We start from the raw sequence: 68,950 nt of genomic DNA, 5'->3' as shown, positions 1-68,950 counted from the left end.
GGCTGGGAGGCGCAGGCTCCGAAGGGTTAAGGGGAATGTCCCGTAAAGCAGAACACTGGAGAAGCTTCAGCTGAAAGCTACCATTCTGTGACTTTGGGCTGCATTCTGCTTCCAGGATAGTACATATCAGTGCTATTGAAACTTAAACAGGTCTGGAACTAGTACATAGTTCAGGAGTCAAAGAACAGAAGGTACCATGTGAGGCATACAGGTATATACCAGGATTAGGTGGTGGGCATGGAGTAGGAGAAAGTGATAAATTATCTGCACTTTACACTGAGCTATAGGCTTGAATGACTTGCATCTTCAAAGTGCCCGTTCCCAACACCTGCCCACTTCCAGCCAGCAGGAATAATATGTTTCCCTACGGGAACTAACAATTTTCACACATCCTTTATTGCAGGCAGTAGATACGTTTTACCAAACTAATACTTAGTAAAACTGTTACGCCCTACATGAAAACTGCAAAATTTGAACCAAAGTATTGGTTCATTGAGGCTACCCTGAAACCTCAGCTCCCATGTAAATCTTGTGGATCTGCTGAAGACTAACCAGAAACATTAATTTACAATACAAATGCCAAGCAGAAGGGTATTGGTGTTGTACTATGTTCTAATAATGCCCCCGACCCTACTATTTTATACATGCCTCCTGTTCTTGCTAATATAAGAAGCCAGAGAGAAAGTCATCTAGCTACCAGACTGACTACATCTAATTCAGAATTTCTCAACTCTAGGGAACCCCTGCTAAGTTAATTCATTGGGGCCAGTGGGAAGAATACTTCTTACGTTGGTAATAATTAAGAGGAATGCCTCCCTTACAGTGGTGGTTGGGATGCTACACCTACAGATGGCTAAAAAGATCATCGTTGTCTTGCCGCTGGCTCTGCCAAGTGCTGTTTGCTCTGGAACTATGTATGTACCATCAAATGGGAGGCAAATCAGCCACAGCTCAAGGAATCCCTCGCAACCTCTAGAAGAACATTGACTGAGAATTGCTAATCTAATGTAAAATTGAAAAAGGTATACTTTTGTATAAAAGGTGTAAAACCTATCTATGTGTCCCATACGGACGGTTAGCAGGGTTTCGCACTAAAGCCCCGTACACACGAAACGATTATCGGCCGAACGATCGTCCGTCTTTTGTCCAGAGTGGTGTTTTGTTGGTTGGAATGTGCCTAGACTGCACACGAATTTTCTCGCCCAACAAAATTCTACTTCAGAAGTGATGTCATGTGTTGGTTTGCTTTCTTTGTGTTCTTTCTTCACTGATCATGCCCAGACTTGCTCATTAGATTTTTCCCTGTCAAAATCTGTACTGACTGCACGAAAATCGGATGTGTTTTGACGGCGGACAAAAATTTTATAGCCTGCACACCAGATTTTTTTTTGGCCGAAAAGTCGGAGTTGGTTGTCGGAAGCATCATACTAAAGCCTCGTACACACGCACCGATTGTTGGCCGACCGATCGGCCGTCTTTTGTCCAGTGTTGTTGTGTTGGTTGAAATGTGCTCTAGACTGCACACGAATTTTCACGGCCAACAACAACCAACTTCAGAAGTGATGTCATGTGCTGGTTAACTTTCCGTGTGCTTTTTCTTCTCTGAGCATGCCCAGTCTTGCTCATCTGATGTTTGTCTGCCGAAATCTGTACTGACTGATGAAAAATCGTCCGTTGTGTTGACGGCCAACAATAATTTTATAGCATGCACACCTGTTCGGCCGAAAAGTCGCAGTCGGTTGTCGGAATCATCATACTAACAAGCCGACAATCGGACGTTGGCCAAAAATTCACGGCCAACAATCGGTGCGTGTGTACGAGGCTTAACAAGCCGAAAATCGGCAGATCGGTCGTTGGACGAAAATTCCCTGCCGATTTTCGATGCGTGTGTACGAGGCTTAACCCTCACGCATCAGCTGATTTGATAGCAGCTGTCACATATTACTGCTTAGAGATGTTTGCTTGGAACCCATGGCCTTTTGGTGGTTTCCCAAAGTTTGGCAGCTCTGTGTATCTCAGTCCACATTGATGAAACAGATTGTGGCCATCTGCAAAGACTTTCCACTTTCTGAGGATATGTTCCCCACTCTGTTGCATTTAAAAGTCCCATGGAATACAACTTCAAATATTTTTTTTACATTTGCTTTCCTTCTTTGTAAGACTTTCCATTTAGTAAGGGTTTTTTTTAAATAATTATCTAACTTTGATTTATCCCTTCTCCGTTTTAGAACAAGCCACTAGAAAAGGGCTGAGAAGCGTTTACTTTGCCAAGACTGTATTAGTGGAAAAAGAACATTTTATTTTGTTTTCCAAAGCCAGGAGATTATTTCGCTGCTGAGTGGTAGAAGGAAGCTGTGCAGTCATTATCACTAACCTCTGTAACCTTACTGGACCTTTTACCTATAAGGAATTCTAATGGTATAGGCTGAACTAATATTCCTATGAATCCCAGTTTTGTCACAGAGGCAGTAAAAGGGATATCTAGGTATGAGTTCACCATATTTGTTTCTGACCTCTCCATGTAGTAACACATAGAGGTCTTACTGATCCTGGACTACCAGAATATTTAGCTGCCATTACAAGCAACACCTACTGGTGGGATCTGGTATTGAAGTGTGACCATAGCACTACTACATAGTGGTTCCCTGTGGCAACTAGTGTTCCTGAATAAAACATCACCTTTGTTCACTGCAAACAAGGAGATGAGCCTTACGTTATCGTTCACTAACTGACTGTAGGGGAAAAAGAGATCCAAGCAGATTTTTTTTTCTTTTCTAACCTGTGATTCCTTATAATGGACTGAGTGACTGCAGAGTTTAATACAGCTTTTACTGGTTTTAGGGCCGGTTCACACCAGAACATGGTGCGGGAAACTCGCGTTCTGTGTGTGTTTCCCCTGCCGTGTTTAAAATGCACTGCAGTTGCAATCTGCAGCGGGTGTCAATATTAAGCTAATGACATTGCAAACGCAGTGCGTTTAGATCACATGGTACAAAATTATCACCCAATGTGATTGCAGTGTTTCCAAAAGTAATGCATGCCTCACTTTTCGCGTGGTGCAATTTAGTCCATTCGAAAGTAATGGTCTGAAATCGCACCGCACAGAACTGCATAGGAATGCACCGCGTGTTCCTGTGCAATTCCCGGTGTGAACCAGCCCTTAAGAGGAACTCTGTTGTATTTTCAGTGACCTGGGATGTTTTAATGTTTACCACAGACCAGTGTATGATGTGACCACCAATTTTACACACTTGCTGTATTTTCATTACTTGTTTGTATTAAGCCCCTTTCCCACCAGCGGACCGATTTTTCAGGCGGACCGAATCGGACCACCCATTGTTCTCTATGGAGCGGTGGGTGTTAGTGGACATGTGCCCGCTGGCACTGCTGATATCCAATCTGATCTGTTAAAAACAGACAGATGGGGATCCTTTCCCCATCCGTCAGGCGGATTGAATCGGATGAGTCGGATTGTTCTCTATGGAGCGGTGGGTGTTAGTGGACATATGCCCGCTGGTATCCAATCTGATCTAAAAACAGACAGATGGGAATCCTTTCCCCATCTGTCAGGCAGATTGAATCGGATGAGTCAGATGGAAATGGACAGGCAGCCTGTTTTCATCCGACCGCTCCATAGAGGAGAGCAGGACTGTGTCCGTATCTGCTCTGCATAGCGAAATGGACATGAACGCGTCATCCGCCTGCTCAGCAGAGAGATCCCCCACTGGGCAGGTGGATCCACATGACGGATTCCGTTCCTCCTGAAGGGGCCTTACTTTACACCTTTTCACATTCTTTTTTTTAATGGGCATCTATATATTGTATGCCGAAATCATTTAGCCCTCAACTTCAGAGATCCTATCTCCGTGGTAGAATTGATGGAATGTTCATTGTTCTTGGTCAGTCACACCTGACTGGTAGACATGTACTGAGAGAAAACAATCTAAATATGAATCAGAGGCTGCACTTAACCGCAGAGAAGGGTGTTGTGTACATATAGTTACAGATTATGCATAGTGGGTTTTTTTTTTTTTCTTAAAATTAGCTGTTCAGTTTTAAGTGTATATCATAGAAAAAAATAACTGAACAGACTATAGTTCCCCTTTTAATCCTGTCAGAACAACTAAAGATCATTTCTGATTGGTTACATTTGGTTACTGCACATTGTGTGTGTGTTTTTTTTTTTTTTCTTTTTTTTTTTTACACTTTTTTTTTTTTTTTTTTTTTACACTTTTTTTTTTTTTTTTTTTTACACTTTTTTTTTTTTTTACACTTTTTTTTTTTTTTACACTTTTTTTTTTTTTTTTTTACACTTTTTTTTTCCCACAAGGCAAAATGGTATCTATCTTGATGAGCTGATGCATTGGATTTTGGCCCTAACTCAGGAAGCTCTCCTTCTGTTCATCTTTCTTCTTGATTAAAGCTCTTTTTAAGTAAATCAAATACTTTATATGGAAGTCTAAATTCTCGTGACTACTCATTTGTAGCATGCTCAAAAAGTCAGTGTTTGCAAGCTATTTTAATTCCTGTTTTTTTGCATAAAGTATTTACTTTCTGTTGTTAAATATTTCGTAACTGTTCTGATTCTGAACTGAACTAATATTGTCACTTTTTGGATAACCATATAAAACTGCAACTATTTGCATAAAACTTTTATGTTGGTTCATTTTCTGATCATTGCTGCTGGGGCCATACCACTGCTTTTCTATTGAAACCTACTTCGGCACAGTTATGAAGTGGTGGGGTGTGTGCGGAATAAATGCAGTTTGCTTGCTTATGTACTCTAAAGCAAGCAAATCTCCATTCATTTTATATAAAAGGGGTAAAGTGTGCTGGAAGAAGAAGGAAACTTGTAGGATGACCTTGCAGAACACCGCTTGACAGCGCTCTTCTCCTATCCACAAATGTTCTCTGCACCATCATGCAGGGAAAAAACCACAGGACATCACCAGCTGTGCCCTCTGCATTTTATAAATAAGAAATGTAAAATGCCAGCACTGTGTGCAGCACTTCCAATGCTGTGCAGAGAGGGGAAACCACAGGTCTTAGTTAACCACTTGACTTCCAGAAGGTTTTACTCTCTTCATGACCAGGGCATTTTTTTGCAATTCAGCACTGTGCTACTTTAATTGGCAATTGCACAGTCATTCAATTCTGTATGCAAATTACATTTGTATCATTTTTTCCCCACACAAATAGAGCTTTCCTTTGGTGATATTTGATTACCACAGGGTTTTTTGCAGTATAAACAAAAAAAGACTGAAAATTTTGAAAAAAACAAACAATATTTTCAGTTATAAAACATCTAATAAAATCAAAATTTTTTCATAACTTTTGGCCAAAATGTATTCTGCTACATGTCTATAGTTAAAATAAATCCCAATAAGTGTATATTATTTGGTGTGCGTTAAAGTTATAGAGTCTACAAACTATGGTATAACTATTTTAAAACTAAATAATTCTGATGTACTGACGGTGTATCTCATTTCTTAAGGCCCAAATTACCCCTTTTTTTTTTTTAAAGTAGACAGTCCAAGGTATTATGTAAGAGGCATGGTGAGTTTTTTTTTTTTTTAAGCCGTCATTTTTTGTCCTAATTTTTGGAAAATTAAGAAATTAAATATAATTTTGTTTCCTTTCACGATTTTTTTTGCATACTGTCACCAGTGCAGTACAGTGTCACTATAGTGACTCTGTACTACTCTAGGAGGGCATTTAGGGATTTTTTTTTTTTTTTTTTTTTTTTACACTGTGATGAACACTGTAACAGCAATCGTTTAAAAAAAAAAAAAAAAATTGACTTTAGTAACACTTTAACCCCTTTACCACCGGAGGATTTTGCTGTCTTACGTCCAGGCCACTTTTTGCGATTCGGCACTGTGCGACTTTAACTGACAATTGCGCGGTCGTGCGACTCCGTACCCAAACAAAATTTACGTCCTTTTTTCCCACAAACAGAGCTTTCTTTTGGTATTTGATCACCTGTGCGATTTTTACTTTTTGCGCTATAAACAAAAAAAGAGCGTACATTTTGAAAAAATAACAATATTTTTCACATTTTTTTATATGAAATTCCCCCCAAAAAATTTAAAAATCAAATTTTTTTTTAAATTTTTGACCAATTTGTTTTCTGCTACCTATGTTTGGTAAAAAAAAAATCACAATAAGCGTATTTTGATTGGTTTGCGCAAAAGTTATTCCGTTTACTAACTACAGGAAAGATTTCTGTCATTGTTGGTGTTTTTTTTTTTTTTAACGAGTAATGGCGGCGATCTGCGATTTTTTTTTTTTGCGGGACTGCGACATTGCGGCGGACAAATCGGACCCTTGACTGACATTTTTGACAATTTTGGGGGTACCAGTGACATTACTACAGTAATCAGTGCTATAAATATGCACTGTTACTGTAAAAATTACACTGGCAGGGAAGGGGTTAATTTTATTGGAGAGGGAGGGGTTAATGTATGCTGGTGCTTACTGACGTGTGGGGGGAGGTGACTGAGTGACACAGAGACAGATCGCAGGTTCAGCTATGCTGAACCCTGCAATCTGACCCTGTCTGTCACTTAGGAGATCCGCCCGCTTTGTTTACACAAGCAGGCAGATCTCCACACTCGATTCCCCGACGACCGCTCCTCCCCTGGCCCGACTCCTGCTGTGACTGAATACAGCGAGAGCGAGCCTCCGGCGGCGCGCGCGTTCCGCCCACAAGGGGAGGAATCCAGCGACGTAGGTCTACGTCGCTGGACGGGCACGAGCCACTTTGCCGAAGTACGGTCAACGTGACCGGTCGGCAAGTGGTTAACTGGGTGCATGTTCTAGGCCATTGGTTCACCAGGTAGCAAATCCAATGAAGATGACAGTTCAGGTTCCTTCATCTTTAAAAAAATCAATATCAATAATACATCTAAACCCAGTCGATAAAATCTCATATGCGCTTTTTACATTTTATTGTAACTCTAATTCTGACACTGACACACACTGCCAAAGTATGGTACTCCATTGTCACTATGAGGATGTCAGTTCAGAGCAATGATGTGCGGCTGATGCTTGAGCAAGAGCATGTAGACATGAAGTAGCTAAAAGAAGCTGAAGGAGATCAGTAGCACTGAGATGCAAAAAAGGATTTAAAAAGGCGAAAACAGTACTTTATTATTAAAAACAAGCTACCTGATAACTTTATTTTCAAAAATCTTCCAGGACAGCACATAAGAAAGAATGTCTCCCTAACCTACACAAGAAATGCAAAGCTCATAATAAAGTAAAAAGGCATCAGAACCCTGCATTCCTTGGAGAATCAATGGCCTTAGACAACTGCCTTGTTTTCTAAACTAGTAAGAATACATAAACACCAGAACATAGGCTGGGAAACCTAGCTGTCATGGAAGATTCTTGTAAATGAAGTTACCAGGTAAAAATCTTGGTTCCCCCCCCCCCATCATCAGGAGAGCACACAAGAGGATAAACTAGAAAACCACCTTTTTAGGGTGGAACCACTGCTTGCAGGTCTTTTCTGCCAAAGCTTGGTCCTAACTAGAAATCAGGTCTGCCTTGTAGTGTCTAATGAATGTGTTGAAACCTGTCCACGTGGCTGAACTGCAGATCTGCTCTGGTGTGGCCTCTGCCTTCTCTGTCCAGAAGGCAGCTAAAGTTACCACTGTGTGTGGTTTTACTTAGTCTGGCAACCTTTGGCTTTGAAAGGTTTAGGCTTCTTTATTTGCATAAATATGTAATCCATCTAGCAGCAGAACTTGGATGCCCAGGTCCTTCCTTTGGGACCTGGGTACAAGACAGTTTTTTTTTTGCCTTCCTCCATGCTTTCTTGACTTGCAGATGAGCCAAAACCGCCCTTCTTACATCCAAGCAATCAAACTCTCATTTGACTGATGATTACAAAAGGAAGGAATCACTATATCATGTGATCTATGAAAAGGGGTGGATACTTTGGGTAAAAATCCAGAGCCTCCTTTGTGGACAATGCTGTCAGGAAATACTGGGGAAAAAAGAGTCTTCAATAGATGAAAAATTCCCAGCTCAACTTACTGACCAGCCTGCAAGCAACCGAATTACCCTGTCTAACAGTAGGCCTTAAAAAAGGAAAAAAGGGTGTAGTTTACACACATTTGCAAATACATGCGTAAACTGGCATTGTGCTATATGCTGGGTGTCCAGTGCACCCATGTGCCTTTAAAGAGGGGTGGGCTCCCTCCAGGCTCTCTTGCCCTCTATATATTATAATGCATGTGTTACCACTGTGGAGGCCCTCAAAAAATTATAGAGTTAGAAATGCAGATAATACTGGGGTGCCATAAAGTGGCTCTGCAGCTTTCGCATGTATTTGCAAATGTGTGCAAACGAAACCCCTGTTTTAAACACATACTGTTAGACAGTATAATTGGTTGGTTGCAGGCTAGTCGGTAAGTTGAGCTTGGAATTTACTTTGGTTTTGTTTGGCATGCATTGCCCTTCCATGTGCTCCTTGCTGTGAAGGCAAGTTATAGGTGTGGGGAGTGGCCTTTTTTTTGTACTGTTGGCATACTGGTGAGGGGATGCACTGGACACCCTTGCTGCCATTGTGCTGTTTGCTGAGTGTCCAGTGGGCCCCTGTGCCTTTAATTCAGAGTGGGATCCCTTCAGGCTCATCTACCCTCTATCTATCCATTATAATGCATGTGCTTCCACTATGGAGGCTCTGAGAATGTTTTTAGGTTTTGTTTGAGATGCGTCATCCTTTTATTTGTTGCAAAGGCCAGTTATAGATGTGGGCAGTGGCCATTTGTTTGTACTCTTCAATAGATAGAGCCTGAATCTCACTTACTCTCCTAGCAAAAGTTAGTGCAACAAGCAGCACCATCTTCACAGTAATATTTCTGTCTGAGCAAGTCTCATTGGGGTTCAAAGGAAGATTTCGTAAAGCTCTGAGGACCAGAGTGTTTTTTTTGTATTTAAATTTTTTTATTTTATTTGCATATAAAATTTACATGTATCTCACAAAAGATTCCAAAAAGGAATCGCAAAGGAAACATAAACTTGGAAAAGCATAGAAAATATTTAATACAATGTAGTCGTATAATACTTTATCCCCCTTGCTTCCCCTACCCCCCACATGCTCCCCTTCTCTACCCATACAGCCCTCTTCCTTCTATTTTCCCCCACTACAGTGATGTTTAAGCATTAATTTCAATGTACTTAATTGATTTTTTAAAGTCTATCCATTTTACCCATTTTTCCTTCATATTTATTGGAATCTCCTCTTGAGTGTTACCGATATATTCCATTTTAAAGATATTATTTATCCTGTTACACCAATCCTTTAACTTTGGACTGTCCACCACTCTCCACGTTTTTGGTATTATTCCCTTTGCTGCGTTTAATAAGGTTGGGACCAAGGTTGTTTTATATTTTTTTTAGTGGCATTGTTGTTTTATGAAATAGGCATACCCATGGGTCGTTTGGGATCGTCATATCCGTAATTTCACCGGTAATTTGTCGGACCTTTGTCCAAAATTCTCTAATTTTTGGACAATCCCAGAACATGTGATACATTGTTCCGGTATATCCGCATTCCCGCCAACATTCATCTGTTTTGTCCGGTTGATATTTGTTTATTAATTCTGGTGTAATATACCATCTTAACAAACACTTATAATTTAATTCTATTGTACTAACCGGTTGTGGTAATGATTTTACAAAATGGCTCAGTTGGAGATATTTCCATTCGTTTAATTTCATATCTTTATCATTTTGTTTTAAATTTTAAAGTGTCTTAATGTGGCCTTTGTGAAGTATATCCTTTAATTGAGTGTTTCCAATCCATTTTGCATATTTTCCCTCATTCCCTGGTGGGAAGTATTTTGTGCCATTTAGTGATATCATTGGTGAGTTGTATTCCCATTTCAATTGTTTGTTAATCCTAACCCAAGTTTTATAGACTACCTTTGTTAATTCATGTGCTCCTTGTGATTCCCTATATTTTGGTGGTATCCATATTGTTTTGTGTAAGTGAGTGTTATTTTGTGTGCATTCTATCTCCACCCATCTTTTCCCCGTTGCTTCTTTTGTCCAATCAATCATTCGCGTGATAATTACCGCCTTATAGTACCTTTCTATATCTGGGGTTGCTAATCCACCTTGTGTTTTACCTCTTGTGAGAATCTTATATTGCACTCTGGGTTTTTTCCGCTGCCATATATATTTTGTTAGTAAGGTTTTTATTACCCTAAAAAAGGTTGAGAGAATGTTTATTGGTAATAAAGAGAATTTATACAAAATCTTTGGTAACATAAACATCTTAACTACGTTTATTCTTCCGACCCATGACATTTGATTATTTGATCTCCTTCTTATATCTGTTTTTATTTCATTTAATAAGGGTATAAAATTAGCTTGGTAGAGTTTTCCAGTTTGTGATGTTATATATATCCCTAAATATTTTAGCTTGTCTTTTGCCCAAGTATATGGGAAGTAAGTTTTTAATATCTGTTCTTCTTGAGTATTTAAACTGATATTAAGGATTTTATTGGGTTTATTTTGAAGTTTGTTTCGAGTTTTCCATACTCTTTTAATTCTTTTTGGATGTTTGGGAGTGTAATCCTAGGGTTCGTAATATAAAATAATAAATCATCCGCATATGCTGCTGCTTTGTGTTCATCCTGATTCACCTGAGGACCAGAGTGTTAACCAACAAGCTCCTTTTGATTGAACTCTGGTAGAGGAGCTGGAATCCTATGGGGCTCTTTGTTTCTCCATAACCACAAATTAAACGTTTTTTTTTTACTTTTTCATAGAATTTGTTACTTTCTACTTGCCATGATAGTGTCAATAACTCTGATAGCTGATGGATTCTTAACAGTTCACGTTTAATTTCCAATATTTTTTATTAAAGTTTTGCAAAAAGTAAACAAAGTGTACAACAGTGCAATTTACACCCATAAGGCTTGATCATATATCTCAAAGATAGCATAACATCCCATAATATAAATCAAAGCACAACTGATACAGATATGGCCGGTGTAAAATAAAAAAAAAACAAAAAAGAATGCAACAGAAACAGAATAATACTAGGAATGGCAGCCTGAATCGGCCGCCAGGTTGGCCAGGGGCCCGAGCCCCCCCCCTCCGGCGCCCCACAAGGGAACACGCTGCGCTCTAGGAGGGAGGAGGCCCCAGACCCCCGGCCCTGGCCCCCCTCCCTAAACTGAGGGGGGGGGCACCGGCTCTCCGGCTGTGCACTGTAATGAGTAAGAACGATAAAGCAGGGAGAGAGAAGAGAAAAAAAAAAGGGGGAACAAGACAAAAATAGAAAAGGTAGAAGTGAGCAAAGAGAAGGGAAGCAAAGGGTGAAAGAAGGGGAAGAGAGAAGGGGGGTTAAGCGGTCCACTAGGGACCAAGCAATAGTAATGAAAGAGATGGAAGGAGAATTAGTAGCGGTGGGTCAAAAAAGGTAGGGGGGTGTCCGCGCCCAGGCCCGTCCGCCCTCAGTGGGTTACAACAGTTCACGTTTAGATACTAAGCTGCTAACCTTAGCTGTTGCATGTTCGGATAAAGCACCAGTCATTGGTGAATCAAGTCTGATAGATTAGGCAAGATATTTTCTACCCAACTCAGTGTAACGCTCCTGCGTTTTATGTATGATGTGGATTTACAGCTGCAGAAATATTCCACTTCAGTAGTCATGTAGAGAAACGCTGAGACACCAATCCCAACTCCCAAAGACTCATCATGTGTGGATGATCTCAATTCAGCAAGTAAATACACACACTCAATAAGATGTTCCTAGAGTGACTTATGTATATAGTAACACAGTGATAATAGGCTGAAGAGACAGGTTGGGTAGAGATGGTAGATGACAGACACTTGAAAGGAAATGTTCTTGAAAGTAAGATAGTAGCAGATGGGATGCAGATAGGTTAGCAATCATGTATGGTAGCAGATGATAGAGTAGCAGGTGAACATACAGGAGAGACCAACCCAGTGCAAGAGCAGATGGTAGTAGGCTCAAGAGCTAGCAATCTTAGATAATGCAGATGTAATAATAGTCCTTAGTATGCAGAGCTAGATAGTGTAAGCTTTAGTATGAAGGTTATAGAGGTTTCCCCTGTGGGGTACTTATCACTAGTAGCAATGTTGCAGAGGAGAGGTTCGGCAAGAGCGGATGATCCGGTAGCGGGATACAGGGATCAGCGCAGCGTGGTTCCGACAGCGAGGTATGCTTGCAAGCATGAGAGCTTCAAGACAGGTTAGCATCAAGGCACAAAGCAGGTTGAACGACCACATGTGAGTGAAAGCTGCTGATTTAAATAGCTGTTCAGTCCGGCGCCTCATGATGATGTCAGCACTCTTAAAGGGAAACACACCTATATGTGCTTCATCTATCTAGGTAGATGGAACGCACCCGGAAATGATGTGATAGGAGGCACTGAGAGTGCCAGAACCTTACAGTACCCCCCCCCCGTAAGGCCGGCTCCGGAAGGCCTCTAAGGCTGGTTGTCGATATAAGAATCGGAAAAAGCTGGTTGCCGATGTGAGAATCGGAAAAAACTGGTTGCCGATATGAGAATCGGATAACACTGGTTGCCGATACGAGAATAGGATAATACTGGTTGCCGATACGAGAATCGGATAAGACTGGTTGCCGATACGAGAATCGGATAAGACTGGTTGCCGATACGAGAATCGGATAAGACTGGTCGCTGATACGAGAATCGGATAAGACTGGTTGCCGATACGAGAATCGGATAAGGCTGGTTGCCGATACGAGAATCGGATGAGACTGGTTGCAGATACGAGAATCGGATAAGACTGGTTGCCGATGTGAAAATCGGAAAAAAAAAAACTGGTTGCCGATGCGAGAATCGGATAAGATTGGTTGCTGATACGAGAATCGGATAAGACTGGTTGCCGATGTGAATATCGGAAAAAAAAAACTGGTTGCCGATGCGAGAATCGGATAAAATTGGTTGCCGATATGAGAATCGGGAAAAGACTGGTTGCCGATGCGAGAATCGGATAAAGCTGGTTGCCGATATGAGAATCGGATCAGGTTGGTAACCGATCTGAGAATCGGATCACTTGTTGCCGATATGAAAATCGGATCAGGTTGGTAACCGATGTGAGAATCGGATCACTTGTTGCCGATATGAAAATCGGATCACTTGTTGCCAATATGAGAATCGGATCAGGTTGGTAACCGATGTGAGAATCGGATCACTTGTTGCCGATATGAGAATCGGATCACTTGTTGCCGATATGAAAATCGGATCAGGTTGGTAACCGATGCAAGAATTGGATCACTTGTTGCCGATACGAGAATCGGATCAGGTTGGTAACCGATGTGAGAATCGGATCACTTGTTGCCGATATGAGAATCGGATCAGGTTGGTAACCGATGCGAGAATCGGATCACTTGTTGCCGATACGAGAATCGGATCAGGTTGGTAACCGATGTGAGAATCGGATCACTTGTTGCCGATATGAAAATCGGATCAGGTTGGTAACCGATGTGAGAATCGGATCACTTGTTGCCGATATGAAAATCGGATCAGGTTGGTAACCGATGTGAGAATCGGATCACTTGTTACCGATATGAAAATCGGATCAGACTTGTTGTTAGGGTGTCTGCTACATGAACCCCTCACTAGAATCGGACGCATAACCATCCGAAGTAATCCTAGCAACCAATGCTTCTTCAAACATCCTCAGATCCTTCCTACATACCACCGTGCCATTAGAAGCGCGTACGCAGTCAGGTGCAAGAATCTCAATGTTTTCATTGGAAGCTAGAAATGTACTTGCAAAAATAGGAGTATCTATACCAACATCTGCCAATTTCTGGGTGTCCTTTTCTGATATAGAACGGGGACAGGGCTGGCAACAGCCTTGGTAATTTCCAGGCTGTTTTTCAGGGAAGACAGTTCGGATTCGCCTGGCCTCCATTGGGAGAGCCTTAGGCCTATGGGGTCGGGTTGGGCAGGATGTAATGAAATGTCCCCCTTCTCCACAATAAAAACAAAGGCTACAGATTCTCCTGTGATCTTTTTTTTTTTGTAAGGACAACTTAGTATGTACGGCACCAATCTCCATAGGCTCCTCATCCATCTCTGTAGGATCAGGGTTCAAATGAGATGTGTCAGAGTGACAAGGCTGACTGTTTAAGGCAGGCTTGGACCATGACCAGGCAGGATCACCATATTCATTTGGTTTCCTTTTTTCCCCTAGGTAGCCGGGGTCTGCGGTTACCTGGAGCAGGTTTAGGAGTAGATTTTTGGGAGGGGAGACACTGGGAGTGCGTCGCAATTGCAAATGATTCCCAATTGTCTAGGATCGGACTTTTTTCTTGCAGTTTCTGGTATGCCCACGTTTTCATTTTGCCAGAAAGCAAATTAATGGCAGCATGCACTTTAATAAAGTCATTATGATAGGTCCTAGGCTTAAGGATAAATAGGAGCTCACAATCCATACGAAAAAAAAGAAAAGAGGAACGGGAACCATCAAACCTGTCTGGTAGAAGGACAAGAGGTTCTGGGGGTTGAGCAGCAGTAGGCTGTGTCAGTCTGGCCACCTGCTGCGTCAGAGCCTGATTGTCTTCTTTTAATTCAGTAAGTGCGTGTATTAACGCAGTTACTTGTTTTGTTAACTGTGTCACCTGAGTGGTCATTTCTGCTGAATCCATTTTATCTGGTTCGTTCAATCTGTAACGCTCCTGCGTTTTATGTATGATGTGGATTTACAGCTGCAGAAATATTCCACTTCAGTAGTCATGTAGAGAAACGCTGAGACACCAATCCCAACTCCCAAAGACTCATCATGTGTGGATGATCTCAATTCAGCAAGTAAATACACACACTCAATAAGATGTTCCTAGAGTGACTTATGTATATAGTAACACAGTGATGATAGGCTGAAGAGACAGGTTGGGTAGAGATGGTAGATGACAGACACTTGAAAGGAAATGTTCTTGAAAGTAAGATAGTAGCAGATGGGATGCAGATAGGTTAGCAATCATGTATGGTAGCAGATGATAGAGTAGCAGGTGAACATACAGGAGAGACCAACCCAGTGCAAGAGCAGATGGTAGTAGGCTCAAGAGCTAGCAATCTTAGATAATGCAGATGTAATAATAGTCCTTAGTATGCAGAGCTAGATAGTGTAAGCTTTAGTATGAAGGTTATAGAGGTTTCCCCTGTGGGGTACTTATCACTAGTCGCAATGTTGCAGAGGAGAGGTTCGGCAAGAGCGGATGATCCGGTAGCGGGATACAGGGATCAGCGCAGCGTGGTTCCGACAGCGAGGTATGCTTGCAAGCATGAGAGCTTCAAGACAGGTTAGCATCAAGGCACAAAGCAGGTTGAACGACCACATGAGTGAAAGCTGCTGATTTAAATAGCTGTTCAGTCCGGCGCCTCATGATGATGTCAGCACTCTTAAAGGGAAACACACCTATATGTGCTTCATTTATCTAGGTAGATGGAACGCACCCGGAAATGATGTGATAGGAGGCACTGAGAGTGCCAGAACCTTACACTCAGTCTCTCCCTCCATGATTGCTGCCTGTTGATCTGGCCCTTTGATCAAGTGGAATTATAAACTCTGCATCCCTGCCTGGTTGTGCCCCACACCCTTGCCCCATTCAACACTTGTTAGTCTTAGATGCAAAACAGTGGGCGGAAATTATGGTATTAACAGGCATCTGGACCCTTCCTACACCTCCTTAAAGGCAGTAGTGTCACCTGGCACCAGAAATAAGAGTAATCCCCTGCACACATGCTTGTGCTGCCTCTATAAAAGACACTTCCTGCTTGCATAAGGCGCCAAGCCTAAATTACCCCATATTATTAAGCGCCTGATCCTATACTGCCGTCCAAACTTTTGGTGCCAATTGCACATTACCATTTCCTGTCACTTTTTGGAGGGGGGTAACCAACTAGGTCCACAGAACACAGGGGGCAGTTGTCCTTCCAGCTAGGACAAAAGAAAACCTGTAGGGCAAAAAAAGAAGTATATATATATATATATATATATATATATATATATATATATATACTGTATATATCTCAAAATTTTAAGTCCTGAGCTAATAGCAGCCATGCCTTAACAGTTACTCGCCACCAGTTTCCCCACCCAACCTCTACCCTGCCCCGCCCCTAAACACTCCCTTATAAATTATCTCATGAAATGACACTGTTAAATGTTTTAGGCAGAATTTAGCTACAAAAATAAATCTTAACGACAACAACTTTAATAATATTAACATAAAGCATATTTAATTGATCCGACTGTGATAAATAAAATAAGGATAAAGTATGATTGTTTCGTATTTGGGTAGTATAGGGTGGCATAGTGGCAGGTTTGGGTAGTATAGTGGCAGGTTAGGGTAGTATAGGGCAGTATAGTGGCAAGTTTTGGTAGACAGTATAGAAGCAGGTTTAGAATTGGATAGTATAGGGTGAAATAGTGGCAACAAAAGAAATAAAAAACTATATATATATATATATATATACACATACATACATACACTATTTCACAAAAGTGAGTACACCCGTCACCCTTTTGTAAATATTTTATTATATCTTTTTATGTGACAACACTGAAGAAATTACACTTTGCTACAATGTGAAGCAATGAATGTACAGCTTGTATAAAAGTTTAAATTTGCTGTCCCCTCAACACACAGCCATTAATGTCTAAACCGCTGGCAACAAAAGTGAGCACACCCCTGAGTAAAAATGTCCAAATTGGGCCCAAAGTGTCAATATTTTGAGTGGAAAAAGGTGTATGAGTGCGCTTGATAGTATATATAATCAACATCATTAAAAATGTGATCGAAATTGAAAAGTGATGCTCAAAAAAAACATCAAAGGTTATAAATTATTTAAAAATAAAATAAAAGAATAAAATATAAAGATAGAAACATAAAATTCACAACAAAAGTGCACTGTGTGTGTGAAAACACGCATATAATATTCAAGTCCCAAGAGTCTTGTGTACATGAAACTTTTTGATGATAAAGTGCAAATGAGAAAGTGCAATAATGGTTCACAGACTTGTGTCCTCCACAACACCACGTGAAAAGTGGGAATGGTGATGGTACCCTTACCAGCTTACAAGATAGCATACACTTTATAACTTGCAAGGGCTGGTGTAGTGCAGCAAGAAGTCTTCCCACAACCGAATCTTTCACCTCGTAACATAGTGAGGATGAAACTCTTACTAGATGTAAATTATTACAGGTCAGGTATGGGAAATATTGCCAGCTCCTGGCTCCTCCCTTTACAGACCTCTACAGGTTAAACAATGGCACCCTTACTGCCGTTATGTATCGAGATGAAAACTTTGGACCCATTGTCAGACCCTATGCGGGTGCTGTGGTCCTGGGTTCCTCCTGGTGCACGACAATGCCCGGCCTCATGTGGTGAGAGTATGCAGCCAGTTCCTGGAGGATAAAGGAATTTATACTATTGAATGGCCCCCACGCTGGCCTGACCTAAATCCAATAGAACACCTCTAGGACATTATGTTTTGGTCCATCCGACGCCCCCAGGTTGCATCTCAGTCTGTTCAGGAGCTCAGTGATGCCCTGGTCCAGATCTGGGAGGAAATACTCCAGGACACCATCCGTCGTCTCATTAGGAGCATGCTCCACTGTTCTCAGGTATGCATACAAGCACATAGGGGGCCATACCAACTACTGAGTACAATTTTGAGTTGCTGCAATTAAATTTCAGCAAAATGGACTAGCCTGCTGCATAATTGTTTTCATTTTCATTTTTGGTCTTTGAATTCAGCCCTCTGTAGGTTGATAATTTTCATTTCCATCAAATGAGTCCATATCAGTATAGCTATCCAGCATGAGATTTTTCCCCATTGAAATCGGATGTGTTTTCAAAGTGTTCCTTTAATTTTTGTTGAGCAGTATATATACAGGGCTCAAAATTTAAAGTCCTGAGCTACTAGCCAGGCCTTAAGAGTTACTCACCACCAGTTGCCCCACCCAACCTCTACCCTGTCCCTCCTCCTCTTGGGTAGTGTAGGGCGGTATAGTGGCAGGTTTGGGTAGTGTAGGGTGGTATAGTGGCAGGTTTGGGTAGTATAGGGCAGTATAGTGGCAGGTTTGGGTAGTATAGGGCGGTATAGTGGCAGGTTTTGGTAGTATAGGATGGTATAGTGGCAGGTTTGGGTAGTATAGGATGGTATAGTGGCAGGTTTGGGTAGTATAGGGCAGGTTTGGAAAGTATAGGGGGGTATAGTGGCAAGTTTGGGTAGTATAGCGGCAGGTTTGGATAGTAAAGGGTAGTATGATGGCAGGTTTGGGTAGTATAGTGGCAGGTTTGGGTAGTATAGGGTGGTATAGTGGCAGGTTTGGGTAGTATAGGGTGGTATAGTGGCAGGTTTGGGTAGTATAGGGCGGTATAGTGGCAGATTTGGGTAGTATAGGGCGGTATAGTGGCAGGTTTGGGTAGTATAGGGCAGGTTTGGATAGGGTAGTATAGTGGCAAGTTTGGGTAGTATAGCGGCAGGTTTGGATAGTAAAGGGTAGTATGATGGCAGGTTTGGGTAGTATAGTGGCAGGTTTGCGTAGTATAGGGGGGTATAGTGGCAGGTTTGGGTAGTATAGGTTGGTATAGTGGCAGGTTTGGGTAGTATAGGGCAGGTTTGGATAGGGTAGTATAGTGGCAGGTTTGGATAATAAAGGGTGGTATAGTGGCAGGTTTGGGTAGTATCGTGGCAGGTTTGGTTAGTAAAGGGTAGTATCCTGGCAGGTTTGGATAGTAAAGGGTGGTATCATGGCAGGTTTGGATAGTAAAAGGTGGGATAGTGGCAGGTTTGGGTAGTATAGGGTGTTATAGTGGCAGGTTTGGATAGTAAAGTGTGGTGTAGTGGCAAGTTTGGATAGTAAAGGGTGGTATTGTGGCAGGTGTGGGTAGTAAAGGGTGGTATAGTGGCAGGTTTGGGTAGTATAGTGGCAGGTTTGTATAGTAAAGGGTGGTATAGTGGCAGGTCTGTATAGTAAAGTGTAGTATAGTGGCAGGTTTGGGTAGTGTAGTGGCAGGTTTGGGTAGTATAGGGCAATATAGTGGCAGGTTTGGGTAGTATAGGCCATATAGTGGCAGGTTTGGGTGGTATAGTGGCACCGTCACCTTTGCCATGGCTGTACCATCATCTGTGCCATGGCTGTACCATCACCTGTGCCATGACCTGTGCCATGCCCTTACCATGACCTGTGCCATGCCTATACCATCTCCTGTACCATGACCTGTGCCATGCTATACCATCACCTGTGCCATGCCTATACCATCATCTGTGCCATGCCTGTACCATGACCTCAAAGTCACACCAATACCAATTACATTTTTCTTTTTGCGCCCCCCCCCCCCCCCCAAAAAAAAAATTATGAGCACCAGCCGCCACTGCCGGGGGGGTCCGATCAGGTCTGCCTGAAAAACTGACAGACAAACCTTGATCGGGATGCCCGTGTGAAAGGACCCTGTAGAACCACTATAAAATTGAGGAATCGAATTGTTTAAACCCAGTTATGTCTGGTTCTCTTCAATGAGTTCCCAGTGCTGGAAAAACACAGTGCCTCATGCACACAGGACTCTTTTTTTCTCCCCTGGAAGCCTTTGTTCCAGGGGAGGAAATAGCAACTTAAAAACTCCTTTAATGTTTAGGTGTGTTCAGCGTTTTTTCTACCCAAATGCTCCACGCAAGTGATTTTTTTTTTCAACCTCTAAATGCTCCACTTCTAATATGCCTGTAAATGCCTAAGTGTTCATGGCCCCATAGGCTAACATATAGATGCATTTACCTGCTGGAAGAAAAAAGTCAAACTCCTGTAAAAGTGCTCTTTTTTTTTTTACGCCTTGTGTGTATGCGGCTTAACTATTTACCTCTTCTGGACTGGAAGGTTTTACCCCCTAATGACCAGGCCATTTTTTTGCGATACGGCACTGCGTTACTTTAACTGGCAATTGCGCAGTCATGCGATGCTGTACCCCAATTTAATTAATTTTCCTTTTTTTCCCACAAATAGAGCTTTCTTTTGGTGGTATTTGATCACCTCTGCGATTTTTATTTTTTGTGCAATAAACAAAAAAAGAGTGACAATTCTGAAAAAAAAAAAATTTTTTACTTTCTGCTATAAAACATTCTCAATAAAAAACAAATAAAAAATAAAATGTTTTCATCATTTTTGGCCAATATGTATTCTGCTACATATTTTTGGTAAAAAAAAAAAAAAATCCCAATAAGTATATATTGATTGGCTTGCGCAAAGGTAATCGTGTCTACAAACTATGGAATAGATTTATGTAATTTCTATTCATTTTTTTTACTAGTAATGGCGCAGGACTGCGACATTGCTGCGGACAGATCAGACACCTAACTGACATTTTTGACACTTTTGGGGGACCAGTGACATTATGACACTGGCAGGGAAAGGGTTAACGCCAGGGTCGCTCAAAGGGTTAAATGTGTCCCTAGGGGGTGCTTTCTAACTGTGTGGGGGATGGGCTTGCTGAATGAACACAGAGACCTGTGTTCCTAAATAAGAGGAACACAGGATCCCTGTGTTCATTACTGATAGAACAGCCGTACTGTCTCCACGGGGAGCTATCGCGGGTGCCCGGCGGACATCGCGGCCGCCAGACCCGCTGACTGGCTCCCCCTGTAGCCAATCGGCGGCGCGCGCATGCCCCCACCAGCGGTCCCGTGAAATGACGTACAGGTACGTCGTTTTGCAGGACAAAGCCAACCTGCCACAGTATAAATACGGCAGGTGGTCGGCAAGTGGTTAAAAAGAGATTTTATTATGTAGTATGCCAAATAATCATAGTGTGACCACAGTATGTTGGGGTCCTTTTGAAAATAAATCATGAGGAGCTTATAAGCAGCTTTATTTAATGTATTTCTTTTTTTCTTCAGTGAAGACTTACAGACATAGTAAGATGTATGAACATAATTTATAACAGGTCATTCAGAACACAAAGCAGAGCTTTGGTATCTTTGTCAGTAAAAGTACATTTCAAAATATCATAGGCTATGTAATATAGTGATTGTCAAGAGCAATTAAGTGTCAACAGTAAAAGAGATTTACATAAAAATGGCCTGGATAATTTCCACCCCTGTGGATAGTTCCCATCTCCTCAGCCCCCATAAAACAATAGCAGGTTCCTACTGTGCTATTGGCTTCATGATCCTATGGACTAATGTGCTTGGGCAGGAATCATATGGCACCATTGTCCATGGTCAAGGTGTCATAATAGATATTACCATTAGCCGGTGCAGCAGGGGGAATTTAAAATAGCAAATCATTGTTTCTTTAAAACTGGGTTGCTGCAGCAGGGGGTGACATACATGACTATGCGGAGGGTCTCCATTATCTGGAAGGAATGGGTTTTAAGTTCCTTCAGTACAGAAGCATAGAAGAGTGATTTAAGAAAAAGACCAATTGGTCCATCGAGTCTGCCCACTTTTCTTCAACCTGTTTTTATAGATCTACAGTATGTTTGTCCCAAGCATGTTTACAGCGGAGTTCCACTAATTTTTATGTTTATTAAAAGTCAGCAACTACAAAAAGTGCAGCTGCTGACTATTAATAAATACACTTACCTGTCCCATGGTCCAGAGATTTGGCAGTCCAAAGCCTAGTTTTTCTCCTTCTCCTCTCCACGGCGCTGGCATTGCCAGTGTGGGCACCCGGCTGTGACAGCTTGTGGCTGTGATAGCTGTGGTACTGTGCATGTGCAAGCTGCACAGCCCCATCCCATTGGTCAGGCAATTTTTTGGGACCTGTGACGTGTCCCAGAAGAATGCAAGGAGAAAAGAGGAGAGGAGAACTAAGCGGCTCGAGTGGAGGTGGGAGGAGGTACCTGTCAAAACTAGGTACCTGTGCCCCCCCCCCCAAAGAAAAAAAAAATGTCATGCCAAATGTGTGCTTAAAGCGGAACTTCCCCTTTTGGGTGGAGCTCTGCCTTTAAGATCACTTACTATTGGCTGGTTCATTACCTCTGCTGGAAGTCTATTCCAAGCATCAGCTACACTTTCAGAAGAAAATACTTTTTAAGGCTAGTTTGAGGTCATGTTCTTGTGTTCTTGAATATAGCTTCATATTAAAAGTACTACCCTCTTGAACCTTTATCATAGCCTTTATGTATTTGAACGTTTTAGTCATGTCCCCTTCTCAGGATTTCCCTTCTTTCCTCAAGACAAATTGCCTTTATTTGATAGAACAATTCAGCATTTGCTAAGAAAATGCGTCCATTGCTTTTCCTTACAGCAGGCCAAGCAGGAGAAATGCAGCCTCTAAACTGTCTTCTACATTATTCCACCAAATACACTGGGAATCTGCTGACATAGGTGTGATGAGTGTTTCAAATACATTCTCAAATGCAGGAAAACAATGCCCAAGTACATGTCCTTAATATTCTTTCAAATATTCAAGAGTTTTAAATTTTATACATGACATGGGACCCAAACAATTTATAGCAGGTGTGTCATTACACGTTATCACTTGTGTCTCAGAAGTGGGGATTGGGCAGCTATGCCCAGTAAAGCCTGGTACACACAAATAGTTTTTTTTTTTGTTCAATCCACCAGGCTGAACAAAAAAAAAACCTGACAGCTCAGGTGGGAGCTGCTGTACTAACACAATCTGATGTTAGTACAGCAACCTCTCCTGCTGTTCTATTGTGTTCTGACAGCAGGGCGGACCCCCTCCCACCGCCAGGCTGACAGCACTGATAGGGAGCCAATTGGCAGACTTTTTTTCGGTCATGCCCCCCCCCCCCCCCCCCCAGGAACAGGCGTAACGGTTGGCTTCTATCGGGCCGGCTGCAGTACACACTATTACGCTTCTATTGAACTGACTGATGCCACCCAACATTTGACCCTTGTGGACTAGGCTTAAGTGTCATGGTAATTACATGCGGCTCTCAGTTTTCTGTTATGTTGCTTTTAGCAGCTTTTCAGCTGTTGATACTTGCAAGATTGGTGTAGACTGTACATAGGTACTGCACTTCGTTCTATAAAATAAGCCCATAAAACTATAGAACCAACTTCATTAGATCTGTTCTGTTGCTTATTTTTCTGTCTATGTTTCTTCACATTGAAGTGGTGATGTAGGATGAACGTATGAATAGTCCTTCTCAATGCTGTCCATCAGTGCTTCCTCCACATCGTCATATGTGATGGGGGTTGATGTCTCTGCTATAGCCAGAAATGTGTTTGAAAACCTAAAAAATTTACAGAATACACCAATAAAAATGAGAGAGATAAAACAATTGACAATGACATTTACAGTATTAAGTATTTTGCAATTATGTCCTGCTAGATGACTTAGGGCTGGTCCCTTTTGCAGGTATAGCTTAGTTAGGGGTCCGATCTGTCCGCCACATTGTCGAAGCCCCGCTAAAAATCGCTGATTGCCGCCATTACTAGTAAAAAAACAATAAATAAATAAAAATGACAGAAATCTTTCCCCTAGTTTTTAGACGCGATAACGTTTGCGCAAACCAATCAAAATAAGCTTAAAGGGGTTTTTTTTTTTTCTAAAAATATGTAGCAGAATCCAAATTGGCCTAAAATGATGAAAAAATTTGATTTTTAAATTTTTTTGGGGAATGTTATATAGCAGAAAGTAAAAAATATGTTTTTTTTTTTTTCAGAATTGTCAGCATTTTTGTTTATAGCGCAAAAAAGAAAAATCGCACAGGTGATCAAATACCACCAAAAGAAAGCTCTATTTGTGGATAAATAAGCACATCAATTTTATTTGGGTACAGCGTTGCACGACCGCGCAATTGTTTGTTAAAATAATGCAGTGCCAAATCGCAAAAAATGGCCTGGTCATTACCCACTTAAGCCCCGAAAGATTTTACCCCCTTCCTGACCAGGGCCTATTTTGTGATTCGGCACTGCGTGACTTTAACGGACAATTGCGCAGTCGTGCGACGCTGTACCCAAATTAAATTGACGTCCTTTTTTTCCCACAAACAGAGCTTTCTTTGATTTTTTGATCATACGCTATAAACAAAAAAAGAGCGACAATTTTGCAAAGATAACAATATCCCAAATAACAATTCCCCAATGCCAAGGATTAATCCCTTAGGTTCCATGGTGAGTATAACAAGCATGCTTTACTGCATGAACAGACTGATTTTACTGTTGTGGGTTTAGTAACACTTTAAGTTCAGCACTACATTAAATAGTGCATTCCTTATAGCTAATCAGGTAGTCCCTCATACTAAATAGTTGCTGGTGAATCTAAAGGATATTGTACAATCAAACTGTGACATGCATTGGCATCTTGTCTAGCTCACAGGTGTACATCCTTTGTAAGTTTCTAAGGGGGACTACAATTAGGCAGATGTTGGCGCCAAACTTTGCAAGTCCCTGCCCTATTTCTCCTAGGACAACCACATGCCTGTTGTTGAGTTAAACTCCCTTCCATATTGTGCTATAGTCCTGGCCATTGGCCTTCTCTCTCAACAAACCTAGCCGTAGGCCTTAATATTATTTTATTAACAATTTCTGGTTAAAAAGAGCGACAATTCTGAAAAAAAAAAAAAAAAAAACAATATTTTTCACATTCTGCTATATAACATTCCAAAAAAAAAAAAAAAACTGTAAAAATCAAAGTTTTTTAACATTTTAGGTCAATTTGTTTTCTGCTACATATTTTTGGTACAAAAAATGCATCAAGCGTATTTTGATTGGTTTGCGCAAAAGTTATTGGATCTACTAACTACGGGAAAGATTTATGTAATTTTTATTTATTTATTTTTTTACCAGTAATGGTGGTGATCTGCGATTTTTTTTTAGTGGGACTGCGACATTGCGGCGGACAGATCGGACCCCTAACTGACATTTTTGACACTTTTGGGGGGACCAGTGACATTACCACAGTAATCAGTGCAAAAATATGCACTGTTACTGTAATAAGGACACTGGCAGGGAAGGGGTTAACACTGTGGGTGATCAAGGGGTTAAATGTAAGCCTAGGGGAGTGATTCTAACTGTGGGGGGATGGGCTTTTGAAATTATCACAGAGACCTGTGATCCTATATAGCAGGATCACAGGCGCTCTGTGATCATTCTAGAGAGAAGAACGGTCAGCTGTGTTTACAACAGCTGACTGTCCTTCTCTCTCAGTGGGGAACGATCGCGGATGGCCAGCGGCAATCTGAGCCGCCGGCACCGTGCATCGGAGTCACCGCTGCCGAGTGGCACTTGCCCCGTAGCTGCAGGCGCGTGACCGACGTATACCTATGTCGGTTCGCGCAGGAGGGGCTGCCAGCAGCAGTATATCTGCGGTGGGCGGTCCGGAACTGGTTAAAGGAATATGCACACATAAAATGTGATTTCTGCACTTTACTATAACTTCACAGCTTCACAAGCTTTCCGTTACATCTAATATTTGAGATCAGAATTCTTCAGCGCGAACACTGCACACAAAAGTAGACATTCTGTAGCTGTCATTTCTGCGCAATTCGCAAGCACATATCTCAAACCATCTTCCCTTCCACTTCCCATGTATACTAGTCCACAGCAGTGTTAATTTTGGCAGCAAATTTAAATTTAGTTTTAGTCTTAAGCCCCGTACACACGTACTGATCGTCGGCCGAACGATCGGCCGTCTTTTGTCCAGGGCTGTCGTGCCTGTTGAAAACTGCAAAAGACTGCACACGAATTTTGTCGGCCAACAACAGCCGACTGCAGAAGTGATGTCATGTGATGGTTAACTTTCCTTGTCTTTTTTCTTTTCTGAGCATGCCCAGTCTTGCTAATCTGCTGTCTGTCGGCCGAAATCTGTACTGACTGGCGAACAATCGGCCATACTGGTGTTGGCCAACAAAAATTTTAATGCCTGCACACCCGATTCTGTTCGGCCGAAAATGCGCTGTCGGCTGTCGGAAGCATCATACTAACAAGCCTACAATCGGCCGAACGGTCGCCGGCCGAATATTTACGGCCGACAATCGGTACGTGTGTACGGGGCTTTAGTCTTGGGACTAAAATATCATTTTAGTTTTAGTCCTATTTTAGTTTTCTGCAAGTGTTTTAGTTTTAGTCGTATTTAGTCGACTAAAACTCCAGTACATTTTAGTCGACTAAAACATCTTACATTTTAGTCGACTAAAACTCCAGTACATTTTAGTCGACTAAAACTCATTTTAGTCATCTAAATGGTCATGGTCAGGTCAGAGAGGAGGCCTGTAATGCTGCTGCCTGCAGTCAGTGCAGTGAGTGCACACAGTACTGCTCAGAGGGCTGGATGGGGGTCTCAGGTTTAAGGGTGGTCTCTGGTCTGACTCTGAACTGAAGTTGTTGAACAGGATGGGCCGGGCGGGCCTCAGCGGCCTATATGCATGTACACAGTCCTGGATGGATGGTGGAATCGAATGCCAGTGGTGACTGGTGAGTGGTCTGAGGGGACTCAGGGAGGCAGTAATAGCTCACAGTGGGTGCTCTGCTCTGGATGTGGTGGTGGCCGGGTGCCAGTGCCGTGTGATGAGTCGGGCCTGGCGCGTCTGGCTGTAGTGCTGCAGTGCTCTGGTGAGGTCAGATGACTGGTCTCGAGTCGACTCTCTTGTAGTAGTCCACTCCTCACGTCGGACGTCATGGGGCACGCCACGCCAGACGCCACACAGGTGGAGCTCCGTGAAAACCGGAAGTTGGGTAAACGTCCCTGCCTCACATTCTCGTTTAGTTTTCGTTCGTTAACGAAAATGGATTTGATTTTCATCATAGTTGTCGTCATTTGACGAAAATGTGCTATACTTTGCGTCTCGTTTTCGTCAGTTGAAAAATGCCGGTGACGAAAGAGGTGATGAAAACGTTTTTGTTGACGAAATTAACACTGCTGTAAACTCCATTGGCTGTAATGTCATTGCACATATTACCTGAATATATTACCAACATTAAATATTAGGGAAAAATATAAGAAAAGCCTTTTTCTTAAATGTTTAGTTTTCAGCAGCTTAGTAGATGTTCCTTACTTATGCGTATGTGGTGGTGCAATACATGTTTAAACTTTAATGTGCTATTATTACATGCTCTGGATAGAATTGTGTTGCCAATATAGAAATGGCTAGCAGAGGAGTGTTAACTTTGATGATGTCAATTTTTTATTTAGTTTTAGTTATAGTCTTATGACTAAAATGCCATTTTAGTTTTAGTCGTATTTTAGTCTTAAGACTAAAATGTCATTTTAGTTTTAATCGTATTTTAGTCTACTAAAATTGTGTTAATTTAGTCGACGAAAACGTTTTAGTCGGTTTTAGTCGACGAAATTAACACTGGTCCACAGCATTATGCTTCCTTGGCCATGTTATAGAACCCACAGCTAAGGGTGTGTTGCTATGGCTATGTTTAGTGATTTTTATAGAATTAATATGAAGTAACATTTTAGTTTCATGTGTTGTTTTTAGAAGCTAGGCCTTCTCTATCGATGAGCTAATTAACTTGTTGGACTGGTTTGTGTAGCTCAGGACAGGAAATGATGTACAGGAAGTGGAGGGAGGGGAAAGGACTTGAACAACCATGTGCTAAGGAACAAACAACAGTTTTGTTTTGCAGGGTTTTGCAGGACTTTGCAGGATCCCGGGAGAAGACTTAATCACATACATTGTACATTGCTGCATACATTGTACATGCTTATTTGTTAGGAAGGATAGATACCGGTAACTTGTTTATATTGTAGGCATGTTTTGTAATATGACAGTCTTATACTATATTCCTGTAATTGTAATAGGTTGTATGTGCAGCAGTTTAATTTAATAAAAGTGCATTATTACACTACAGAGGTTTTAATTGCTTCCTTGGGTTTACCGCAAGAAACTTAATTGACACGAAACAGCAACCAATTCATCTGGTGCCAAAGAAACTCCAATATGTTTCACTTCTCACAGTAGCTTAGTCATTGAGAAGAAGTCACGGTGAAGGACAGTCCCTTCCTTATTTTGGGGTATCCCAAAGTTCTACACTACCAGGAAGAGTCAAATATCTTATAGGTTAGTATGTTCATGTTGAGAATGTGTGTTCTGTATGCAGGTGTCATGTACTTTTACATTTTCTTCTGGCCTGAGAAAGTAACCCTCTATCCCTCCAGGGATAAACGGCACCAAAGCAGCCTTCCCATAAAGTTAAACTCCTGTTCAAACAGTTTACCGCTGCCACATTTTAAACCGTTATTTTTCTGATTAATCAGTAAGAATGTATATACTTACTTTGGAAGGTTGTTGTTTTCAATATCTAGGACTTGTTGCACTGGAGCCTACAAAACAGAAAGTGTGTTAAAGGAGAGCTCTCGAATGAAAAAGCGGGAAAGCAGATTCAAATCCAACACTATTATGCAGCTTTGGTTAAAGTAGGGAAAGGTTAAATCCTTTTTCAGGTTTTCATTGCTGCTAATGTAGCCATTAGAGCTTGTTACACTTGCGGTTGGGGGGCGCTAAAAACATGCAGCTGAGCCACTCCCCCTGAAGCTGAAAAGGCGGTGATGGGGGGTGTACACATGCCGAGGCTGCGATGCTTTGTGGCAGGAATTATACCCCCTGTTGCATTTGGTGGGCATGAAAAAAATGAGGTTGAAGGATTATAAGAGGTGCATGGAAGTCAGCCAGCCCCCAGTCTGATGTACTCACCCTCCAGTCTGTCACCAACCAAGTAGACCTGTCTCATGATACAAAGAACAGGGGTTTAGTTGACACACATTTGCAAACGCATGTGTAAGCTACAGAGCCACTTCACGGCACTCTGTTTTATCTGCAGCTTACACATGCGTTTGCAAATGTGTGTCAACTAAACCCCTGTTCTTTGTATCAAGAGACAGGTCTACTTGGTTGGTGACAGACCGGAGGCTGAGTACATCAGACTGGGGGCTGGCTGACTTCCATGCACCTCTTATAATCCTTCAACCTCATTTTTTTCTTGATACAGGGATGGAGACGCCGGGCACTACCTGCTGGGGTCTCACTTAAAGTCCCACCTAGCCTATTGTGTTTAAGCATTTGGTGGGCACTACTGCCAACCAAACGTGACTCATTCAAGTGAACGGGGCAACGCCGCAAATACCTCACAACCATGTGTAATCCATAATAAAGATAAACCTTCACATCGTGTCCTGAGGATATGACAGGATGTGAGGGTAAATATATCTAACAGGGGCAGACACACGCAAAAGAAAAAAAAAAAGGTTTAACATTGCTCTTTTGTATCCCGGAAAACAAAAACTGTCCTGGAAGGAGTTCATCAAACAGGCGGTGCAATCACACAATATAAATAATGTATTCATTACTTACTTTCCTTGCATTGAAAGAACAGATAATATGCAGTCCAGTACCCAATACACATTGTGCCGGTGCCCCTCTATTCCACTATATTCTAATCATCAATGGCATGGATTACATATGGCAAAGCATCAAAAGCTTTCATTCACCAGTTCAGACATGTTCAGCAGTGACATGCTAAGGAGTGGCCACACACAGGAGCTAAGAAATCAGATTACTCCACATGGGTATCTTGACGCTTATGCTGGGCATACACAGCTCGTGGCTGATCTTCGCTAAAGCCTTGTACACATGCAACGAATTTCCGCCGACCGGTCGTCCGTCTTTTGTCCAGAGTGGTGTTTTGTTGGTTGGAATGTGCTCTAGACTGCACACAAATTTTCCTGCACGACAGAATTCTACTTCAGAAGTGATATTATGTGTTGGTTTGCTTTCTTTGTGTTCTTTCTTCTCTGAGCATGCCCAGTCTTGCTCATTAAGATTTTTCCCTGTCAAAATCTGTACTGACTGCACGAAAATCGGACGTGTTTTGACGGTGGACAAAAATTTTATAGCCTGCACACCAGACTTTTTTCGGCCGAAAAGTCGGAGTCGATTGTCAAGAGCACCATACTAACAAGCTGAAAATCGGCAGATCGGTCGTCGGACGAAAATTCCCAGCCGAATTTCGACTCGTGTGTACGGGCCTTTAAGCAGCTGAAATTTGAGCTGTGGGTGTCCCTGTAAAACTGAAGGAGCTGGATGGAAAATTTTTCAGCTGCAGCCAATTAGATGCGGTTGCTGTTTGGGTATTCTGACAAAAGTAGCAGCAGCAGTTGGAATACAATAGGCAGCAGGGAGGATCCCATTATTCACACTGTTCAGCTTGGATGGGGGAATCTATTGATTTCTCTTGTTCAGATGCATATGGCTAACCTCACAGTAAATTTGATCAGCTGGTAACACCTATGATTCTGCTTTATTCCATTAAAATGGGGCAAGGCCATTGCTAAAGAGATTCCTCTTCACTCAAAAAAAGCCTCAGAAACAAGTGCATGAAAGCCATGGTGGAACAGAGCTGGGACTATTATAACCAGTGTACCTATAACTCATAAAAAATTATAAAGGTAAGCTTGTCTTCACAGAAATAATTGCATTTTTGCACACACATCATAGGACTGGACATTACCGAAGTTGGAAGCTGTACAATAGGCTGGTCACATTTGCACAGCCTACCAGCAATTTGCAAGACCTAGGGTGATGAAACTGCTCTTGCAAAAGACTCAGACTGTCAACTTTTTCAGGATCAACAAATCAAAACTGAAAGAGAATACAACTCCATCTACAAAACCAACAGAGGGTAAGCTATCAGGAAATATTTTTGAAGGGGTTTACAATTTACATAAACTTTAAAACAAAGCTGTATAGTCTAGTGCACATTTATTAGAATAGTATTCCAAAAGGCTATTCTGGGGCACAAAGGTATTTACACAGCAAACAGGTATTTTCAAGAGTAGGCTAGTAATGGCATATTTGTCTAAAGAAAATTTTAGATTGAAGAGACCCTGTCCCATTTACTCCCATTTACTTCAACAGCAATATTCCCAAAAAGGGTATATTGTATAAACATTTAATGTAGTTCATGTATGTTGTTGACCTATAAAACCCACCCTTGTGTATATAACATAAAGTCCTGAGACTGCTCTTGAGCGCCACCATCTTTGATGTAATGTTAACACTCCCAGGGAACTCTTTAGCAGTAGTCCCTAAACTGTGGCCCTTTCCTTGCTTTTATCCAGCCCTTGGATGGATAACACTATTTCATCCACTAATACAGGTAATGACGCAAAAATCCCTTCCACTGACCCTAATGACACTAATAATGGGGCAAAATTCCTCCCAATGACCCCAACGATGGGGCACAATTCCTCCCAAAGACACCAATTGTTTCTTCCACTGACATCAGGCCCTTTTCTACTCCGAATGGCCACAGTCTGGCCCTCAAAAGTCTTAAAGCGAAGTTGCACCCAAAGGTGCAACTTCTGCTTATCTGTCTCCTCCCTCCACCGGTGCCAGATTTGGCACCTTTCAGTCGGAGGGGGGAGCGGGTACCTGTTTTTGACAGGTACCCTGTCCACACTTCCATTGGACCTCGCTGCAGCGAGGTACGTTAGAAGTTCAGCCCCCTCCTCCTCCATCCTCCTTCCCCTGCTGCCAGGCCAGTAAGAGAGTGCAGCAAGCTTTGCACATGCACAGTAGGGACCCGGCCATGAAGCCACAAGGCTTCATGGCCGGGTTCCTTTACCGGCAACGGTGCTGAATGCACCTGAGAGACGATAAAAACATCGGCTGTGGTGCCAAAATCACTGGATTTCAGGACAGGTACAGTATCTCACAAAAGTGAGTACACCTCTCACATTTTTGTAAATATTTTATTATAACTTTTCATATGACAACACTGAAGAAATAACACTTTGCTACAATGTAAAATAGTGAGTGTACAGCTTGTATAACAGTGTACATTTGCTGTCCCCTCAAAATAACTCAATACACAGCCATTAATGTCTGAACCGCTTGCAACAAAAGTTAGTACACCCCTAAGTGAAAATGTCCAAATTGGGCCCAATTAGCCATTTTCACTCCCCAATGTCATTTGACTCGTTATTGTTACAAGTTCTCAGGTGTGAATGGGGATCAGGTGTGTTAAATTTGGTGTTATCGCTCTCACTCTCTCATATTTGTCACTGGAAGTTCAACATGACACCTCATGGCAGAGAGTTCTTTGCCATGACACCTCATGGCAAAGAACTCTCTGAGGATCTGAAAAAAAGAATTGTTGCTCTACATAAAGATATCCTAGGCTATAATAAGATTGCCAAGACCCTGAAACTGAGCTGCAGCATGGTGGCCAAGACCATACAGCGTTTTAACAGGACAGGTTCCACTCAGAATAGGCCTTGCCATGGTCGTCCAAAGAAGTTGAGTGCATGTGCTCAGCGTCATATCCAGAGGTTGTCTTAGGGAAATAGATGTATGAGTCCTCCCAGCATTGCTGCAGAGATTGAACGGGTGGGGGAGTCAGCCTGTCAGTGCTCAGACCATACGCCACACACTGCATCAAATTGGTTTGCATGGCTGTCATCCCAGAAGGAAGCCTCCTCTAAAGATGATGCACAAGAAAGCCTGCAAACAGTTTTACTGAAGACAAGCAAACTAAGGACATGGATTACTGGAACCATGTCCTGTGGTCTGTTTAGACCAAGATAAACTGATTTGGTTCAGATGGTGTCAAGCGTGTGTGGCGGCAATAAGGTGAGGAGTACAAAGACAAGTGTGTCGTGCCTACAGTCAAGCATGGTGGTGGGAGTGTCATGGTCTGGGGCTGCATGAGTACTGCCAGCACCGGGGAGCTACAGTTCATTGAGGGAACCATAAATGCCAACATGTACTGTGACATACTGAAGCGGAGCATGATCCCCTCCCTTCAGAGACTGGGCCGCAGGGCAATATTCCAACATGATAACGAGCCCAAACACACCTCCAAGACGACCACTGCCTTGCTAAAGAAGCTCAGGGTAAAAGTGATGAACTAGCCAAGCATGTCTCCAGACCTAAACCCTATTGTGCATCTGTGGGGTATCCTCAAATGGAAGGCTGAGGAGCTCAAGGTCTCTAACATCCACCAGCCCTGTGATGTCATCATGCAGGATTGGAAGAGGGCTCCAGGGGCAATCTGTGAAGCTCTGCTGAACTCCATGCCCAAGAGGGTTAAGGCAGTGCTGAAAAATAAGGGTGGCCACACAAAATATTGATACTTTGGGCCCGATTTGGACATTATTATCTAGGAGTGTACTCACTTTTGTTGCTAGCGGTTTAGACATTAATGGCTGTGTGTGGAGTTATTTTGAGGGGACAGCAAATTCACACTGTTATACAAGCTGTAAACCCACTACTTTACATTGTAGCAAAGTGTAATTTCTTCAGTGTTGTCACATGAAAAGATATAATAAACTATTTACAAAAATTAGAGGGGTGTACTCACTTTTGTGAGATACTGTAAGCGTCCTACAGTATGTGTAGCTGCTGGCTTTTAATTTTTGGAGGGGGAGGCTAGAGCACCACTTTACGGACAGTAAACTGGCCCTTTGTTTAGAAAGTTTGGAGAGCTCTGCTCTACGGCATTCTCCTTTGCTTGTCTCCACATGCTATACAAATAAATGGTGGTTAAGTGGTTAGTATAGTTATCTTGTGGCACTCAGGTTTAAGTATCCACAGGACACTTGTTCTCACTGTGTTTGCAGAGTGGGTAATGGTTTTATGCTCATAATCTAAAACCATAATGGCAGGTGGTTTGACTTTTTCCAAACTGGCTTTAGGGATTTACTTTATAGGCATAAGTGAACAGACCATCTACTCTGTAAAGTATGATGGAGTCATTTCGTTATAAACCAGATTCTCTGAGGACAGCTAAAGAATGAGTTGGATCAGGACCTGCTATATGTAAAGAGTCTTTTCTTCACTGTACACATTAAATATTAAAATGTGCAGTAATCTTACTCATTATCAGAATATGTACACATAAAATTACCGTACATAAGTAATTGTGGTAGAGGCTGTAAATAAACCCCTAAAAGGGAAGTCCTGGTTTCCGAATATGAGTGTAGGAGGCAATGCTAGGTGAGACACTATAGCACGTAAGGGTTATTTTTGCACCCAGAGCAAGGAAAGCTGTTGACCGGGCTTCATTTTCTGCTACAGGTCCCACGTTTTGTGGAGTATTTATTTTTTCCACTTTCAAACACTAATCTTTAAAAGCAGACCTAGTGAATGCAGATATTACTGGAGTACCACTGAATTTTATGTTTTGCTGTAAGCTGTCCTAACAATGTAGGTTGAAAAGTTTGGAACATCAGATTTATTTTTGTGTGTGGTAATCATCTTGAAGGAAGTATGATTCATACACATGTGGCCAAGGATCTCACTGTTCCAACAATATTGAGGTTGGTAAATTCCTATATACGCTAACGAGGCAGAAAGCACACAGCACGTAGTCTGTGTGAAGGGTAAGCCTCTCCTCAACTTCTCTCCAATCACACGGTGACTCATCCTAGTATATTTAAAAACTTATCATAAATGTGTGGTCAGACCATGTCACAAAGCTGCATTAAGCACATTCCCATGGATTATATGTCCAGACAAAAGCAGTCATGAGGGTCTCAGAAATAATTTGTAGAATAACAAAATGTTTTCATTGCAAATAGACATTATGTAGATTTTGGAAGGTACACATCTGTACATCTCTAACTATAGTCTCTAATTGTGCTATTTGCCACAACCATCCTTTTTTTTCCCAGAAATGTGATTGAATGTTGACCTCATTACAATGAATAAATTAAAAAAAATGTCTTGTGTTCTCCTGTTAGGGTGGCCATACATTATACAATTTTCTGTACAATTTTCTTTCGATTTACCTTCAACTATGTAGTACAAAGGCCAACATCTCATAGTAGGACACAGTGACATTACCCGTGCATCCTGAAGTGTCTAAAGCTAGGGTCGAGGTACATTTTTAAGAATGTTTTTGTGATATTTCTGAGAGGCTTTGTAAAGCTATTTGAATGTGTGTGTGTGTGTGTGTGTGTGTGGGGGGGGGGGGGGTTGGCTGTCAGTATAGAGACCTTCCACTTAAAGGGAAACTCCAGTCAAAAATGAAATTTGTCCTAATAATAGTGTGTTAAAGATCTTTGATATTATTCATTTTCTGCCTAGCTGCTTGTGTAGCTTAGAAAGTTTTATCTAAACTAGACAATCAGCTTCTTTCTGTTCTTCACCAACAACGCTATCTCCCTTTATCTGCATTTGCTAAGCTGTCTTTCACTTTCTTAAAAGGTTGTCGGTCTTTCTTAGACAGGCATGCCCAGACCTGCCCAGCCCCACCCCCATCCCTCCTATCCTTCACAGAACATGATCTCCTGTCTTCATAGCCTCATTTAGGCTAGCAGCTGCTCCTGAGAGAGAGAGAGAGAGAGAGAGCACAATATACGAAAGAAATAAGGTACAAAAGGAACTTTGAATGTTTAGATGTTTAGAAGTATACAGATCGATTTATATTGCTCATTACATGCAAGTAATGAGTTTTGGGCTCCGTTTCGACTAGTGTTACTTGTCATGTGACTTTGGACATAAAGTCGCATGACAAGTCACAGCACTTTGATCCAGAGAGTGTAAAGTTGGATCAAAGCTGCACTCAAAGTTGCACTCTAAATTGCACAACTCCAAAACGATGTGGTGTATGAAACACCTTTCTCCTGCGCTCAAAATCCAAGCTCCCCGACTTCTCTTCCCACGGGACTCACATATGGAGTCTTGGATGGCTTAGGTCTTGCTGCCCTTAAAAGACTGGGGTAGTCCAAAAGTACTGCAAACAAAAAACACAAAAAAGGGCGCACCGACCTAGCGCATTATCCTCAATATTGGCTTTATTAATATAACGTAAAAATGGCTACTCACAAACAAAGGTGAAAAAACGATCATATCAAACTCAATTGCTTGAGTATCAGGAGTAGTCCATAGAAGTGTCTATTGTCCTGTTAGGATGAAAATTATAATCAGCTCCTCCCATCCTGTATACGCCCACTGATTACACAGGAACAGTGTCCCTCCATGGAAGTGATGCCACTAGCTATCAGTAACCACACCCACTTGCTGCTCTTGGACTCAGGAGGAAGAGGAATTGAAGTCATGTGACAGCACTGAAAACTGAAAAATAAAGGTAGAAAAACAGATTTTTTTCAATTTGACACATAAGGCTGAACTCAGCTCACATTAATAATTGCAGGAGAGAATTTAAGGTATTAGGCTGTACTTCCGCTTTAAAGCTGAAGGCGGCCACAGATGATTCTTTTTTTCTAATGGATTCCTCCATCCACACAATTGAGGTGGATAGAGAAATCCTCCTCACTGGAACATTGTATTTTGACAGCAGGGATTCTCCACTCTCAGATCAGTGGCTGTAGGATATAGTGTGGGGGCAGGTGGATAGTACCTCCTCCATGTTTCCCTCCTCATTGGGTGCTAAGTGTGGGTCACATAGGACACCTGCCCCGTGGTGGGTTCTTTTGGGCTATGCTAGGAACCTCCAACAGGGTCACAGCCAGGGCGTATCTGCCGCGAGACAAACAAGGCGTTTGCCTTGGGTGGCATTTTTCAGGGGGGGGGGGTGACAACGCCCCCAGACAGAAGGGACACTGTACCAGCAGTGGCATCGCTACAGGGGTGCGGACCACACTTCACACCTACCCTCTGACAGTCTTATATTTAAGCTTCTCTCCCGGTGACCAAGCTGAACCCGACGATCCTCCGGTGACATCCTTCAGGGATCACCTCTTCAACTGGACTCAGTGACCCCCCCCCTTCTAGGTGCCGCACCTGAGATCGCCCCGCCCAGCAGAGAGGAAAAGGAGAGGAGAGCTGAGGGGATGTCACATTGCTCAGGACATTCTACAGGACTGACAATTGGAAGGAAGTAGAGGGACTGCCTGGAAGCGGCTCTGCTCTGCCTCCTGCTGCAAGTGAGTGGGGAGTCTGGGACCTCCAAAGTCCTATCCCAGGCCTGGAGAACAGAGACCCACCAGCTGGTGACCCCTTAATCCTAGGGAAACCTACCTACAGTACCTGGACAGCACACTAGAATCCTAGGAACCCCTACCTGACCGTGTGTACATGTACCTACATTCCCTGGACAGCTATATACTCTACTGCCCTATCCGCTCCGACCCTTCTCTATACTACCTACTGCATCATGGACACCTACCCTTCTCTATACTACCTACTGCTTTATGAAGTCCTACCTTTCTCTATACTACCTACTGCTCTATGGAAACCTACCCTTCTACAGTTTACCTCCTGCTTTATTGGAATCTACCCTACCATTAGCTTCTCGTCTTTTGGACACCTACTACCAATCTCAGTATATTACCTACTGCCTTTTGGATACCCTCCTAATTAAATATTATCTACTGTCCTATGGCCACCTACCCAACTCTGTATTAGGTATTGCTGTATGGCCAGTGGGCTGCAGGAAGGGGAGAATCCAGGGTTGTATTTTTTTGGGGGTGGTGTGAGAACCTCCTGGTGTAGTGGGGGGGGGGGGTAAGGGAGCCCCTCTCTGAAACCCCCCTCTCTCTCCCCACCTCTTCCCCCCTCCCTCTCTCTGGAGGTGAAGCTCCAATAGGAAGAGGTGGGGTTTCCAGATGAAGGGGTGGATCATAAACAGAAAGGGTTGAGCAAATTTAGATAGGGGCGTCCAATTTTGCCTAGGGCAGCAGAAAATCAAAATACACCACTGGTCACGGCCATACACACGGGGTATCTTTACTTGTGCCGTGCAACGTGTACACTTGAGTAGATGACTGAACTCTCTCCTGATGGTAATTTACACCACTACAGTCATTAATGCATTTAGGAGGGACACACAGAGCCTTTGCCCTCTCCACCTGTCCAGCATATCTCCGCTACATCACTCCTGGTAACGGAATGGGGTCCCGCCATGCACCTAGCGCAGACTCCATGCGTGCATTCACTTAAATCTTTCTCTTCCATAACCTTTGCACAGGCTGAAGACCTCTCCGGTGCTGATGCTATGGGAGACAGACCTGGTCCTGGAGAGAGTGCCGACAACTCCTCCTGCAAAGGCTATCCCACCTGCCAAATGTACATGAATACTACGGGCTGCTAAAGAAACCTTCATTACCCTTGGTAAAAACTTTTGTACTCCTACTGTAATTACTCTTGTATTTATTGTCTTCGTACCGCAGTATATTTTACTGACACAAGCTGTAGACTATGTGTGCGGGTTAATTGCATTACACACCTTCATTAACTTCAGACCAGGCAAAGGATACGTTTCAAAAGCTTTGCGTGGCATAACAGTAAAAAAAAAAAGTCTTTCCCTAAACAAATCCCTCTCAGGCTTGTGGCTGCCCTAGCATACCTGCATAGAATAAAGTCCCTTATGGCAGAATTCCAGCATTGGTTTCTCCAGGGGTTTTGTTGCTCTTAGCGGTCCCATGTTCTGTTGATGTTGTTAATCCATAGGTGCTCCAGAATCGGCAGAAGGCTGTGTGGATGGACCCCGGTAATGGTGACATGACAGGTAACATGCGCACCTACTCACTTATCACACCCTCAAGTCAGACCTCTGTCAATTTTTGTATAGTAAAGAACCAAAAAACATATTAACACTAACCCTCCCGGCTGGGGCAGAATGAAACTCAACCTGCCTACAAGCAGATTGGCTGCAGCTGCTGATCAAGAAAACATTTCCAACAAGCCTGTTCAACAGAGGTCTATGGTTTAATAAAGGGGCCCTCCTGTCTGCCCTGAAACATGTAGCCACATTCCCTCCACTTCCTGTCATCACCCAGTTGAGAGAAGTGCTGTTTGGAGCCGCAGCCATCTTGCCATTTCTGGAAGCTGCTGATGCTTATGTTCCAACCTGAAGCCTGACAGCTGCACTTCCATCAAGAGCTCTGCTTCAACCAGCCTTATGCCTGCTGAGCTCTGCAGCTTTATGGTGATCCTATAGAGGTATTTTTGAGTCTATGACAAGCCTTGATCTACTTTTATCCAGTGAGTGCATTTTTTTTGTCTTTTAGTGTCCATTCACACTGGTACAACTTGTCAGGCGACTTGGTCAGCCTGACAAGTCATGCACCGTCGCTCCCACTGTGTAGTACAGGAGCCCTTCTAATAGGAGCGACACAAGTCGCCCTGACTTAGAAAAAGGGTCCTGTACTACTTGGGGGCGACCTGGAGGCGACTTGCATTGACTTCCATTATGTGAAGCCCATGCAAGTCGCGCCGAAATCGCGCTGCACGCGACTTCACAGGTCGCCCCCTAAGTCGGAGCGACCTAATGTGAACGGGGACTTATGATTTTCAAATAAATTGCTACACCTAGATGGAGGTGCCCTTTTCTGTTTGTTTGTTTTGTTGTTCAACAGAAGTCAATTGTTAGAACTGTCTGAACTACAATTATGGCCAGCACAAATTTAGACAAATAAAAAAACAAAATAAAATCATTACAAAGGACAAAACTTGCTATTAATCTGATATGTCCCTTGTGCTGCTGGCTCCTGGATTTCTTGCAGTCTTCATCCACGACCACCTTACCCCCACCATCGTAATGTTCTGGTGCAGCAGTGGTTAATAGTACTAATGGGCTAAGACAGGCACTCGTCAAGAGTGCCCGACTATGCCTGCCCTTTCTTCTTAACTCAGCCATTCATAGAAGCCATACTACAGCTTCTATGAATTAAACATGATCTATGAATGGAGATGATGGACCCTTCATTCCCATGCCAGTCCTCCAATCATAGATCACATTTCATTCATAGAAGCTGTAGCACCAGCTTCTACATTTGAGGAGCTGGGCAGAAAGGGTGGGCATTGTTGGGCATTCTTGATAAACGGAAGGCTTTATTGGAAGGTCTGCTTTAATAGGCAGTTCAATCCCCAGTTTCCACATGTAAAGATCAACAGTAACATAAAATCGATAGCAACCATGGGTACAACTTTTGCAAAAAGTATAGTCATTCACAAGTCCGTTCACCGCTGACTCTAACATACATTTTATCCCCATGGTATGATCCAAGTCTCTGAAGTCTATGAGAGAGACATTTTTCCAGCTGCTTCACTGATCAACAGTAATAGCAAAAGTAAAACTTGTTTGCTCTGTTTGGAAGGTTTTGTGAAAGTAATTCTGTCTGCCAAGACCTGGGATTAATGTGTATTAAAATATCCTTTACTGTTTGTTTTGTCGTTTCTATGGAAAAAGAAAATATAACAAACCCTCGACTTTTAAGGGATTGTGAAGCAAAGGTGAGCAATCTGATTTCACTTTGTATGTTCCACTGTTAGAAGATCCGCAGATCTGAAATAATTGTCTGCCGATCCTGATAAATACAGTCTTCTCAAACAACAAACTTACATTTGTGTGCTAAATTCAGGAAGACTTGAAGGACCATTCTTCAGGGACATGATTGTTCAGCCAGATTAGAAAATTGTCCAATCAGTACTGTTTTTCCTGCAGACAATACTGGAGCTGTAATACCAGGAAGGTATAATTTTTAATCTAAACTGGCCATACATTATAAAATGTTCTTGTTCAATTTCTTTTAGATTTTCCTTCAACTATGTAGTGCAAGAGCCTGCCTGATTGCATACAAATTGAAAGTGTTTAGGCTTGACCTTATATTATATGGTTTTGTTAAATCTAAAGGAAAATTGTATAATGTATGGCTAGCCTGAAATGATCCAGTATTGTCCACTCTCATAAGAACACCCCCCTCCCCCATTGATACTCACCATCACTGTGCTGCTCTTCCTGAGCCTTCTTTAACCACTTACCGACTGGACCATAGCCAAATGACCGCTACAGCACGGTCGGCTTATTCTGGGAGGGCGTACTATGATGTCCTCCCAGAATCACGCTTCCCGCGTACCCCATGGGCCACAGACACTGAAGTGTCCGTGCTCGACGGTGTTCTGCCAAAAACTCATACTTGCCGAGATCTCCAACCACGTTATTTCCGGTGAGTCTACACCAGGAATAATTGGAGATTTCGACCACTGGCAGCCTATACACTCCGGTAGATGCTATAATTAGTGCAGATTGTTAGTCCGCTTGCTAGTTGTCGCCGCCTTGGATGCGGCCATGTGCTCGAAATCTCCAATTATTCCTGGTGTACATTCACCGGAAATGATGTGGTTGGAAATCTCGGCAAGTTGGAGTTTTCGTCAGAAAATCGGTGCATCACAGATCGTGGTAAAGGGCCAATGACAGCGGCTCTTTACCACGTGATCGCTTTGTCCAATGATGGAGCGATCAGTTGTCAACATACCGACGCATGTCCAGTTCAGTTCTCTCCTCTCCTCGCACGCTGTACATAGTGATCAGTACAGCGTGCGAGGAGAGGAGGGAGGCTGCAGCTGCACTCACCCCCCTGCCTCCTCCATGCCCTAGTTATGCCTATCCATGCCTCATCTGTGTCACATCCATGCCACGTCAGTGCTCATCTGAGCCACATCGGTGCTCATCCGTGCCACATCAATGTCACCTCAGTGCTCATTCATGCCTCATCCTTGCCATGTCAGTGCTCATTCATGCCACGTCAGTGCTCATCCGTGTCGCATCCATGCCATGTCAGTGCTTATCTGTGCTACATCAGTGCTCATCTGTGCCACATCCATGCCACGTCAGTGCTCATCCGTGCCACATTTGTGGCACATCAGTGTTCATCCGTGCCACATCAATGCCACATCATTGCTCATCCGTGCCACATCAGTTCTCATCCATGCCACTACAGCGCTTATCAGTGCCCTAAAGTGCCTTAGAAAATTGTAATAGGTAGTCAAGAAATGACGGTGCTTCCTGCGTGTTGGGCCTCCGTATGTGGCCAGGCTGTAGAAAAGTGTCACACATGTGGTATCGCCATACTCAGGAAAAGTAGCAGAATGTATTTTAGGATGTCATTTTTGCTATGTAAATGCTATGTGTTAGAAATATCTTATAAATTGACAACTTTGTGTACAAAAATGCGTTTTCATTTTATTCCACATTTTCCAAAAACTTGTGGAAAAAAATGACATGTTCAAAAGACGCATTATGCCTCCTAGATTATGTGTTGGGAAGTTTGCTTTCCAAAATCGGGTCATTTTTTTGGGCGTTTCCATCGTCCTGTTGCTCCAGGGCCTTCAAAGTGTGATATGTTGTCCGGAAATTATATGTGTAATTTTTGCTCCTAGAACACCTGAATGTGCTACTTGGATGTTGGGCCTCTGTATGTGGCCAGGCTGTGTAAAAGTGTCACACATGTGGTATCGCCATACTCAGGAGGAGTAGCAGAATGTATTTTGGGGTGTAGTTGCAAGTATGCCTATACAGTGTGTGAGAAATAACTTTTGTGAAAAAAAAATCTTAATTTTGCAAAGATCAGTGGAAACCTATTACAACTTCAAAAAACTCACCATGTCTCTTACTAAATACATTGGAATGTCTGCTTTCCAAAAATGGGTCATTTGGGGGGTATTTGTACTTTCCTGGCTTGTTAGGGTCTCAAGAAATGAGATAGGCCGTCAGTACATCAGGTGTGATCAATTTTCAATGATTGGCACCATAGCTTGTAGACTCAATAACGTTCACTAAGAACAAATAATATATACTTATTTGGATTATTTTTTTATTAAAGATATGTAGCAGTCTAACATTTGGCCAAAATTTTTGAAGAAAAATTACTAAATTTGCAAAATGTTAAAAACGAAGCTAAGAAAAATGCATTTAAAAAAAAAAAAAAAGAATTTGGTCTTTTTTTATTTATAGCGCAAAAAATAAAAAACCCAATGATGATTAAATACCACCAAAAGAAAGCTCTATTTGTTTGGAAAAAAAGGACAGAAGTTTCATATGGGTACAGCGTTGCATGACTGAGTAATTGTCATTCAAAATGTGAAAGCACTGAAAGCTGAAAATTGGTCTGGTTAGGGGGGGGGGTTTAAGTGCCCAGTGGGTAAGTGGTTAAATACCTGGTGCCTTGAAGTATGGGGGAGTATGTGACCCGATCTCAGGATGCAACAGCCAATTGTGAGGCTGAACGCTGTCATGCAAGGTGGGGGAGGAAGACATAAACCCTGAGTAAGGTCAAATACCATCAGACACAGGGCTTAAAGTGATTCTAAAGCCACAAGGTTTTTTACCTTAAAGCATTCTATGCATTACGGTAAAGAAAACCTTCTGTGTTGCAGGAGCCCCCCCTTTATCTGAGACATATCCGATCCAGTGATGTCTCCCTCCTCATTGGGCAGATTTATAGCAGCGGCAGACATTGGCTCCCATTGGCACCCATTGGCTGCTGTCGACCAAATGCTGTGACAAGGGAGAGGGGGGCAGGGCCGAGTCGCTCGATCTGTGTCAATAGACACAGACTGGGCAGCGGGGAGAGCAAGCAGGCATGGGTGCTCCGCTGAAGAGAAGGGGCCAGGGGCGCCAGCGAGGGATCCCAGAAAAAGAGGATCGGGGCTGCTCTGTGCAAAAATATAGCACAGAGCAGGTAAGAGTCCATTCACACTGCCGCGACTTGTGAGGCGACTTGTGTGCCCTCAGGTCGCCCCAAGTCACTTGACATAACAAAAGCAATGTAAATCAATGAGAGCCGTCTTAATTGGCACTACTCAAGTCGCTCCGACTTCAGAAAAGGGTCCTGTACTACTTTGAGGCGACTTGTATCCGACTTGTCCCAATAGACTTCAATGGGAGTCGCCTCCAAGTCGGATCCTTATCTTATTTGAAGCGACTTGTGATCCGACTTTCCAGGAAGAAGAAGGAAAATTAACCAGGCATTCCCCACATTGCAGCCATGCCTACAGTTCCTATATACCATTATCTCTGCCTGGTCTGTGTGAGTGGCACTGGTGGACACAGATAAGTGGCACTGGTGGGCAGTGGCACTGGTGGACACTGATACGTGGCACTGGTGGACACTGATTCGTGGCACTGGTGGACACTGATTCGTGGCACTGATATATGGCACTGATATGTGGCACTGGTGGACACTGATACGTGGCACTGATATGTGGCACTGATATGTGGCACTGGTGGACACTGATATGTGGCACTGATATGTGGCACTGGTGGACACTGTTTCGTGGCACTGATACGTGGCACTGATACGTGGCACTGGTGGACACTGATAGGTGGCACTGATACATGGCACTGGTGGACACTGATACGTGGCCATGATACGTGGCACTGGTGGACACTGACTCGTGGCACTGATATGTGGCACTGGTGGACACTGATTCGTGGCACTGATAGGTGGCACTGGTGGACACTGATTCGTGGCACTGATAGGTGGCACTGATACGTGGCACTGGTGGACAATGATTCGTGGCACTGATACGTGGCACCGGTGGGCAGTGGCACTGGTGGACACTGATTCGTGACACTGGTGGACACTTAGTGTGAGGAAAGGGATATGCAGTGTAGTTAGGGTACTATATACCACTATTGTTAGATTCAATAATCTAGTTTCTGTAGGGAAAGTGTTAAGTGTCAGGGTAACAGTGTAGTTTAGGGTGAACTGACTCTGACTGCTATGCCAGGGTGACCAAACTCATCCATGTCAGGGTGGCCGCCATAAGAAAAAGATCATTTGTCTTAGAATTATTAATAGAGCAGGGTTGTGGTTCCGCTACACCTGGACGTTTTTGTTTCAGGCGTTTATTGGGCTTTTTTGTGGACGTCTTTGGAGGCAGGCATGACATCTGAACTTCTGTGTAGGGGTATATATACACACACACATATATGTATATATACACATACACACATATAGGTGTGAAAGGAGCGGAACCCTATCCCTGCACTACTGAAATTATTTGCAGGGATGGTGTTACCCTCCTTTCACACCTATATGTGTGTATGTGTATATATACATATATGTGTGTGTGTATATATACCCCTATACAGAAGTTCAGATGTCATGCCTGCCTCCAAAGACGCCCAAAAAATGCCCAATAAACGCCTGAAACAAAAACGCCCAGGTGTGACAGGAGCGGAGCCCCATCCCTGCTCTAATAAAAATTCTAAGAAAAATGATCTTTTTTTTCTGGTTCTGGGCATGCTACAGAGCTGAAACTTCACAGGTACACTTTTTAGACCCCCCCCCCCCCAAACACTAAATCCAAAGAAATCTCTTTTTTTTTTTTTTTTTTAATTTTTTTCAATAATTGGCTCTCTATCAAAAACAACAATTTTTAAGAACTTTTTGTTGGTGGGCAATGAGGAAATGACAACACATTATATTCTGATTGGCCAAATACAAAGTCGTACAAAGTCGTCTATCATACAAGTCGCGCTGAAGTCACGCTGAAGTCGCGCTGAAAGTCGCGCTAACAAGTCGCCCCTTATGAGGCGACTTAGAGGTCGCGGTAGTGTGAACCGGCTCTAAATATAACTTGTTTGTTATTTTAGTTTAAAAAATAAAACCTGAAGGTTTAATGTCACTTTATTAAAAGGTTTTGGACCCCTGGCTCAAACTGAGGAATGGAGCAGCAAGAGAGTGCAGAGAAGAATCAGTGGGTGGTTGTTCTTTCAAGAGAATCTGTTGCTTTTCCCTGAAAGACTGTCTCTTTTTTAAAGCAGATCATAGACACTAGTGGGTGCTCGGATTGAGCATATGCCTGCATCTGTTCTGGGCTTTTCCTAAACATTACAAGTCACAGTGGGTGACAACTCACGTTTAGGCCCATGTAGTGGGCACATTGCAAACATTTCTGATGTTGGCTTATCACAGCAAACATTAAAGTGATCAGACATGGATTTTTAACCTGCCACTATTTTTCCCAGAAGCACTTTGGCTGACAGCATGAACAGGCAGTCTCGTGGACATTAGATTATCATCCCATCCAGCAGAAGGGGAAGATTTAGAACAGAACAGGTTTGTGATAATGATAAAAGGGCAGCGTGTTGCTGATTAAAGCCTAGTACATACGATGATGAAGAATGACAGTACCTTTTTTTTTTTGCATGCTAGCTTTATATCAAAAATGAAGAGATTACTAGACTTTAAAAAGTTCTCGTACGGCAGAATACAACTTTAGAAGTGATGTAATGTGCTACATTGTATTCTTTAGTTTCCGAGCATGCGTTTTATTGCTCTTTTCTGATTTTTTTTTGGACAAATATTGTACAGATTAACCACTTCTGGACCGGAAAGTTTTACTCCCTTAATGACCTGGCCATTTTTTTGCGATATGGCACTGCATCACTTTAACTACTTCCCAACTGCCCCGCCGCAGATATACTGCGTCAGGCTGGCTCGGCTGCACGAACCGCCGTACCTGGGGGTCATGACTTCACTTCCGGGTACTGGAGCCCTAAAGGTGCCAGATTTTAAAAAAATGACAGCATTGAAAACAGCCAAACTTGGCGTTTTTAATGCTTTTAAGTGCAGAGGAGGGGTTTGGGGTCTTTTAGACCCCAGATTTCTTCATAAAGAGTACCTATCACTGCCTATTACTGTCGCAAGGGATGTTTACATTCCTTGTGACAGCAATAAAAGTTATCAAAAAATTTTTTTTAAAGGGACAGTGTAAAAATAAATAAAATAAAATAAATAAGGAAAAAAATAAAAAATTTAAAGCACCCCGTCCCTCCATGTTTGTGCACAGAAGCAAACGCATACGTAAGTTGCGCCCACAAATGTAAATGGTGTTCAAACCACACGTGAGGTATTGCCGCGATCGGCAATAATTCTAACACAAGACCTGCTCTGTAACTCTAAACAGGTAACCATTAAAAATTTTCAGGCTTCGCCTATGGAGATTTTTAAGTATCGTAGTTTGTCCCCATTCCACAAGTGTGCGCAATTTGAAAGCATGACATGTAAGGTATCTATTTATTCGGCATAACATCATCTTTCACATTAAGTTTACTGTTTTGTTTTTTTGTTTTTTTAATTTATAAAAGTGCATTTCTTCCAAAAAATTGCATTTGAAAGACCACTGCGCAATTACCATGTGACATAAAATATTGCAACGATCGCCATTTTATTCTTCAGGGTCTCTGCTAAAAACAGAAATATAATGTTTGGGGGTTTTAAGTAATTTTCTAGCAAAAAGTACTGATTTTAATTTTTAAGCAACAAATGTCAGAAAAAGGCATGAAGGGGTTAAAGGAAGTTGAGAAATAAAGGACTTTTCCATAACTCACTACCAGACCAGTCCACTAAACACCCATGTCTGTCCTCAGTCCTAGTGTCACTACTGTGTCTGCTGCGGCCACTGCCCTAGAAGATCCAGCCTGCCCTGCGTGAGACGGAGTGCGCTGGTGTCTGATGTCTGTCATTGCGCACACCTTCATTACGTGAGAGACGCTCCCAGGAGGAGACACTCCGCCTCCTCATACTCATCAGTTTGCACTACAGGCGGCAGTATGTGATAGTGAAATGCCACCCGTAAAGGTGCCGCAAACTGATGATACAAAAAACTGCTGAAAAATATAACCTTGGGTGTCAATTTGCTGCCCCTCTTAAAGTTTTGCCTGGGTCCAGTGGGACTCATGGTAGGGATGGCCCTGCTCCTGCATTCGGCCCGTGTGTACAGGGCTTAAGAATTGATAAGCTGCAATACAATACAGTTCTGCTTTTGGGTTTATTACCACTTTAAGAACAATGGAAGTCTTTAATGTCTAACACTGCCAATATACTTAACAGTATGACCTTTCAATATAAGGATAAAATTGTTTGAACAAAAGAATTTCAGCAGTCATCTGCACTAAATGGGTGGTTTGAACAAACATTTAGTCCTAGCAGAATATCCAGTTGAGTTGGACTAAAATGTGCTATAATTCATTTGTTGTTAAGTGTATGGCCAGTATTAGGGTCTATATTTTCTAAGCATTAAGGCAGACTTTTCAGCCAAGCTGACATTTCACCTGTATTGAATTACATATATACTAAAGGCACCACAATTATCTGCCCATCACAGATTTGGTGTCTTTTGTCACCACAAGGTGATGCTGTAAGTCAACGCACAAATACATTCAACACCAGCCTGCTGCTTTCTCTAGAGACAAACTCCAGAATGTAGACATTCTTTCACACTTACAGTGTAAGTTCACTTTTTTACAAAAAACTAAAAAGTGAACTAGCGCCATACACCCTCCGCAGCACCCCCCTCCATCCCGGTCTTCACTGCACTTACCTCTGTGGGTGATTAGCTGTCACTGCCCATGCAGCCAGTGCAGTAGTCTGGGGATTTAAAAGCCCCACTCTTTTCCCCCTTCTCTCTTTAGGGCTTCTGGGATGAATCAGAGTGATTCAGATTCAGGTCAAACTGGTGATGTGCCAGCAAACGTTCAATTTCCAGCTGTATACAGTATTCTAACTTAAAGCGGAGTTACGGCCACGAAAATGTTTTTTTCAATAAAAATACCCCCGGGACAGTCAGGGCTAGTATATTCCACAATGGATAGCCTCTGTACTGTCCCGGGTTGCACTTACATTTTAGAAGAAATACTTACCTTGAAAATTTCTTCTCCAGAGCTGCCATCTCGGATGTGAGCAGCTGAAGCCAGCGCGTCCTCTTCTGCGTCATCTTCCGTGTCCTCTTCTCCCAGAATGCGCCTGCACCGGCCCCGCTCGTCACTTCCGGTGCGGGCGCGTCATCCCTCCACAGCTTCTGGGCATGTCCAGAAGCTGTTTAGCAAGGAATGAGCGCCCGCACAGGAATATTTTTCTTCAATAACAAGGTAAGTAAACAAAAAAAAAAAAAAACGAAAATATCCATTTCTTTTTCAGGTGACCAAAAGCAAGCGGATGGCCCAAAATCGATTATGTCGATTTTGTGGCCGGAACTCCGCTTTAAGCACTTGCAGCACAATCCCATACATGTATGTGATTGTGTTCAAGTGGTTATACTGGGGTTTCTGCTGCAGTTGTATGCCATACCCAGGTTTTTCTTTTTTTTTTATAGCCAGCGATGCTCTTTAATCTAAAAGAAATCCTAGCGGCTGATTAGTGGCTGAATTGCTTTTACAGGTGGTAGGAGGGGATATCCGCCACCTCTACAGGTTCTCCCGTGTGATTGGGAAGCCCGGTATCCGATCCGGTGGTGCTGCCAGGTTATCATAAAGCTGCCCAAAGACCGGAAAGTCCCCAGGTCTTTTCTATAGTCTAGGAGGCTGGAATTCTTATTATGCAGAATATTGAAAAAAATGCGGAGCTGCGAACAAGTGACACAATGATTATGACTTTATGGGTGAGGGTGAGACAAATCTTGCCACTGCAGTAGCCAATAAAAGCAAATGCTAACAGTGATTCGCAAACCAAAACTGAAATAGCAATTCTGAGCAGAGTCAGGCTTTATAATTACAGGCTTGTCTTCATTCATGTTTTAAATACAAATTGTAAAGTATATGTATAGCCAAAACTTTGACAATTTTTTAAAGTTTTGGACAGAGTACCAAAGGGTTTTAAAGCACTATAAAGTTACCTTTTGTTTTATGTGACCCACTGGAGAGATTTACCTTCTCTCCCTGTCCTAAAGATGGAAATGGGAAGAAATCCCCTCAAAGTGAGGGGAATTCTCCCCTGAGACAGTTGTCACCATAACATTTGATCTTCCCTCACCTCTTGCTCTGATGACAACTCTTATATGTTTGACTTTGCCAAACTTTCTGTCTTGGTGACTATGGTCAGCAGGAGTGATGAGCTTGTGTTCTGGCTTTGGTTCAGTCCAAACACAAGTTTGTCTAAACCTGGAAGTTAGCTGTCATTGACCCAATATGGCCATATGGCTATATTAGATCAATATTGTTATGAGCATTCCTACTGCTTATATATATGCAGCTGCAGGGTGGGGAATCTCCAGTCCATAGCTCATTAGCTCAGCAATGACAGCTAACTTCCTGGTTGGGACCAAGCCCAAACTCATCCAGAGTCACCAGGACAAGTAAAAGGGTGAATTCTAGGCCACAGGCAGAAAAAAACATTATTGAATTACTGCAATAGAATTTTAACAATGCGGTCAGCAGCGCAAGCTATAATGCCAATTAATAACAATAATCAGACACATTAAAAAAAACATGTCAGAATACTGTGCAAAAATTATCATTATAGTGCTCTTGAGAAATAAATTAATGGTTGGTGCAAAAAAAGGGAAGAGAAAGCACCCCCCCCCTAAAACCAATGTGCACATAAGTGATATATTGCAAAATGCTTGTCTAATAAATATATAGATAATATTTATAATGGAAGACGTCATGTTTATGATGAAACGCGTCAAGCTGGGACGCACGTCGCCTCGTTTTGTATTAGCTAGAACGCATGCCGCTGCTGGCTCTTCTGGTGTTGTACCGCTCTCCGGTGTTGTACAGGAAACTGCACGGGAGCATTTTTATCACTTTCTTCTTTTAATTTTTTTTATGTATTGGCCCTACAAGGGAATACTTTTTATCCAATAAATAGGTCTAAACGATACTATGCTACGAGGAGCCTGCTTCCCCTTTTTTTGTGTTTTCTCTTTGGGATCATCATAAGTATTATCTATCCTGCAGAGGAACTCTATCAGGAGGACAAGCTGGGGACCTGCATATAGGTCACGGAGACCATTTAAGCTTGCTTGGATCTCTACTTTCCATATGGTAAGAGGGATCAATACCATACGGTGAGTGGGAATTTCTGTCATATTCAGCACGGAGGGTGACACCATCACTATACCCAGGATAAATCTGTTTTACGCATCTGGCCATTGTGGCAGGAAGATTGCGTCTTTTTTGGGTTGATATCTTTAAAGGATCCAGTACACAATTATTGTTGGACATTTCTTTGGACATTTATTATATAAACATTTTGCAATATATCACAATATATTGCAATATAATGTGCACATTGGTTTTAGGAGGAAGCTTTCTTATCCCTTTTTTTTTTTTTTTGCATCAACCATTTATTTATTTTTTTAGAGCACTATAATGATAATTTTTGCACAGTATTCTGACGTGTTTTTTATAATGTGTCTGACTGTTTAATAATTAGCACTAGAGCTTGCGCTGCTGACCGCATAGTTAAAATTCTATTGTGGTAATTCAATACTCTTTATATGCCCAGTAGTGGCCTGTAGCAGCAAGAGCCATAATAATTATATACTTAATTTTAATTTTATAACATTTCTTTGGCGCGATTATATTTATAAAAAGCTAAAAAATATGATGGAGGTTTTAACCCTTCACCACTTTATCAAAAAAGAAAAAAGTTTCTTTTGCGTACACTAAGATAATGTAATAATATAAAGCACCATCCTTTGGAGGGTGTTAGGAACTGCATGCAAGACCCTTTAACAGGTTGCCCTGTTGTAACTGATTTCCCACAGCCAGAAGGGAGCCCATCGCACATTTTACTTACTGTTGCGTTACAGCTGTCCTTCTCTGTTTGATATTTGTTCTGAGACTCTTCACACTCGGACAATGTTATGTTTTTTGTCTGTAAATTCTTATTATTCGCACTTTGATTCTGCTGAACTTGTACCAGTGACCCGTGGCTGGTGTTCGCATGTTGAGAACTTGTCACCATCTGCCTTGTAAACGAAGATGCTGGCCAAAAAAAACAATCTTCAGACTCTGCTAAGATATCTTCTATTAGCTTCAGATCTGGGTCAACTGGTACGAATCTGTTCTTTTCAGTTAAAGCAGCGCTGTTTCCTTCTGCAGATGTCTCTTTGTTATTGTCCTCTTTCTTCTGTTCACAGGTGACCGTTTTCTTGCTACCTATTGGTGCAGCAGGCGGTTCTAGCAATTGATTGTTACAGATCTTGATTGCTCTCCTCTTGCTCTTACTGCTGCCGCTGCCCATAACGGATGGAGGTTGCTGTCCTGTTTTAAGGGACAGGATCTGTGACTTTACTTCTTGCAGTCTGTCATTTCCCTTCCATTTTTTGCATCTCTATAAAAACCAGAGGAAGAGTTAAATATTTCCATCATCTTCATCATCTCCTAATGAATCCTTGTAGATAAAATGCTTAAAATGAGCATTTCTCAATTTGCGTATACAGTCCCATCACCTCTTTCTCGTGCTGCTCCAGGCTTCCAAGCTTCTTAGTCACACAACCCCTTAGAGTTAAATATTAAGTCAGCCTGAAAGAGAGGCACTTTGCACTGAAGCCAGAAGCTGCAGTAAAAAGTTAACTCGGAGAGAAGAGTGTTGGCCCAATAGGCGGAGCAGGGAAAGGATCCTAAAATAATACAGCATGGAAAATGTGAAACCTAGGAATCTCAGTTTTAAAAGAAAGAGGAAATTAGGTGTAACCTGAAAAAATGCAGAAGTTAAAATAATAACCAACATGTAAAACATCCATAAATTCTTAAAAAAACACACATTAAAACTATATGGAAGCCACATGGCAAGCTGCCAATACATAAGTCAATATTTTCATGTGATAAAAACAGTTTTAGAGCAAATCGTGTTATAATTTCAATATTTCTAGAGCTTGAATTTACATACTCCAGTCATGAAGAGAAAGGTTGAAGTAAGGATCATTAGGTGAAGAAGGGTGATATCCAAATGAGTTCATCTGTCTAAGTATGACCAGCTTAAGCTAGAGTGGTACAGATCTTTGCTCCTTGTCTGTTTACAAATGCTCTTGGAGACAAGCAGAGAAAAGCAGCAAGTTCAGAGCTTGGGAAAAGCTGGGATATGTAGTTCCTCAGGAACTTTTGCTGCAGCTTAATGCTTGTAGGCAGGTAGTGATTAACACTGCCCCAGATGGGAAGTTGGGAGTAAAAGTGATACTGGAGCCTTGGTTTTTTTTTTTTTTAAATAACAAACATGTTATACTTACCTGCCCTGTGCAGTGGTTTTGCATAGAGCAGCCCAGATCCTCCTCTTCTCGTGTCCCACATGGGCACTCCTGGCTCCTCCCTCCTGCCGTGTGCACAGTGGCGGCTGGTGCAAATTTTTTTTTTTGGGGGGGGGGGGGGGGGGCGAAAATAGAAAAATGTAATAGGCATTGCTTTGCGGCAAAAAACGCTGTAAAAAATTGCATGACTTTGAGGTCACAAAAGTGTGAAAGGGGCCTTTAGTAATCAAGGTATAGTGTGCCCCCTTCAATGCAGAGTGACCAACGTGCCCCCTTTCAATGCAGAGAGACCAGCGTGCCCCCTTTCAATGCAGAATGACCAGCATGCCCCCATTCAATGCAGAATGACCAGCGTGCCACCCATTCAATGCAGAATGACCAGCATGCCCCCATTCAATGCAGAGAGATCAGTGTGCCCCCTTTCAATGCAGAGAGATCAGTGTGTCCCCTTTCAATGCAGAGAGATCAGTGTGCCCCCTTCAATGCAGAGAGATCAGTGTGCCCCCTTCAATGCAGAGAGATCAGTGTGCCCCCATTCAATGCAGAGAGATCAGTGTGCCCCCTTCAATGCAGATAGATCAATGTGCCCCCTTCAATGCAGAGATCAGTGTGCCCCCTTCAATGAAGAGAGATCAGTGTGCCCCCTTTCAATGCAGAGAGCAGTGTGCCCCCTTTCAATGCAGAGAGATCAGTGTGCCCCCTTTCAATGCAGAGAGATCAGTGTGCCCCCTTCAATGCAGAGAGATCAGTGTGCCCCCTTTCAATGCAGAGAGATCAGTGTGCCCCCTTTCAATGCAGAGAGATCAGTGTGCCCCCTTCAATGCAGATAGATCAGTGTGCCCCCTTCAATGCAGATAGATCAGTGTGCCCCCTTCAATGCAGAGAGATCAGTGTGCCCCCTTTCAATGCAGAGAGGCCAGTGGGCCCCCTTTCAATGCAGAGAGATCAGTGTGCCCCCCTTCAATGCAGAGAGATCAGCGTGCCCCCTTTCAATGCAGAGAGATCAGGGTGCCCCCATTCAATGCAGAGAGATAAGTGTGCCCCCTTCAATGCAGATAGATCAGTGTGCCCCCTTCAATGCAGAGAGATCAGTGTGCCCCCTTCAATGAAGAGAGATCAGTGTGCCTCCTTTCAATGCAGAGAGATCAGTGTGCCCCCTTTCAATGCAGAGATCAGTGTGCCCCCTTTCAATGCAGAGATCAGTGTGCCCCCTTTCGATGCAGAGAGATCAGTGTGCCCCCTTTCAATGCAGAGAGATCAGTGTGCCCCCTTTAAATGCAGAGAGATCAGTGTGCCCCCTTCAATGCAGAGAGATCAGTGTGCCCCCATTCAATGCAGAGAGATCAGTGTGCCCCCTTTCAATGCAGAGAGATCAGTGTGCCCCCTTTCAAAGCAGAGAGATCAGTGTGCCCCCTTTCAAAGCAGAGAGATCAGTGTGCCCCCTTTCAATGCAGAGTGACCAGTGGGCCCCCTTTCAATGCAGAGAGATCAGTGTGCCCCCCTTCAATGCAGAGAGATCAGTGTGCCCCCCTTCAATGCAGAGAGATCAGCGTGCCCCCTTTCAATGCAGAGAGATCAGCGTGCCCCCATTCAATGCAGAGAGATCAGTGTGCCCCCTTTCAATGCAGAGAGATCAGTGTGCCCCCTTTCAATGCAGATAGATCAGTGTGCCCCCTTCAATGCAGAGAGATCAGTGTGCCCCCTTTCAATGCAGAGAGATCAGTGTGCCCCCTTTCAATGTAGAGAGATCAGTGTGCCCCCTTTCAATGCAGAGAGATCAGTGTGCCCCCTTTCAATGCAGAGAGATCAGTGTGCCCCCTTCAATGAAGAGAGATCAGTGTGCCTCCTTTCAATGCAGAGAGATCAGTGTGCCCCCTTTCAATGCAGAGAGATCAGTGTGCCCCCTTTCAATGCAGAGAGATCAGTGTGCCCCCTTCAATGCAGAGAGATCAGTGTGCCCCCATTCAATGCAGAGAGATCAGTGTGCCCCCATTCAATGCAGAGAGATCAGTGTGCCCCCTTTCAAAGCAGAGAGATCAGTGTGCCCCCTTCAATGCAGAGAGATCAGTGTGCCCCCATTCAATGCAGAGAGATCAGTGTGCCCCCATTCAATGCAGAGAGATCAGTGTGCCCCCTTTCAAAGCAGAGAGATCAGTGTGCCCCCTTTCAAAGCAGAGAGATCAGTGTGCCCCCTTTCAAAGCAGAGAGATCAGTGTGCCCCCTTTCAAAGCAGAGAGACCAGTGGGCCCCCTTTCAATGCAGAGAGATCAGTGTGCCCCCCTTCAATGCAGAGAGATCAGCGTGCCCCCTTTCAATGCAGAGAGATCAGTGTGCCCCCATTCAATGCAGAGAGATCAGTGTGCCCCCTTTCAATGTTCGCCTGCACGAATTGCCATACCTGTACCTCCTTGGGGAGCGCACCCGCCCCCCACTAGGCAGCGGGGATGCCGATCCATGGGACCGCCGGCGCCGTTTGCACCGGGCCACGCGATCACTCTCCGCTGAGAGAGAACGATGGTCTGCTGTTGTAAACACAGCAGACTATTGTTCTCTCTGAAATGATCACAGAGCGCCTTTGATCCTCCTGTAATGGATCACAGGTCTCTGTGTTCATTTGGCAAGTCCCTCCCCCATACAGTTATAAAACACTCCCCTAGGCTCACACTTAACACTTAACCCTCACCCCTGGATTAACCCCTTCCCTGCCAGTGTCATTATAACTATGCATATATTTAGCACTGATAACTGTAATAATGTCACTGGTCCCCCCAATAGTGTCAAAAATGTCAGTCAGTGGGCCGAAAAAATAAAAAAATAATAATGACATGAATCTTTCCCCTAGTTTGTAGACGCAATAACTTTTGCGCAAACCAATCAAAATACGCTTATTGGGATTTTTTTACCAAAAATATGTAGCAAAATAAAAATTGGCCTAGAAGGATGAAAACATTTTTGTTTGGGAATGTTATATAGCAGAAAGTAAAAAATATTGTTTTTTTTTTCTTCAGAATTGTCGCTTTTTCTGTTTATAGCGCAAAAAAAAGAAAAAAATCGCACAGGTGATCAAACTCCACCAAAAGAAAGATCTATTTGTGGGAAAAAAGGACACCAATTTTATTTGGGTACATCGTCACACGACCGCGCAATTGTCCATTAAAGTAACGCAGTGCCGAATCGCAAAAAATGGCCTGGTCATCTAGGGGGCAAATCCTTCCGGTCCAGAACTGGTTAAAATGCTCTCAGCTTTTCATTTGTTTTTTTATCATGTAGTTAATGGTAACCTATGTCACGATTTCCCAAATTCTAAGGTAGGCCCTCTTTCATTAGTTATTATTATACAGGTTTTATATAACATCAACAGTTTGTGCAGTGCTTTATAATTTAACTATTAGGAATTACCCTTAGGCTTAAAAAACATGTCCCTGTGTTCTCTGGTTCAGTACTTGAAGTTACAGTGGAAAATGCCCTGGGGCACTAACATTGCCAGAGCCTTCAGAAAGAAAAAACGAAGATTCTGCTAATAATGAAGGCACTCAAAATGCAGAGTTGCTGAGAGTGGTGTGATATGAAAATGGAGGACAGCAGGACCTGCCTCTGCACAGCTTCCATATAACCTAGCAAACTGCAGTTGCAAATCATACTTCATGTGCAATCTTTTGCAGGTTATTTTTGCTAGGCAGTCATGTGTTTCCAGGTGTGTCTGTTGAGTCTGGGGAGTCTCCCCACTGTGTCCAATGAGGGCTCTTATTGGACAGTGGAGGAAACCTGACCAATAGCACACCAGGGCTTGTGTCTCGGAGGGCAGAATCTGCCGCAAATTATCCTGGAATAGGGTATAAGTCTGAGGGGAGCACATGATGCAGCGTCTTTGGCGGGTAGCAGAGTCCCAGGAGGAGGGTGACGGATGTCTCTCCTCCTGTCAGTGCAAGTGAGACTGTCCTGGGCGGTCGGCCTAGAGGACGGAGGTTGAGCTGAGCTGCGGAGGAAGGATCCAGAGTGCTGTGGACCGAGTGGAGCTGCTGGGTAGAAGTTCCGGGGAACATCAATGTTGTGAGTACTTGAGACTGCCCAGGGGTATGCCTAAGAGAGGGGACCACTCCAGAAGGTCAAAGGGATCCAGGAGCCAGCTAACCTGTGGAGAAGGTTTAGAGAAAGGGGGTGCCAGTGTTTAGCCCTGAAGATAAGTGAGAGGAAGAGGGTGCCAGTGTGGGCCCTGAAGTGTTTTAGCAGTGCAGTAGCAGCACAAGTAGCTACCTCAGCAAAGAGTGCTTAAGGGAGCTATACAAGGACTTCTTTATGTGAGAAAGCAGTGCAAGGTCAGTTTGGAGTCAACAGGCAGCAAGCCAGCGTTAACTAGCGTCAACCGGTGTTGACCGGCATCTAGCCAGCGTCAAGTCAGCGACAAGAAGAGTTTTCAGTTGTCCCTAGCAAATTGTACATAGTTGAGCCAAAGGAGTATCCCACTCATTCCCTTCTCCCATCCAAGTTCTCAATAAATACCAAAAAAAACCAAAGATACGGGACTGGTCATTGTCTCAGTGCTCACACTTGGGGAAACCTGCACAAAGGTACTTTTGTTGCACCCGGTGACGCAGGCTGGGAATCCTGCTACATATGTTTATTGAGTTTTCACGAAAATACACAAGAAAGCTCCCCAAAAATAAAAAACGACAAAAAAAGGGGGTCTCATAATTAGGAAGTATGAATACATACATCTTTAAAACAATGAAAATAATAACTGACTGAAAAAATAAGCACTTAAGCACTTTTGTGGACCTTCTTTCACTGGCTACTTGCTGAAGCACTTTTCTGTCACTGTGTATGGACGTTTACGTGAAATATTACTATATATTTATTTATGTCATATAGATTTCAGTATTTTTATGGTGTATTTATAAGTGTTGGATTCAGATTTGCACACATTATTGCACAGTTTTTTTGCACTATGCACTCTAATTTTTTGGATGCACTTTTAGGGGGATTTAGTAATTATCCTATTATTAACTAACATTCACAACCTTTTTGCGCTGTTTACTAGCACTGTCATCTTTAAAACAATACTCAGGTAAGAGGACAACACACTCCTATACAAAACTGTAAAGATTCATACAGCATAATAAACATGTTTTAATAGTCTGGATAAGAAATGGGCACAGTGCGTGGACTGCAGAGCCACCTGCCCCACAGCTTATCAAACAATTTATATTTTTTTCTCAGTTCCGAAGTGAGCCTATCTAAATTAAGAAAAGCATTAATATGTTTAAGCCTGTGGGATAATGCAGGTAGGTGTGATCCCTTCCAAGACAATAAAATTACCTTTTTGGCATAAAAAAACAAAATATGCAGTAGACGTTTATCATATTTAGAAAAGGACAGGTCCTGAAATATTCCCAGGAGTCCATTTTTAGGGTGCAAAACATTAAGAAGACCCAACGCAGAAGAGAAAAAGGAGCCCACTTCCTCCCAGAACCCCTGAACTATGTGACAGGACCAGAAGCAATGGATAAAATTTGCAACCTGACCACAGCCTCTGAATTAGGTAGCTTTTGGACTTAGATCCATCTAATGTAACCTAATGAGAGTAAGGTGTTAAGCTTGTAAGTGTCCCTAAATTTGGACCAGTCAGAGTCGGTAAAGGATATATCCAATGTAGTCCATCTAGTTTGAGCATTGGCAAACCTAGGGTTAGAATCAGTCATGCGTGCAGAGTTGTAGTGAGAAATAAGTTTAGTAGGGTAAGGCCGACGTAGCATTTTTTTCCAGAGGAGTAATACAGACAGGATTATCTAGTGAACCAAATTGTGTTCACATGGCATGACGTAGCTGGTAATATGCTGGTGGGAAGCATAGGTATGCACAGCTTATTGCATTAGGGTGTGCACCTCAAAGCTTAAACACATACTGTATGTGTGTGTACATGTGTATTTATATTGACGGTGTCAATAGAGCAGTGGAAGGTGTCAGTAGGGCATTGGATGGTGTTTTTTTAGGGGCCCTTTTAGGAGGCTTTGGTAAAATATCGGGGGATTAAACAGGGGCAATTTGCGACACACAGGGTGATTAGGGTATTCCCAGGCATGCCTGGCACATCCTGTGAGCATGCCTATGGTAGAAAGGTAAACTAAACTCTTATTTCTTGGCAGAGAAGGCTTTAAAGCATTGTACATGAAAAAGATGACATTAGGTATTTAATACCATGAGATGCCCATATTCGTGGATCTGGTAAAGAGCCAGGTTCACCTAAGGCAGGGTTATACCAAAGGGGGTTGATAGGTGACTGCGACCAGGGATCCTTAGTTATATGGGTCACAACCGTTCAAAATAGGTGTCAGGTGGGTCAGTGTAGGTGTCAAGTCAGTGTAGTGTTCAGGTAGGTAAGTGTAATTGTGAGGTAGGTTAGTATAGGGGTCAGGTAGGTCAGTGTTGGGATCAGGTAGCTAAGTGTAGGGTTTAGGTAGGTTAGTGTAGGGGTCAGGTAGGCCAGTGTAGGTGTCAAGTGGGTCAGAGTAATGGTTAGGTAAGTTAGTGTAGGGGTCAGGTAGGTCAGTGTAATCGTTAGGTACGTTAGTATAGGGGGCGGGTAGGTCAGTGTAGGGGGCAGGTAGGTCAGTGTAGTGGGCAGGTAGGTCAGTGTAATGGTTAGGTAAGTTTGTGTAGGAATCGAGTAGGTCAGATTAGTGGTCAGTGTAGGAATCAAGTAGGTCAGAACTACTGTACTAGTGGAAGGAGTGCTAAAAGTCCCCGGTTTAGAGGGCGAAAATTACTTGGCTTGCCCTGGGCTTTGCCCCTGGGCAGTCATGTCGATATTGTAAATTCTGAAATAGTCTATGAATGTTCATTCTAGCAGAACAACCTGGTATAAAACCACCCTGGTCTCCCTGAACCAATCTCACAACCACTGTACTTAAACGATTTGCCAGGACCTTTGCCAGAATTTTTATGTCCACATTATGTAAAGAATTAGGCCCGTGCAAGTCATAGTTAAGAGGGTTCTTTTGTGGCTTTAAAAGAAGGACAATCAGAGCTTCTCGCATAGATGGGGAGGAACGCCTGCCTCTTAGCACCTCAGTAAATGTGCGATGGAGAAAGGGGCCAATCAACAATGCAAAGGTCTGCGGTCTTATGAGTAGGCAGTTGCAAGATGGCAAGCTTACCGTAATTTCCTTCAGGGAACTAGGTGCATTCAACTCCTCCCTCTTATGTGCTGACGATGAGGGGAGAGATATTTGTGACATATATATGTATATATATATATATATATATAACAGTTGTTGATCTGTATAAGAAACAATAGAGGTATAGAGAGGATTAAAAAAAAAAACCATGAAAACATCCAGAACCTCAACCTCATGTTAGGCCAGTAGATAAATGGATACGAGGAATAAAAATGGGAACCCAATCTGGTCTAGCCAGATAAATTTGTGGGTAGTGTAAAGCACCTTTTTTATGTAACATCCAAGAGTCTGAGCTCCTACTCCTTACATTTATGCAACCATAGCTCCTTATTAGATAAGGTAGTCTCAGTAGTGCAACTTCCCTCCGCCCGAAGTATAACTTCCTCCAAGTTCTCCGTATGAATTTGGGTATTTTTTTGTAGGATACCAGTAGTGGATATAAAGGTTCCGCGTAGGGTGGTCTTAAAGGCCTCCCACTATGCGGAAGAGCTAGTAGTATTTAAATTCATATTCCAGTAATCCGCAATACCTTAAATACAGTCCCCCTGTACCACTTTATCTTCCAGCCATTGTGAGTTTAAACGCTATATAGTGGGACCTATGCGGGAGTGGTTGGAATTCTAGCTGGAGGAGTGCATGGTCAGAAGTTCCCCTGGGGAGATAGGAGACAGCTTACACCAAGGGAAAAGTAATAGGAGTAACAATGGCCAGATCTATACAGGACATGGTATGAAAAGAATCAGAGTGGCAGAAGTACTGTTGGGCATCTGGTTGCTTCCACCTCCACACCTCTGTAAAACCATAAACTTGTGCTCAGTCAAGAAACCTTTGATTTTATCTTCCACCACCTCCCAAGCGATCCACAACAGGGTCTAGCACAGCACTGAAGGTAAAGCCAAAACCTTAAGGGACAACAAAGTCAGCAGATCTATCCAGAAAGGCGGAACATAATGATTAACTATAGTATGACAGCAGCAATCTGTAGGGTAAGTATAACAAACTTCCCTTCTGGGTCAGTAGATACTTGAACAATATTAATAGCAAGTGATTTAGCCAGCAGGATAGATACTCCACGGGAGTAGGAGGTATGAGTGGCGTGAAAGGACTGGGCAATCCAATGAGGTTTAAGGGCTAGTAGTCTGGAGCCAGTGCGGGCAGTTTCCTGGAGGCATACAATATGGGGCCTATGCTTTTTTTTTAAAAAGGAAAGAACCAGAGATTGCTTTGAGAAGAGTTTAACCTTCTAGTGTTCCAGGACACAATTTTCAATGCTGCAGACATTAGAAATAAATACAACAGTATATAAGCACAAAATATTGTGACAGCACCTGGAGTGTTCCCTCCTGAGGGAATATCAGACATATAGCAAAGTGAGAACAGGGGAGACAAAAAAGAAAAACCACATGCAAGCCACAAAAGTACCCCGCTCATCCATCCCAATCACAGAGAACTCAAATACCACTTTTACGAGATATTGGACTCCTGTAAAGATGCTGCTCTATGGAATTGAAATGCTTGTATGTTTGTGAGTAGCTGATTTTTACCCTTTTATTATCAATAAACTCGCTGAGGATAATGCGCTAGGCTGGTGCGCCCTTTCTTTGTTTTGTATTTACACCAACAAAAAAAAGCCAGAGGTAACCCATCGAACAGGTCAGGGAATGTAGTGATGACCAGTAGTCTTTTCGCGAAGACCAAAGATTTCCTCAAAACTATGGCAAGTAATGCCACAGGAGAACAGTAGTAGCAGTTTCCAAATCCAATGTTAAATCCAGCAGTTCAACTGAAGTAAAAGTTAGGCATGTCACACCAACAGTGCAGCATCAGACAGGAGTATCAATGCGAGTGAAAGTCACAAAGAACATAAAACAATAACCCCGTCAACAGGTGTATTATAACGCAAAGGCAAAACTGGTGCAAAAGGATACCGAAGGTGGCGTAATTATAGATCAAGGAGTAGCTCAATCCAAAAAGGACTTACATGTAAGTGCAGTTGGTAAAAGCACTAAAGTAGAGTGGATGCTAGAAAGGCTGCAGATCAAGTGCATCGTCGTCTAGAAGGCGGCCCAAAATGGTCATCCAGCCAGGATAGGTTTTCTTGAGGAGTGGCAAAGAAATTAGCTTTTCCTTCACAGGTAACACGTAACTTGGCTGGAAAAAAGCAGAGCGTATTACAAGCCTTGTTGTCTGAGGCGATCCTTTACAGCCACAAAGGAAGCACACCGACGCTGCACTTCCACAGAAAAATTAGAGTAAAAAGAAAGAGCATTACTGTTGTAGCTGATTATCCCCTTAGCTCTAGCCAGACGAAGGATGGTCACTTTATCCTGGAAATTGAGAATTTGCGTGATTATGGAGCGCGGAGGGGAGCCCGATGGAGGAGGGTGTGGGGGCGTACAATGCATCCATTCGATAACAGAAGTGGGAGGCAAGGAATCCATCAATCATGTCCCGCAACCAGGTGCAAAAAAACTGCTCCAGTTGAGCACCCTCCAAATAGGAAAGCACACAAAGCGAAGATTATTTATGCGGGAACGGTTTTCTAAGTGATCCAATTTGGTCTCAATAGCTGCCATTTCATCATTAGCAGAGCGTGATTGCAGTATTCTAGTCTGCATCTCCCCAAGGTAATCCTTAAAATCTGGCCTGTTAGTGGGCCCCGAGGACCGGAGTTGAGGACCCCTGCTTTAAGGAACTAATGCATTCTTCAGCTGCCCCCATCCTCTCCCGCAGATTCTGCACATCTGGCTTCAAGAGAGAGAAACCAACATTGATGGTTTCTCTTTGAGTAGTAAGGAAGGTTTTACAATCTTGTATTGCCAGCATAATTTGGGTCAGAGTAGGTTCAGCAGATTGAGAAGCAGGGACACACTCAATATCCACATCAGGTGGAAAATCCAAAGCCACAGGAGTACTGGGCTGTGAGTCAGGGGAGTGCAGAGATAGCTCACTCACCATGGTAGAGGAGTCAGTGTGAGAGGAAGGCAGTAGTGGCAGCGTGGAGGGAAACAGCGCAGAGGCTTCTGCTCTATCTTGCATCTGGGACTGGGCCAGCGGTTTTGCTGCTGAGGGAGCCGTGGTCATGCCAATCTTTAACATTCTGGAGCCACAGAAGGGTACCAGGTGTTCCGTGAAAAAACCCTACCAGTGAAAATTCTCTTCCCTCGTCACTTCCGGTGCACCTACGTCGCACCTACGTCATGGAACAGCTGAGCAGGTTACCATTGCGCATGCTCAGATTTCCGGAGGGTAAGGAATTTTCACGGTAGTGTGTTGTAACTTTACACCGCATCAGCTGTTGCCGCGGTAACATTAAAACATCTCGGCTGCAACATGAAATCATCTCCGCTCCTACCCCTTCCCTGATCTCGGCTACTAAATTTTAAAGCAGCAGGGTCTATGAAAATAAAAATCACGGAGCTGAGATCTCCGTGATTTATATTTTCATAGACCCACCGCTTTTACATGTAGTAGGGAAGTGATAGGGGTAGGAGCGGAGATGATTTCATGTTGCAGCCGAGATGTTTTAATGTAACCGCGGCAACAGCTGATGCGGTGTAACGTTACAACACACTACCCCGTGAAAATTCCCTACCCTCCGGACCTCTGAGCATGCGCAATGGTAACCTGCTCAGCTGTTCCATGACGTATGTGCACCCGAAGTGACGAGGACACTGGAAACGTCTCAGGTATTTTCGCTGCAGGATGCCGTGCAGGACTATTAGGGAAAACCAGAGCTCCTGTTTCAAGTTGCTGCTCTGTCCGTCATCAAGCCACACCCCCCATCTCTTGCAGACTAGCAAAATTCACCAACTCACAACTCACCAGTGTAGCATTTAGTTGCAATAAAATAAGAATAGGTCTTTCAAAAGTGTTTTAAAAAAAAGTTATGTGACCGCAGTAAAGCTATATCTTTGCACTGTTTTACTAAAAAGAACTAGTCATTTATTGCAAGAGTGCAAAGCAACTAGTTCATTCTGTACTCTTACAGTGCCCCATCCTGTCCAGTGATTTAAAGCAAAGCTGACTCCTACAAAAGCTGGGCATATGCTAGTTTAGGGGCAGGCAATGATGAATGTTTTAGACTTATTTTCCATATTACTAGTGTGGAACTGGTATGTCATTCCCTCTTGCTGAAGTTGATTGCAACCTTGAAGCGCATACTAGCATTTTTCGACCTCCATACAGGAGGCAGAAGGCTGGCCCAGAGTACACAGCACAAACATATCTGTACACCTGGAAAAGAAAATCATACCTTAAGTTTTCCTGTGCACTAAGAGTATATCTATCGTGATAGCCCAACTCCTATCAATAAGAACATAAGCAAAACAAAAACATAGATGTTGTCCATGAAACACCCTTTAGTGTGCTAGATGTAGACTGACTTATTGTTAGTGTAGATAAAAAAAAATTGTTTTGTCTCAGGGCCAAGCCTGAGCTGGAAAATGGGGGTCAGGGTTCAGTGACTCAGGGCTGGGTAACTCATCCTAGCGGCTTCTCTGGTGCCTTCCCCTGTTTTCTGGGACATTGGAGAATGTTCTAGACATAATAGGTGGAGGTTAGGAGGAACTGCTTGGAAAATTTATGAGGGCATCAGGCAATCCCCAGTAAAAGGCTGGCAGGGGGCAGGCCACCTCATAAATAGTCATGCCAGGGAGGGACAGTCAGGTGGAAGATGGAAATGGAGTGCTGATGGGGCTGTTGGTGGCCCTTAAGGGTGCCCCCTAGTCTGGGGGGGGGGTTGACTGTGAGGGGGTTGACCTCAGGCCTGGGGCTCAGATGCCGGAAGGATCCTACCAATATACACAGAGGAAGCCCTTCCTGGAGGCACGAGGATAGCAGGAGCAGGTCAGCACATCTGGGGGATCTCCTGAGAGTCAGTCGGGTGGGCTGTTGAGTGTAAGTCTGGAGGGACTGTGGGGAAAAGGAAGCCTGGAGGGCTAGTGAAATAGGCAGCTGCAGCCAGGTGGGTTGGCAGTGCCTGAAGAGGTGGTGCTAGGATTAGTAGCCACAGGAGTGATGCAAGCTGGACACTAAAATTCTGCCACACAGCCAAGGGGCCTCGCGTTCCTGCCTGAAATGGGCCATTGCTTTAATCTGACTGAATCCAGTTGGGTTCTGCCAGCAAGTGAGTGAAGAAGTGGAGCTGTACATAGAGACTGTATATAGGAAGAGTTGTCCCCGAAGTTTGTTGTTGAAGTCAAATGGGCATCCCATAACCTCCCATCCCTATCCAAGTTATTACCCTCAATAAATAACAAAAAAAAAAAGTCACGGACTGTTCTCTGACTCAAATGTGCCTGTGAAGATGGGTGTGCCCGGTTGTGCAGGGTGGGGGATACCAGTTTACTTGCGGCTCCTTAGAGGGTGCGCTACATTAATAATAATTGAATACTTGGGCATACTTCTAAAGAGAGATATTTACTGCAGGTGTTTTAAATTACAGTGGTTGACAGTGATTGATTCACCACCAGTGAATGTTTGGTGAATGTCACATCCAATGCTTTGAAAATATGTCCCACAGTAGAAAAATAATAGCTGAAATAAAACTAACTGCCATGGCACCTTTTTTTCCTCTGAAATAGCTTTCATAAATGTGGCTAGCTGTACTGTATCCAGTGAGTAGTGCTTTGCAATGGAAACAGTTACGTAAGAGCTTTAACTATACAACGCTGGCCTACAGCTCCTAACAATGATTCTTTTAATAACTTTGTCTTTGTGCAACAATGGGTTCCATTAATTGATTCCTTTTATGGTTTTTATAACCTTTACTCTTCATCCTTCAGATAATCACATAGAACAGGCGCAGTGTAGGTGGTCTTCCTTTTGTGTTGAGATATTTATTCCAGCAGTATTATCATCAGTTTCCTAACTGAAATTGGATTGGTATGATTCAAAGACATAAAGCGCACAGCTCTGCTTTATGTGGTCATGCAAGTTGGGAAATTTTCAATAGAAGAATTTCCTTATTTGTATGTGTAGCACCCTACAGGTAGGTGCTAGGTAAAATGTATAGTGGTCCTTGTCTGCCTAACAGCAGGGCTGTGATTTGTTAGGTAGGGTGTCAGGACTTCCAGATGTGCCTGCTGAGGGGAGAAGTATCCCCACTGGCTCCTGTGAGAGGTTTCTCATAGGGCAGTGTGGGAAGCCTAATCAGGGGACACATCCCAGCTTGAAACTAACCCAGAAGGCAGATTAGGCTGCAAAGGATTCTGGGAGTGGGTATAAGTCTGGGGGAAGTGCATGACAGGTTGTCTTTGGTGAGAGCAGAGTCCCAGGAAGGAGAGTGCGGCTGTCTCCTCCTGTCTGAGGAAGGTGGATGTCTCGGGGTGTCGCCTGAGTATCCAGAGAGTGCTGAGTTGAGCTGAGGGGATCCGGTATGCTGAGAGGCTGCGGAGAGAGAGGGGTCCAGTCCCAGGAAAGCCTACACAGGTCGTGAGGATTGCCCCTGGGGGTTCGCCTGAAGTGTTAGAGGGGACCACTCCGGAAGAGGTTCTGGGATCCAGTGTCAGCTAGCTGTAAAGGGGGTGCCTAGGTAGAGAACCCTGAAGTTGTAAAGGGGGTACCGGCAGTCTGGGCCCTGAATTGTACAGAGAGTGTCAGTGAAGCGACAGTTACACAAAGTTCTACAAGATACTACCTCAAGCTGTACCAAGCGGGGGACAGTATTCAGTGACTTCCACAGCACAGCAGTGTCAGGAGTCTACAGCTCTCAGTCTTGGATCTACAGGACTATAAGTCAGGGATTCAACACTTCTTCGGCTACACAGAGAGTTCTAAGAGTCAGTGAGCATTGGCTGTCGCCGACTGGTGTCAAGGAAGCGCCAACGGGCATTTTTCAGTAACAAAGTCCCACGTGTAATTAGTTTGAGCCGCAAGGAGTATCCCACTCATTCCCTTCTCCCATCCCCTTTAAATCAAATAAAAAACACAAACAAAGATGGCGGAGTTGTCGCTGCTTCAGTTATCACACCCAGGGCCACAGCTCACATGGGCTGTAGAGAGTACCGGTTCTAATGGCAGACCCACATCAGGCCACAGGCCTGGAAACCTTGCTACATTTGGGGGCTCGTCCGGGATTTTGCCATTAGCTACTGGGCCAGTTCCCATTGGGGACGGCACAAGAAAAAGTCCAAAAAAATCAATTTTTGTGTCCGGAACTGCTACATCAGCATCAGGCCAGGTGTGTGACTGCAACTGCGGGAGGCAGGGAGAGTGGACTGAGGCTAGGGGCCCACAGAGAGGGATGTTTATGGCAATGAAAATGCTCCAAGAAAGACTGTAAAGTGACCAAGACTCATCATATGGATTATGAGATGTATTCTGCTGTCAGGAATTGGGGAGCAGGAGACAAGTATGTCAGGATGCGTGCATGCAGCCACTGCCTGATAGCAAGAAGTCCCTGTGGATGGTGAAAATGGTGTCAAGGGTCCAGGGAAGGACGGAGGAGTGAACGCCGGAGGTCCTAGTGTGGACGGTGAAAATGGAGGCCAGGGGCACGGAAAGAGAGGTGCCAGGGGCCGGGTGGTGGTGTAAGCTATGTGGAAGAATGTTGACCGTGCACTTGGTAGCAGGACATTTATTCTTTATGGCTGGTGCACACATACTGTGGGGATTGTAGTCGGCCATGTCGAGGAGGGCTGTGGAGCTAGTCCTGGAGCTAGTATGGAAGATGTTAAGTGCACGTGTGTGGCAAAGAAAAGGAGTATCGACCGTGCAGTCGGTGGCGGGATGCTGCTCTTGCTGAGCAAGAGAGGGCAGCTGGCTTTGGGCAAGAGAAGTACAGTGGAGGCCCTAGTGCAATTGAGGTGGGCGAATGTATGTCTAGCAAGTGACATATTCCGCTTTGCAACTATTTCCCAAATGTTTGCAGCGCAGCAGCATGGCGGGGGAAGAATTACAGTTGCCCAAGGGGAGAAGTGATCGCCCAACATGGCAAAAGGGTGGAGACGGTGGGAACATCTGGCCAATCAGGAGAGGCAGAGGGGACCCTATTAATATCCCCTCCGTCGGGCGTGGCCATGCGGGAGACACGTGTGGAGGAAGGAGACATGTCGTTCCCCAGAGGAGTGAAGGGTGTTCCCGCTATTGCTGCCACCATGGGCGAAAACCCTGCAGAGCAGAGCCGAGAGCAGATCTACCAACCCGATCCCCCACTAGTTTGGGATATCAGTATCTGGATGGTACCGGACGGCGGACTCACGCTGTGCACCGGAGGAGGTCGGGAGTTCCTGGGAGTGGAGGGCGTCGGTTCAATGTGGGAAATGTGGTGATTTGCTGCTCAGGGCAGAGAAGAGCGAGGGCCTTCCCAAGAAGCTTACAGTCATGTGGGATACAGGCCTCACTCAGGAGGTGACGGGGAACGAGTCCAAGTTCCTCTGTGGTGCCGGGAGAGGGATATTCAGGCTGATGATGCAGATGGAGACCCTACCAGCAGTTGGTGGGCTCACACTCTGCGGGGAGAGAGTTCGGTGGCAGAGCTCCATAGGGAGGGGATCCGTGTCCACCCAAACAGTAGGGACCGGGCCAGAAGTACCGTCGGTCAGGGCCCTCACGGTATCCGCCCCTATTAGTATCCCCTAGCCTGTGCAGACAGAAACTCCCCAAGTGACTTCTTCCAGCACCAGTAGCAAAGGTGAAAAGTGCCCTATCCGGGTGAATTCCCCATCTTTATACGCAAAATATGGGTCTGTGGAGGAAGATATAGATGATTGGGGATCCATGGAGGAAACGGAGTGGGAATGGGGATCAGAGACTGGCAGTAGCTCCCCAGGTCCCAATGTTGTTGTGCCTTTTGACCAAGAAGCCAAGGAGGCCATTGAGAGAGGAGATAAATATAACAAAAAAACTATCAGCGCAAAACCAAATATGTGATATAACACTCAAAATAGATAAAAACACTGTGCGTGAATAATGTACTGAAAAAGTGCTTGAATATCACTGTGCATAAAACAAATATAGCCGGCAGCAAACACCAATCGTGTTCACATCCCACAATAAATCAAAATAAATACAAAAAATGTGCTGCGCCAGATGTGCACCAATAAACATAAATGATGTTAATATAATCAATATCTGAAGTCCATACAAGCTGTGATTGTGCTC

General features: G+C 43.3%; 1 protein-coding gene across 1 annotated transcript; it reads right to left on the bottom strand.

Annotated features, from left to right (window-relative positions):
• Positions 1 to 22,877: 22,877 nt before the first annotated feature.
• On the bottom strand, positions 22,878 to 51,970 carry LOC309549222 (uncharacterized protein). Its single transcript, XM_082249337.1, has 3 exons — positions 51,221 to 51,970; positions 28,224 to 28,270; positions 22,878 to 23,228 (listed from the first exon to the last, which is right to left on the bottom strand). The coding sequence occupies exons 1-3, from the start codon at positions 51,665 to 51,667 to the stop codon at positions 23,087 to 23,089; spliced, it is 636 nt and encodes a 211-aa protein (XP_082105463.1). The 5' UTR covers positions 51,668 to 51,970; the 3' UTR covers positions 22,878 to 23,086.
• Between the last annotated feature and the right edge of the window lie 16,980 nt (positions 51,971 to 68,950).

This window comes from Pelophylax lessonae (genome assembly GCF_965119305.1).
Source record: "Pelophylax lessonae genome assembly, chromosome: 3".
Taxonomy (NCBI): domain Eukaryota; kingdom Metazoa; phylum Chordata; class Amphibia; order Anura; family Ranidae; genus Pelophylax; species Pelophylax lessonae.
The sequence above is the reverse complement of the archived record's forward strand: the minus strand, read 5'-3'. Positions and strand labels throughout refer to the sequence as shown.

Excerpts from the sequence above, each read along its gene's own strand:
- LOC309549222 (XM_082249337.1), bottom strand. The coding sequence starts at position 51,667 with ATGGGCAGCGGCAGCAGTAAGAGCAAGAGGAGAGCAATCAAGATCTGT. Across the intron at positions 28,271-51,220 it reads AGGACAGCTGTAACGCAACA|GCTCCAGTGCAACAAGTCCT; the intron begins GTAAGTAAAATG and ends TCTGTTTTGTAG. Across the intron at positions 23,229-28,223 it reads GAAAACAACAACCTTCCAAA|GTTTTCAAACACATTTCTGG; the intron begins GTAAGTATATAC and ends TAAATTTTTTAG.